At 36.8% G+C, this 72,089-nt stretch overlaps 2 protein-coding genes across 2 annotated transcripts; one reads left to right on the top strand and one right to left on the bottom strand.

Moving 5' to 3' along the window:
* Window positions 1-34,747: 34,747 nt before the first annotated feature.
* On the bottom strand, window positions 34,748-60,911 carry DCAF13 (DDB1 and CUL4 associated factor 13). Its single transcript, XM_054590357.1, has 11 exons — window positions 60,749-60,911; window positions 55,336-55,535; window positions 54,663-54,770; window positions 50,794-50,883; window positions 48,719-48,874; window positions 45,725-45,802; window positions 43,785-43,867; window positions 41,700-41,864; window positions 37,798-37,933; window positions 36,459-36,622; window positions 34,748-35,601 (listed from the first exon to the last, which is right to left on the bottom strand). Exons 1-11 carry the CDS (start codon window positions 60,816-60,818, stop codon window positions 35,514-35,516), a joined length of 1,338 nt encoding a protein of 445 aa, XP_054446332.1. The 5' UTR covers window positions 60,819-60,911; the 3' UTR covers window positions 34,748-35,513.
* A 93-nt stretch (window positions 60,912-61,004) lies between these two features.
* On the top strand, window positions 61,005-71,734 carry SLC25A32 (solute carrier family 25 member 32). Its single transcript, XM_054590358.1, has 7 exons — window positions 61,005-61,466; window positions 65,968-66,118; window positions 67,807-67,892; window positions 69,292-69,452; window positions 69,827-69,940; window positions 70,284-70,429; window positions 71,462-71,734. The coding sequence occupies exons 1-7, from the start codon at window positions 61,313-61,315 to the stop codon at window positions 71,595-71,597; spliced, it is 948 nt and encodes a 315-aa protein (XP_054446333.1). The 5' UTR covers window positions 61,005-61,312; the 3' UTR covers window positions 71,598-71,734.
* The last annotated feature ends 355 nt before the right edge of the window (window positions 71,735-72,089 follow it).

Below are 72,089 nucleotides of genomic sequence, written 5' to 3'. Positions count from 1 at the left end.
CAGCTGTCCAGCATTTATACTTGAGTGTTCCACTACCACTTCAAACCTAATACCTGAAACAGAATTTATCTACTATCCCCTTCTCCAACAACAAAAAAACAGTTTCTTTTCTGACTTCCATTTTTCTGTCATTGGAGCCATCATTTCCTCCAAAATCTTCTAGATTATAATGTCAAAAGCATCTGCGATTATTCTTTATGTTTTTCTTGCATCTAATCAGCCCCTACATACTATCAACTATTTCTTGTAATATCTCAAAGATAGCCCCTAAATTATGCTCACTGCCACTACTTTAACCTAGATTATTAACAAATCTCACTTAAATAATTGCACTATCCTTGGCATAGGATGACCTTATGAGTCTGTATACCACTAATTATTTCATTTTAGGTATTATAATCTTTGAGCCCCAAATTCTGCTATAAACTGAATAGAATTGGACAAGATTATCACTCTGTTCTCTTCAGTTCTAAAATTTTGTGGCAGAACTATTTTTTATTGCTTCAGTAGCTTCTACTTTTTTCCCCCTTAAATCATTCTATATACTGCTGCCAGATTAACCTTGTTTTAAGAAAAAACAAACACTACTTTAATTATGACATGAAGAAGGCAGACTAAAAAAACAACAGTTAAAGAGTGCCAGCCCTAAAGTCAGAATGCACATTCTAATCTCACCTTTGTCACTTACCAACCATGTTACATGAAACATGTTCCTCACCTGTCAAACAGGGGAAAAGATAGCACTTCATTAAAGATTTTAATGATTAAATGAGGTAATACATATATAATGCCTGGAACATTCTAAGTGTTCAATAAATGTTTGTTATTCTTACATTTTGCAATCAAACCCATTAGTTGATCTTGCCTGCTAAACAAATCCAAAAATCATGGCCCAAATTTTAAATTTTTCTACATCTGCCTCTGAACAACTTTTTATTTCAGTTGCCCTTATTATTGCTTTCCATAGACCCTCCACCCCAAACACACTGGTCTACTTTTTATCTTCAAGAGCTCCCAACTTATTTGCATCTCTTCAATATTACTTATGCCTGGAACATCCCAGCCTCTTTTCTTGTTTGAGATGTACCCATCTAAGTCAGAAGGCTTTTAGCTACATGAAAAAAAGAAAGTCAACTCACTTTAGGTTAAACAATAAGAAGATATATTGGTCTAGTTGAAAGGCAGGTTTCAGATTGGCGTGATCCAGGTGCTGTATCTCTTCTTTGCAGTTCTCTTGGCAGTGATCTCCTCTGACTATTTTCTTGGCCCTCAGACTGTCTTACATCTGGAAAAACAGCTCTAGGCATCACATCCATGCAGCTTGTTGTTGGGGGAGAGATTCTTCCCAGCGTTCCAAACAAGCGTCCTGAAATTCACCTTAATTGAGTCATATTTTCCTCTTACCATCCCCTACCCCAGCCCCAATTAAATAAGGTAATGGTATACCAGTGATTGGATTAATCCAATCACAGGTCCTCCTGAAGCTTGAGGTGGGATCACCTTTCTCCAAAGTACCTGAGCTTATGGTGAAGGATATTATCCAAGTTAAAGTCTGGGTGCTGTTAATAATTAGAAAGCAAGTAATAAATATTGGTTATGAAGTCAAGAATGTCCATTTCACCATTCTTAAGGCCCAATTAAAGACCATGTCTCTCACAGTCAGTTTCTATAAATACTGCCTTGACTTGCCTTTGCTGTGCCTTTTATGCAAACATGTCTTGCCTCCCTAAGGATATTATAAGTTCCTTGAAATCAAGGACATTATATTCCTATTCAGCACTGAGCTGCATACAGAGGACACTCAATGAAAGATAAATAGTTATATGGTGGATTCAGCATTGAAAGTGGGACTAGGTGGTTTAAACAAGTGGGGTCAATGAAAAAGAATGTCTCGGCTCTTAGAACTGCTCTCGAGAGAGAGAGTAACAAGTTAAGTAGTGGATTCCTGGGTTTAAAAAACCAAACAAACAAACAAAACTCTCCATGAAACAAGAGCCTGCCAAATCCCATTTCTGCTTTCCGAATGAGTTTTAGGCCAATATGATCTCTTAATTGCTGTGTTCAATAATTATATTTATGCTTCCACAAGTGGCTTTCTTAAGCTTGACAATCTCAAGCTAAGTTTTTTATTTCCTTTGAACATGCCAAAGTGTTTTCCCTCAAGTGACATCAGAGAAAACATATGCTATTCATTTATTTCATAACTTTTCCCTTGACCTCTTTACTGCTACTCTACCTATTAGAACCCAAGATGCTCTTGGAAACAGGACTTATTGAGTCTTCAGCCTTTGCAAGTAGAAGTGATGACAGGCCCACTACTTGGACAAAAATATTTTGCAATTTCTGTACAAAATATTTTATTAATGGAAACCACACCTTATGTATTTTACTGAGATGTTATGACTTGAAATTTGTGTATCTAATATGCCTCTAATAATAAAGGCTTCACAGTACAACTGTTGCTTGTAGTTTTGCAGCTGTCTGGCATTTTAATTTTTAATTCAAATATAACTGATCTAAAAAATTCTCCTTGAATCATTGCACTTCAAAAGAAAAAAGCAAATCCAGCTGTCACGATCTTTTATTTATAAATGGAGATCATTAGCACATACCTAATGCCTTTTTCTCTACATTAAATATACTCCTAACAATGCTAAATGAAATGAATATGCTTTATAAACTTAACTTTACCAAAGCAACACAGCAAAGTGTAGAGGTGAGAATTATTAACATGTTAAGAAAAAACTAATTTCTAAAAACAGATTTAATAAACAATAATTATGTAAATAACTATTGCAGTATCTGTTTCTCAAACCTTAAAATATGCATTCCTAGGTAATGTTTCTAATAATTGTTCTGTCTTCCCTAACTGGATTATGAACTGCTTAAAGGTACGTGAAAAGCCTTCTTCTTACTATTATTCACTTATCATCTAGCATAGTGCCTTCTCCCCCACTGAATATTTATTGAATTTAATTTAAAATCAGTAAGGCCTGCTAAAAGCCAACAGTTCATAGACAACATTTTGACCCTAAAATCCTGACACTTGAAAGAAAAACACTTAAGCAATGTGATTTTATTCATTTCAAATGTTGGGGAATATTTTTTTTCCTTTTGCTTTTAGCTGTATTGTTAACATAACTATTGAAAAAATTTTAATTATCTGGTTAGGTAAATTAATGAAACTTTTTAAAAATTCTAGCTCACCTTAATTTTAATGTATTTTAATTTAATTTTTATAGAAAAAAGTGATTAAACTCTTTTCTAGCTTATAGTATAGAGAGTCATAATTTTCTGCTACAAGATTGCTGATATTTTTTCCTTCATTCCCTATGTGTTTCTAAGAAAGGACTACTCTGTTGTTACTGTGCATGTGTTATAGTGATATGATTACAGTCATTCTGTAATGATAATGATAATAACCCTTTAGATCACTTCCCCACAGACTCAAGAAGTTGGCAGTTCCATTAACTTCATCCAGAAAGGTTTAGATAACTCACTGTGTGAATTGTAAAAATTCCAATAATCCCCTATAGATAAGGTAGGTGTATATCTTAGGCTAAAAATCTGAAGTGCATGAGACTAGTTAGTGTGAGACATTAAAACTGGGCTCCTAAACTTTGGTCCAAGAATGACATGAAAATGGCTCTTTTGTAATTAATAGTAAATGAGATGCCCTGTCATATAGAAGCAGGGAGATGAAAGGAAAGGAGACCATGCTTGAAAAACTAATCTAACCTTTTAAGGTTGCTGTACAGTTATAATTACCTCATCAAAAACTTACCTTTTTTGCTTGACTTTTTTTGTGATTTTCTTTAATTATTTTTTTCTATCTTAATATTTAGTGAAGTTTTCAAAATGACCACCTATTTCTTCTGTCCTAAGGAGAACTAAGGAGGGCTATATTACTCACATTTGGAACAGAATTTGGTACCCAGCATAATTCAAAGCGGGACAGGAAAAATCTTCCCAAGGGAAGATGAAAACAGAGGTGAAAGAATTTACTTGGCTCCTCCTCCTAGAGATTTTCCTTCCTTAGTTCATTTTCACTGAATGACCTTTCAGATGGTTTTGTGTTTCAGCTTTCGTAAGAAAATGGTATGGTGTTATGACACAGCTTGTAATATTTTTACAAAGTTCATAACATTATTCTTAAACATGTTAACTTTTGTGGTTTCCCTAAGAGATGGAAATAGTGAAATAATGGTGAAAATCTCAGCAAAACCAGACTAAAAACATGGGAAGATCTTTGGCTGTTACCATTATCATAAATTTAATTATATACCCCATGGTGCCTGGTGATTACTTCTACTCCACATGATGCTGTGCTGAGCTAATACAAAGATAACTCCCTAATGGCTTAAGTATTTAGTAATAATCAGGAGTATGAGATTTAACAGAGTTGAAATAATATTGAGTGATAGAAAAAGAAGATATAAAAATTCAATTAGAGGAAAGCTTGGAGGAGTTAAAAATAAAAGAGAAACAGCATTGTGATCGGGGGAATTGTGGGTTGGGTCTTTACAAATATAATTGAGAAAAGATGGCAAGAAATGACTTGGGGGAAAAAAATCTTAATGTATCTAAAATGTTCCTGTATTTGAAAAGAAAAGAAGATTATACCCAGGAGGTACATAAAGAGTAGAGAATTATGGTTCTCATTAGCTTCAATCAACCAATTAACAGGGTCACCCAGAGCATTGGTATCAACTCTCCTACGCTTGCAGGCTAGAAAAAAATGAGAACTACCTTTGATTTTTTTCTCCACTGGGGCCCTAATTATACTGTATCTACACTATCCCTAAATCCTCCTGCTTTAACCATTTTCCCTATTTTCACTTTTTTCTTCCCTTTTTCACTGCTACTATCCCAGTACAGGTCACCCTACTTCAATCTATATTGCATATGCCTATCAGATGAATATTTCTAATAATTATTTTTATCATGTCACTACTCATCCTCTCAAGAATCCGCATTGCCTAGAGTATCAAGGCCAAGCTTCTCTTTCTGAGAAATGACAGTCTTCCACAATTCAACTCCATTCTACTTGTATAAATTTTATTTCCCAGTACTGCCTAAAACACACACTCATTTCAGACACAGACATCTATCTAGGCACTTCCACCTAGAATGCCAAGTACATTTGCTTTAATGCCTGTGCTAGTGCCAGTGTATTGCTGAAATGACCTTGCCTCTTCCCTTTCTAAATTGTCTCATATTCAGTTCAGTTAAAACCCCACTGCCAGACTGAGGCCTTTTCCAGTTCCTCTAGCTCTCACAACACAGATGCCTTTTATTACTGAAATCATTCTAGCCTTAGAATGAGGGCCGATAAAAACTATTTCGTTTTTTAATGCTTTAATAGGATGGTTGTGAGCTACTTCGGTCATGGGTCATGTTTTTAACTTCTTTTTTCTCCAATAGTGTATAAAATGAACTAGGCTTTTGTTTATGCTTAATGCTTTGACTCACAGGAAAACTTAAACTTAAATTTGAAGATTATCGAGAGCATTTGAGATCTTGCTCCCCAGCCCATGTTGTCTGTTGGGCTCAAATAAACTCATAAAAATTCTCCAAAAATAAAATTAAAGATTATGATTTAGGAAAAATCTTTAGGCATTTGTATAAATTTAGAAATTTATATTATATCATGTAAGATTTTACAATTTATATTAAATAATTTTTAAAAATGAACCATGTCATAGCAAAAAAAGTCAAAAATTTTTCCCTTTGTCCCCAGCCATTCTTTCTCCAGTTCCACTCCATGGAGGTAACCATTATTAACACTTTACTCAAAATCATTTAGAAATTTGCTATAAATATGCAATGTGTAATTAAGGGAAATGAGATCATAACATACATACTGTTCTGGTAATTTGCATTTTTATTTTAATATACATCTTGGAGCCCTTTCCATATTAGTACTAAAGAGTTAATTATTCTTTTTTACTTTTTTATTGAATTTATAGTAGTGACATTGGTTAATAAAATTATATAGGTTTCTGGTGTACAATTCTATAGAGTTACATCATTCTTAATGGTTTGCATAGTTTTCTATTTATATCAGAGCACCATAGTTTATTTAACCAATCCCTTATTAATAGGTATGAAAGTTATTTCCAGCTGTCTTGATACTACAATGCTATGACAAACATCTTTTTTATACATTTTTGGATACTCATGCAAGAATTTCTAGGTCAAATGGTAGATGCATGTTACTTTTTTTTTTATATCCTCACCCAAGGACATGTCCACTGATTTTAAAGAGAAGGGGAAGGAAGGAGTGAGAGAAGGAGAGAAACATTGATGCGAGGGAGAGAAATATCAACCGGCCCACAACCTCGACATGCACCCTCTGGTCTACCGGACAACAGTCGAACCAACTGAGCCACACTGGCAGGGCTGCATTCTTTATTGATTGCCAAATGCTGTCCTTTAACAAAGGTCACACAAACTTAGGTTCCCAGCTGCTTTTTTCCCTACACTCTCACCAGCACTAGATGTTACAATGAGTTTTAATCCTTGCCAATCCAATAAATGAAAAATAATATTTTCTTGCTATTTTACTGTACATTTCTTCAATAATGAATGACAATTGTTTATTGGCCTTTTGTGAGAAATTACTGCAAATGTCCATTCCTCTTTTTTTTTTTTTGTCTTTTTCTTACTAATATCAAAAAATTATTTGCAGCCCTGACTGGTGTGGCTCAAGAGATTGAGCACCAGCCTGTGAACTGAAAAGTGACTGGTTCAGTTCTCAGGCAGGGCACATCCCTGGGTTGTGGGCCAGGTCCCCAGTTCTGGGTGTTAGAGAGGCAACTGATTAGTTGCTGTTTTTCTCCTTGTCTTTCTCCCTCCCTTTCCCTCTCTCAAAAAATAAATAAATAAAATCTTTACAAAATTTTTTTAAAGATAAAAATGATTTGTATGTGATAGAAATTGGTCTTTTGTCTGTTACATGTGTTGAGAATATATTTTTCAGTTTTTCTTTTTTCTTTTGAACATTTTTATGGCATACTTTTCTCACATAAATGTTTCAGTACTTTATGTTGTCAACTTTATCATCATGTTTTTGCTCTCTAAAGTCTGTCCTTTGTACCATACTGAAGTTCTTATCTCCAAAATTATTTTCAAAAATTTATCTATTTTCCTATTGACACTTTTGCGGTTTCATTTCCTTTCTTGACTAAATAGTTTATTTATCTGAATTGGGGTGCAAGGACATTGTAAGAAATGAAGTAGAGATACAGATTTTTTTTCCTAAATAGCCAGTTGTCCTAAAATGATTTTATTGAATAATTCATCTTTTCCTGATGTATTTAAGATGTATATATAGGTTAGTAAAGTGTGTCATTAGGTATTTTATTATGTCAGGCACAAGGCAAGGTCTGACAAACAGATTTAGACAGAAAAGAAACAGCAAGTCCTTTTAAAGAAGCCCTTTTAAAGACTCAGTTTATTACTTACATAGACAGCAACGGGAGGAAGACGCAAAGGTGCCAGCTCCCTGTGGCCCTCAGGTACGGCAACACCAAAACATCAGAAGCCTGATGACTGCCCCACAAATGGTGGGAAGACACACTGCTGTGAAGCAGTTGTACAGGCCACAGCTGTGCCCCAAGTATGGGGTGAGAGCAAGGCAGAAAGCCTCATACTCATCAGTGCCCCGTAGGTGATGAGACCCTCCCTGGTAGATAAGGGGGTGAGTGGGAAATGGCCATGCAGCAACAACTCATAAGCCTCCCATGCTCCCATGTTTTGGGAAAATCACAGAATTCAGCGGTTCAATCTTGCTTACATCGCCTATGTGGATACATTTAAGGTCATCAAGTGCCAGCATGGAGCTGTTGCCCTTCAATGTTAATCTGTTCTTGCTGTGGTCATAAGTAATCCAAAGCCCCAATACATAGGATTAATGAATTCCTAAGAGTCAGCTCAATTTTGTTTCAGAGAAATTTATATCATATGATTAAACAAGAGTATTATCTGGCCCAAGCGGAGGAAGGGAGTGGGAGTGAAATAAATTACATTCCAAAAGTCAAGTATTTCCTCTAAAATTACTCTTTAAGAAAAATTATGACTAGAAATATTAAATCCTAATGTACGAAAGAGGAAAGAGAAGCTTCCAAACAACCAATGTTTTTCTAATTAAAGACCAAATTGACTTGTAATTTATGTGAAGCAATAATGTTTTTTATCAATAACGTACTAACTCATTATTATAAAACTGAGAATTTGATGAAAAATTTCAAATGATTATACTAATTGTTATTAGTGCTTTTCTTAACATCTCAGATTTTAATTCATTGTAAAATAAAAATTTTAAATTAAAATGTTATTGTCTTCAAAATATTAATATACTTTTTATAATCATATAACAAATATAAATTTGTTGATTCCTTAAGAATCTTAAATACACTCACTGACTTTATAATTCTATGTTTGCATATGAAAATTTCCAGGTGATATATTTTTCCAAATCATTTATCAAATATCACATTAAGAATAGCATTTCTTATAAAAACAAATTAATGTCATAAAATTTATTTGGCTCTATTATTCAAAAATGAAGATTCCTTGGGGGAGGAGAGTATAAGGGGACTAAATGGTAATAAAAAAATATATAATAAAGATAAAAAATGAACATTCCTTAAAACATATTAAAACATCTTTTTAAAAAAGAATATTTATAAATGAAAAAGGATTTTTTTAGTATTAGCCTGCTTGATGCAAATTCATGAAATGAATATTTAGATTTGCATAAAAGATAAATTAGGGCATGATAATTTGCTCTGCAGAAGACACGTTTTCACAGGAAATTCAAATTCAAGTTATATCTTTCAATTTCTTACTGTATGACAATTACTGTGCCTAGTGCTTTCAGACACTATACCTCAAGTGATCCTCATGAATCCGCACAAGACTCAACCTTTCATTTGTCTTTTAATATAATTTGAACATCTGCCAACCCCTATGTAATGTTAGAGAAAACTGAAACTCAGGGAGAACAAGTAATTTTTCAAGGTTGCACAGCTAGTAGGTGATACAGCCGGGATTTAAATCCAGAGTCCACAGCCTTAATCACTTTAATTTCATACTGCACTGCTAGTGCTGGAAAACTAGTGGGATATTGCAGATGTCTGGAGCTTTACCTCATTCCTGAGGGTGAATACTGGTTTTGTTGTCTAGTGGGTGTGTATATACATGTATATTTTAAGACCTTCATCAGAGCAGGGTTCTTTTCAACCTAATCTACCCTACCTACATCATACTTAATTTTGCTCAAAATATCTAATTCCTAATCAGAAAGTGAAATTCTCATCTGTTACTCTGTGTATGCAATCAGTGGGAGCTCCCCATCCAAAGGAGATGAGCAGTGAAACTAACAGTTCTCAAGCAAGCAGCCTGCAATCCCAGAATTAACCTCATGCTGCTGCCATCCTGAGCCCTTGGGCTGAGATGTGGCTCTGGCGGAGGAAATGAATGAATCACCAGTTGGTTTTTTTAATTAGTCTTTAGCTATTTAGAGCAGCACCATTTTAAATAATTAAGGGAATTTAAAAGAAGAAAATAAAAGAAATGGATTTCTCTCTTTGCTGATAAAGCCAGAATGTATTAATATTACCTAACCAAGAAAAAAGAAAGGAAGACTTTATTTAGATAATTCCCTAGGAAGAGTTTTGCTTTAACTAGCAGGCATAGATAGCAAAAAATCACACATAAAACTGGAATGACAGAAGACTGTAAAGAAAGTAAAATTACTAATTTGTTCAACCATTCACTTCCCATCAAACACATACATATACACAAACATTACCCTTTGTACAGTAAGTTCAATGATTTCATTCCGTATCTGCAACCATCAGCTCTTTTTTTTTTCCAGTTTATTTCTCCCCTAAAGTATCTATTCTTTCAACTTTGATAAACAATCACATCTACAAGTAAAACCTGGATTTTCACGTCTCCTGTCTCACCTTTGGAACTTCTGGTTAGAAATATCTGCATGCTTATTCTTCCTTTGGCCCAAATCAAATATATTTAGAAGTAAGCATAGCTCCACTCCCATCTAGGATGTAGAGAACTGGAAAGAACATTGTTTTTACCCTAATAAAAAGAAAAGGCAGGGTGATCAACATAATCCTACTTTTCCTTAAACTCATCAAAAAGCTGGTATCACTGGGCAACAAAGTATGTTGAAATCCAAGGAAATACAGAAACTTCCAAGGAGAGATTGGTTGAGAACATTGGCTCACTTGTTGCAGAACAGAGGAGGAAGAATCTCCAGGTGCTGTATAAGCACCTAAGAAGAGTACAACTAATTTATTTTTAGTGAATTGCTAAAGGCTGAGTGTGGTCTTTTGACAGAGTTTAGAATCCCTAGAAGCTGCACACACAAAGGGAGATCTTCTGCATGTATGTCCACTGAGTGTATATACAGAAGTGCTCGGAATTTGTGTAGTGCAGAGGACATGGTGTCTGAACAGGGCCATTCCACAGGGACAGTGAACACCAGGGACACCTTTGTGGGGGAAAAAATCACTGAGCACTAGAAATAGCCTAAATATCAAGGGCACAAGAGTTTGTGTTTGGAAAGAAAGATGGAGGCGGCAGGAGGGGGACATGAATTCTCACTTAATTTGTTGTTTTGAAGATGAATAGTTTTAGGTATCCATCATAGTGTGACTCCTTTTCAACAATTTCCTAATGTGAGACTTGGCAGTTGTTAATACCATGATGGGAGACGCAGAGGAAGCAGCGAGAAATCAAGACAGAGAAATGGTAGAGAAGGAAGACAAAGTGTGGCAACTTTTTAAGGTGGTTTTGGTTGTTCTCTTCTCAAAAGATCCCCCCTCCCCATCCCGCGCCCCGCACCGGCTCTCTCAGGCTTGTATATAGAAATGGTAAATTCTGCCTACACTCTGGTGCCAAGTGTATGTTTAGGAAATTCTCATCTTATTTCTGCAATATAAATCATCTTTTTCTCTCTGTTAATTCCCTCCTGAATTTTTATCCCACCACAAGGAATGGGGGTAGGGCACTAAAGAGCGAGCCCAGGATAGGATCCCCAGGTTTGTCTTATCTGGTTGATGGGTTTCCCTGAGCCAGGTGCCATCTATTACTGACACTTGACACGGGTCTCCCATTTCTGAGATAGCACAGTGTCATATGCCCTGTTTTCGTTTTTTCACTTACAGGTCTGATTCTACCACCAAGTCACTTCATTTTAATAAATTGCCCAATCTCTTCCACATCCCCAAATCAACATTTTGTGCTATGATAACAACTGGATTCAATTTTCTAATTTGTAATTTGTTTTTAAAATAACAAAAACTATTTAAAATAAAATTGGTCTTTGCAGTGGGGAAGAGCTCTAAGAAAAATGTATTCAGAGTTTTATCATATCCAAAACAAAGAAATTTAAAAGTGCCTGAATTGCCTGGTGTGGCCCAGTAGATTGAGTGCCAACCTGTGAACCAAAGGGTCACCAGTTCGATTCCCAGTAAGGTCACATGCTTGGGTTGTGGGCCAGGTCCCCAGTGGGGGCATGCGAGAGGCAACCACAAATTGCTGTTTCTCACCGTTTCTCCTTCCCTTCCCCTATGTCTAAAAATAAATAAATAAAATCTTTAAAAAAAAGTAACGTGAATCACAAGAAATCAAAAACACATCATTGCTCACCAAACCTAAATGATAATATAGGGAAGAATAAAGCAATTGTGGTAGAAAGGTAGAGAATAAAGTATTTGGTCATGCATTTCTTTGGTTTAACTCTGACATCGGAGGAAATCTGATTTGAAGGAAAATGTGCTTCTACTTCACTTGTGCTTACTTATGCTTCAGTTATACATTGGATAGCTGTGTGTATTTTTTTTTGTGTATTTTTTTAAACCACCTTAGTTTATTCTCAGGACTAGACATGGAAGCATTTGAGGGTTCTAGAAAGATATCATACCTCAAAATAATCTTTTTATACCTTGGAACTAAAATATATCAAAGTACTCCCAGAAAGGATCTTCCTAGAATTCAACACCTGGGAAGTTTCCCCATCACCACCTACCATATGGACAGTGGCTTTTCCTTTTATTTTACTATTATTTCATCTCTATTTCCTTTCCTTTCTGAGTCTTGTTATTTCAGCCCAAGCCAGTCAGTCACTTAGGTTTCAACATGGTTCTGCAGTGAGGAAATTTCAGCCTATAAATTATCCAGAGTGGCCAAAATGCAGTCTGGCCCCTTAGACCAGCTTGATGATTCTTAACTCATTAAACTGAATTTTAACACATTGTTTCTCAAACTTCATTCCCTGGTCGGCTCAGTTCTAGCCACTAGATAGTGTCCTTGATCCCAAGTGAAGATGGCTTTATTTCTGCAACCTTCAGACATTGCTTGTGTGGTTAGTTCTATTTGGATTCCATCCTAAACTCTTTATCAAATTTCTCATCACAAGATCTCATTCAGGGGAGAGGTTAGGGAGAGGAGGGATTGAGCAAAAAGGAAAAAGGACTCATGGATATGAACAACAGTGTGGTGATTTCTGGAGTTGGGGGGTGTAAGGGGACTAAATGGTAATGGAAAAAATATAATAAAGGTTAAATTTGTTAAAAATGAAAACAACAACAAAAGATCTCTTCCATATGTTCAGAGGAAATGATACAAACTGCTATTTCCTAATTTCAAGACTTTTCTAGATAAATTATCTGTATAAGCTACTGTGCTTCTCCTTCTCCTATCCCTATTATAGTTTCCTATGCTTCTAGAACTTTCTTCAAGTGTCTCCTTAAGTAACACCTACAAAGCCCATTTACATTTCAGTTATTCTTAACTGCATATGGATAGGCATACTATGCCCTTAAATCCACACTTTCATTGGGGAAGGATATTCTTTTCATAGCCACAAGTTTTAATCAACAAAAGCCTTGTGGCAAAGATCACTTTACATATGGAACCTAAGACAGGAAAGGCCCTACAGGAAGGCCCTATCATAGTAATTCATTAAGGCTTCAAATAGGATACAACTCCAAAATTTGGGGATAAGGTCAAGAAAAGGTTAACTCTGATATCAAAACTAACTAAAATTGGATAAAACTGCATCTGCAGAAATGACTCACTTTAAGTGGTTTGTAAGTGTGTACCAAATGGAACCATTGTCTCTTAGTTGAATTAAAAAAGAATGGGTTTCTAAAAGAACGGAAGTGTACTTAGTGATAATGTCTCCGATTCTTGTTGTGCCGCCATACCAGCAGTACTGGAAGTCTGCCTCAGACCTAAGAAAAGGCAGGCAACAAAGCAAGTGGACAAGAGTTTTATCCAGCCGCCCCAGAGGGAAGGACACTTTGACTTTAGAGGACCGATGTCAATTATTTAGTTAGAATATACCTAGAATAGAACAGGGGCAAGCTACACTTAATTTTATAAAAATAGCCAGTAATTACATCTAACTATTTTTGTTGTCATTATTTTCAATGAGTGTTGCAGTAGGCAGAAAGAACAAGGAAGAAGAGTGGATAAAAATGTCATGGATAAGGAAAATAATGTACATTTAGTGCCAGATAGAAAAATAAATTGCTAAATGGAAGTTTCAAAAGACATGGCAACTCAGGAGTGGGTGAACAGAAAGACTAGGAGGAAGGCAAGGCTGACCTACTGATAAGAGAAAGTTAGGATGAGGCATAATCACAAGGGAATGCATTTATAGATAAATGCTGAATCTGAATGCTTGAATGAGAAGGAAAATTGGGAGAAGATGTCCCATGTAGAGCTTGCCACAGTAAGCATTTTTTCCCCTCAAATGAAGCTGATACTTTATAATGTTAAGCAATTGAGTCAGGGTAGGCATTTATAACCAGTCAAAGTAGGAAGATAGGGAATAGAACATGATTAGTTGAATGTATTAAATCAGCTATAAAGACATGCTACAGAAATGCTTCTAAAACTTTGTTACTTAATATAAGAAATAAATTCAGTGTTTCCCAAATTTTAGTCTTTGGGTACCACGTTTATCAACTTTGACATATCTTCATACCACCTATACTTTTATCTTAACATAATTCTTTCTTAACATAACTTAGTTCTTAATATAACTCAATGTAATTCTTCAAAATAATTTATTAATTTTTTCACACTTTAGCTTCATCCTAAGCAATAGTACCTATGGCATCATGAGTTTGATAAAAAAGCCTGAGACTTTTATAACACACATTACTATAAATGTATAACCTTAAAAATAAAAGCTCTCCATCTGTGTGACAGCTGAAATCAACCTGTGTTCTACTGGTGATACACAGCTCCCACTCTGGGAAATCCTATGATATATGTTGTTTGTCCCCAGTAACATTATGGTGGTTTGGTGTGCAAGAAGGAAAGTGCTAAACACATTCACTTTTTTTTTCAGGTTCCTTCTCACTTTTTGAGAGGAAAAAAAAAAAGCAGGAGAAAATAAGGGACCATTAACTTTCTCCTAGTTAGGTGGCTCTGAAGCTTATTTTTAAGTTACTGAAACTACTGGATTATTCATAGTGTAAACTGGGGGTAGCCATTTGTGAGGAGGGCTTTAGATTATTACAGAAGAGAAGATCTCCCCTGGTATGGAACGAGCTGTTGGCAGAGAAATGTAAATAGAGCAATTTCCTAGATACTCTAAATATGCTTTTATCTAGGCTATAAGCCACCAAAGAGAGAATAACTCTAAAGAGAGCTTTATGTGGGAATGAACAGTGTACCTGTTGAAAGACAGAAACTTTTGGGGTAAAATCAACTAATATTTATATGTAAATTCCCTGAAACGGTGAGTGGACAGGTTCAGCTAAATATCCATACAATCTGGACTCGCCATATACAGTTTTATTGAATTTCTACCAAAATGTGGCACTGACAACTTGTTCTCTGAAGTGGATTTACCAACTAAGAGAGAAAAGTTGAAGCAAATAGCCAATGGGGGCATCTGGGCAGATATAAATTCTATCCACTATAAACTCTGAAATTGGCATCCTTCTATAAAGCAGCTTCTTATGAGTTAGGTTAGAATAAACGAGTTCTCCCGAAACTTGAGCAATTTTGTAAGAGGTAAAAAAAATAGTTTTTCAACCTGCAAAACTAAAAATCTATGGAGGCTCTACCAAGAAATCATTCACATGCGGGGCCCAGGTTGGTCAGAGGCTGTCCTATACTTCTTTGAAACCTTAGTAAGTACAATAGGTACTAAAGTCAAACTTAATCTCTAGCCCAGTTTTCCAAAGGCTGGCTATCCTTGTTGTATAGCATTATGAGAGCATCCTACTACTCATTTCAAAGCTGTGTCTAACATCTTACTGGTGGACGCTTTGCCTTGATATTCAATAAAAGGTATTTATTAATGGAGCCGTTTAAGAAATGAAATAAATTTATGTGGTAGGTAAAATATTTTGAACCATAGCAGAGATTGATTTGTGCTGTACACCTTCCTTTGGTTAGAAGCTTGGCATTTGTCACCAAACCGCCTACCTATCTTCCAAGGCTATCCTGATCTTCTTGTCTTTTTCTTCCAGCCAACAATCTCTGTTAATTAGATGCTAAGAGGACAATGTAGAAATCTAGGTAGCAGAATCCAGGACCAACTTCTAATTATATAGTACTGTAAATAAAGTCTTCAGCATTAGATAAGCTCTCTCTGGAGCAGGTTAGTCCATAAACTTTATTTATTTTTACTGTTGCTTTCAGTAGTCATGCTGTGCTAACTTCACAAAAGCATTTGATGCTATAAAAGTCTTAGAAGACAATGCAGTGGTAAATCTTCACGACCTTGGATTAGGCAATAGATTCTTAGATAAGACACCAAAAACACAAACAATAAAATAGGTAAATTAGACCTCATCAAAATTAAAAACTTTCACGCATCAAAGGACATTATCAAATAACATAAAAGACAACCCATATAACTGAAGAGAGTATTTGCAAATCACATATCCAAAAGAGGACTTGTACCCAGAATGAATAAAGAACTATTACAACTCAACAACAGAGAGACAACAACCCTATTAAAAATGGGCAAAGAACTACCAGACCTTTTTCCCCAAAAGTGATATGCAGATGGTCAACAAGCACATAAAAAGATGCTCAACATCATTGATCATTAGGGAAATAAAAGTCAAAACCTAAATGAGATGCCGCTTTACATACATCCACTAGGATGACTATCACTACCAAAAAAAAAAAAAAAAGGAAACAAGGGGTAAGGATGTGAACAAACTAAAACTCTTGTACTTTGCTGGTGAGTATCTAAACTAATGCAGCTCTGTGGAAAACAGTGCAGTTATTCTCAAAAAGCGAAATATAAAATTACTATATGACCCAGCAATTCCACTCCAAGGTACATAGGTCAAAGAATTTAAAACAGGTACTAAATACATACATACATATACAAAACAGGTACTTGAATATTTGTACATAAATGTCTATAGCAGCACAATTCACAGTAGCCTAAAGGTAGAAATAACCCAAATGTTAATCAATTAATTAATGAATAAGCAAAATGTGGTATAAAAATAATAATAGAATATTACTCAGCCAAAAAAAAAAAAGAGAAAGAAACAAAGAAAATACTGATACATGCCATCATGTGGACACACCTTGAAAACACTATGCTAAACTAAAGAAGCCAGACACAAAAGGTCACATACTGTATGATTATATATGAAGTTTCCAGAACAAGTAAGTCTATAAAGGCCAAAAGCATACTGGTGGTTGTCCCAGGCTGAAGGGAGAAAATAGTGAGTGACTGCTTAATGAGTATGGGGTTTTCTTTTGAGATCATGAAAATGTTTTGGAACTTGATGGAAGTGCTGGTTGCACAACATTGTAAATATACCAAATGCCATTGAATTGTATGTATACTTTAAACTGGTAAATTTCATGTTATGTGAGTTTAGCCTCAATTTAAAACAAAAAGCAGTTGATGAATATTATTGAGTGCTTTGACATGCAAATTTGAAGCCAGGATCAACAGAATGCAATGTTATGTTGATGACTTTTGATGATGGAAATAGTCCATTGAGTTGAAATAATTTTCCAAAGAATCATGTAAGGTTATCTTTTAAGGGAAGTCCTTTTTATGACTGAGTATGCTCAAAGTTTAGCTGATATCTGTTAAACAGCAGCATAAATTATTTAGCTTTGTCTCCCCATAACTGATGGAGAATGGGTTCAGAACAAATGACATTAATTTGAACATGATTGCCTATCTGAAGTGACTGGGAGATCATGGGAAACTTGATAGTGTCAAGTGATGAAGGTGATAGATACATGGCATCGCAGCTGACAGTGTAGAAACTATAGAAGCACGTCTACCATTCTGTGGAGTACTAATTAGGACCGAGGAGTCAACTGGAGAAGTGCTGTGGAAGAGTTATACAGCATTCTACTATGAATAGATGAGTCTGCTAAAAAAGCATGTTCTATTCCTGGAGATACAGAATTTGGGTAGAAAAACTAAAAATCCTTGCATAGAAGATGGGCTTTTTACTTTATGGAAGTCAGTTTCATTAACTTCCACAGAAAATGTCTCGGTACAAGTCACCTGAACCCTTGATTAAAAGGGGTTGACTTTAAATTTGCCCCCTTCTGGTCTGCAGTTGGCCTCATTTCTCAAACTGGTTAAGTGTCATCACCCTAGGGATGATTCTCTAACTGTGTTACATTCACATCTTGATAATATGCTCATGTTTGTGTAACAGCAAACTATCATCTCTCTTCCTCCTTTGGAAAGGTTCAAGCTTACTTACTGAACTTTTTTTTTAAAGTGTATAATGATTACTACAGATGAAACAACCTCACATAAAATAGACAAGGAATAAAATGAAAAGTATTCACGTATCCTTTGGGGTGGGAAGAGGTTCACAAAATGAAATTCAAACCAAGTCTTATATCAGTTAGGATGTTTTCTTGGCTATAAGTATTCAGAAAATCAAACTAACAATGGCTTAAACCAATAAGGATTTATTTGTCTCATAATTAGAAAACAGGAGACAAGAAGTAGGACCTCTGCTGAATGATGCCATCAAAGACTCTGGAGTTTTTGGTTTCTCCACTCCACCATACTTAGCCTCATACTTTGGACTCATGGTCATAATATGGCCACATAGTGCCAGATGCCATGTTCACACTGAAGGCAGGAAGAAAAGGGATGGAGGGCATGTGTGGGGAGACAGAAGGTGACAACCACATTTTTCCCTTTATTAGGAAAGAAAAGCTTTCCCTGGAACTTCTCATGAGACTTCTGCTTATGCCACATTGGCCAGAGCAGGTTCCCATGGCTGCCCTAACTGTAAGGAGGTAGAAAATATTTACCATTTCTAGCTGCTCTAGGGAAGAATTGGGAATGGAGAAGAGGGTGGGGAATGGGTTTTAGGCTTGTCATATTCCATTGTTTGCCATGCTTTTCCTTGTACAAACCTTAAAGAGATTCTTAGATAAAGAAAATAACTGATTTCATGCATAATAAACAAGAACATGGGCAATGTATGACTCACATTTCAACCTTCTTTACCTAGGAATTATGCTGTTGCTTAAGTTTTCACTTCATCTCAGAAAACAATAAAAGTGATATTCTACCTTAAGTGATCTGTGGCCTTTCTTTCTGGTTCTAAAAAATCTTCATGCATATTGACTCATTTGCTTTTACTACATTTAAAAGAAAGACAATGGAGGTTGGGAGAAAGGGGAATATGGAAAATGAGCTACATGATCATTTATTCATCCAGATCTAGAACTTTAAGGGGTTTAGAGCTTTGGATATTTAGCAAGGCACTTTTCCTCTACTATTCTTTCTCCCTTTCAATGCCCAGTTAAACACATACATTTAAACACACACACACACACACACACACACACACACACACACACTCTGACATAAATAGTCACCACTGGCATAGGGAAAGGAAGCAATTATCTAAACCTTGGCCTGGGCAAAGGAAGGTCATGATTGAATACCCAATGCCAGGAAGAGAGGGAAATTATTATTTTCCTAAGGAATACAAATCTCTCTTAAGTTATCACACCTGAAAAATTAGATTTATGCAGCAATATTTCAGGGAACGGTGGTCAGATTTATGATGACATAAAATTCACTCAATTTACAAAAAATATCCAGCTTCCTCTTTGTTATCCACAGAACCTATCTTACCCAACCAGGCAAAATAAGCTTAACCTTGACAAATTTTCTCCCTGCAGCAAATACTTGCATCAACTGCCAGATTTTCCCGGCTGTGGATTTATAATGACTTTCTTAATTCTGAAGAGCAGATTAAATGACTACATAAGGATCTGAATATTACCATACACAAAACTTTCTGCTAACTGATTGCTATGAGTTATTATTAAATGGGTTTTCCATGTTTCAAAAGCATTTCCTTTGCAATACTACATATTGCCTCTGACAAATGACTAAAAAATAAAATATGAGCTTCAAAGAAAATGAAGCCAACTATGTGGTAAAATGGATTTTGAAGAAGATTTTTGTAATATTGTAGGGGCAAGAGCTTTAAATTACATTTCCCAATGCTAAAAGATTGTAGCTTTTAAAGTTTTCACATAAATGGTAAAATAAATCTCACCAAAAGTATAAGAAGTCTTCATAAAGTGCAATATTTATAGGTTTAACATTTGAGTTGTAATAACTTGTATTGCATCTGTGATTTAAAAAAAATAATCTGTGAATATCACTTAAAAGCAAAATGCATTCTCTTCTCCAGGGTTGACATGAACTTCTAATCTATTAGCCAAAGGGTATAGTTTATTTCTATGGCAACCTTTTTTTTTTTTTTCATTTATCACAGCATCAGAAGAAAGAACATGCTGTGTACAGCTGGGTAATGCAGTTGTCCTAGATTTTAATAAATTTGCTTTTACATGCTATTTACAGATTTCTCTCTCACATCTATGATCTTAGACATTAAGGTTAAGAGATACACACGGTCTTCATAAAGTTCTTCTACAGATATCTGGCTATATTAATCCCCTTTGGCAAATATCTGTAGTACAATGTTTTTTATTTGGAAAGTACATTCTAATCATTTCCTTTTATCTTCTCAATATCCGTAAGGATGGAGTAAGCTCTGGATAGAGAAAGTGTTGGCTAATATTGAAGCCAGAGAAATCTGGCCTTTCATAGAGGCTTTACAACAATAATCAGAGGTTGAGAAAACAGAAGATCATTTTTTCAAAAATGCCATAATAATAAATAATAAAGGAACCCAGAGAAAGAAAGAGACCTGCAAGCCTCCAAACTTGGAGAAGATAATAGCCCATAATTGGTGAGCTTACTGTGCTGGTTACTGGAATAATTCTTTCACATACTTTATTGCCACTGAAATCTCACAGCAGTCCCATGAAGAAGATACTACTGCCATTTTCAGTTAAGGAGAGGAAGTTCATAAAAACTCTCAATAAAGAGTCAGTCCCTTCTCTGATATCCTCCACTATGATGATTCTAATAAATGATGACCATTCATTCAGTCATCCTTGATTTCCTGCTACAAATATTTAATATACAACTGTTTAGTGCTAGGGGCTGTGCTCGCCATTGGGCAAACCAAAAGAAACAAGACCAGCATAAACCCTACCTTCACAAGGTTAACTTTTCTAGTTTAATGTGGCACAGAGTCTGTATTTCAGAAGTGATAACAGCAAATATTTGCAAAGCATATGTTATAGGCTAAGGTGCTGTTCTAAGTTTTTGACATACATTAACTGATTTAATTGTCCCAACACTTTACAGATGAAGAAGCTCAGTCAAGGATAGAGGTTGAGTAATTTACCCAAGGTTACACTCCTTGTGATTTTTCAAAGTAAGGATTTGAACCCAAGCAGTCTAACTTGAGGGACCATGATCTTATCTACTGTATCACTCTATCTCTCTAAAATTACTTATTGAAATAGGTTAATCAGAGACTTCTTGCACTGACTTTCACGTGTATAGATGTTAATTGAATATATTTCTCTTAGAGTTTCTAATGAGCAAAGGGGGAATTTTGTGGGATATGACAAAGCAGAGAGGTCAGGGAGCTGAGACTCCAGCTGAGAATAAGACAGGCATGGTCCATGTCCCCTTAGAGATCACAGGTGGCAGAGAAGTGCTTAGGGATTAGGTAAGGAGGTTACCTGCCTGCCCTGTGGGGTCAGAAGAGTTTTCTCTGAGGAAACATTTGAGAAGACCTGAAGAATTTTGGACAAGCTCTGAGGGTAGAGGGAACAATTTGAGGAAATCTTCAGGGAGGAGAAAGTACAGCATGATCAAAGAAGTGGGAGGAGTGTAGCTGGTTGAGCATAGAGGGAGGAGGGCGGCATGAGATGGGGGCGTAACGGTGATGGAGAGAGCAGACCAAGGAGAGCTTGTGAGCCATGGTAAGAACTTTGGGCTTTATTCTAATGGCATAGGGAGCTACTGAAAGGCTTTCAAACACAGGAGGGACATGATGAAATTGGCTTTTAAAAAAGATGATTCTGGCCAAAGAGTAGAGGACAAATTAAAAAGGGAAGAAATTCATGTTTTAAAAAAAAACATTTTTACAATGAAGGAGGCCAATGCATTAGTCTGAGGTTTGACAGGGGGCCAGAATGAGGCATTGGCAGTGGGGAATAAAGGGCAGAGGGAAGATTCAAAGATACCGTATTTTGCCATGTATAATGTGCACCCACGTTTTTGGCCCAAACTTTCAGGAAAAAAACCTTTTAATTTTTAATTCAATTATTTATTTATTTATATTTAGATACTTGTTTTTTGCATTGTAAAGGAATTTTAGCATTTATTGTTGAACATACGGATATCATCACTACTTTCTAGAGTCACACTTTTAATGCATAAGCACAAATAAAAGAATTAAAAACATTTATATAGATATAGAATTAGTACTACTCATGTATAATGCACATCATTATTTTTCCCTCAAAAAATTTGGGCAAAATAGGTGCACATTATACACGGCAAAATATGGTAATTAAGAGATATTTAGGACTTGATGACTGATGGAAGGTGAGGCAGGGGTCAAGAACATCTAAAAGCAGAACTCCAGTGTCTGGGTAATTATCAAATAGATTAGTGGAGAAATGCTCGCATGTTGCAGGGCAGGTAGAACGAGCCGAAGGGCGGGATGTAGGATGACGGTATGGCGGCTGGAGAAGCCAGGGGTGGATGCTGGGGATCAGTGGCAGGAGGAACAGTGTTGGTGGCTGTGGGCCCCCTTCAAGCTGGGAAGGCTTCTGAAGCTTTTTGGTGCTTTCAAAACACTTCTTAAATATTTTTGCTAAAATTCACTTTAGCTATCTGGTAAAGATTCACTGCTGGAGACAGAATTTGAGTAAATATTTTCCAATGAAGAACAGTTACTAGTCAATTCATTTATTAAAATCGTGTTAGTATATTCTATATGAACACAAATCAACCGTGAGCTGAGGTCTCCCTTACTTACCATCATCACTGCTAACAGCACTCTGCTCCTGGAGGGGCAGTCCCTAAGCTACCTAAAATTGCCTTATATATGTTTATTTGTAAGACCAATATTTGACTTTTGGAATATAATTTCTAATATAACAAATTAGGAATTGTGGATAAGTTCCCAAACCTGCTCATAAGAATTTATTTTAAGCTTTAATATAGATAGAATAAGAATCTATATAAATCATGTTGAAGAGATCCATCTATTTATTCAGCAAACTCAGATGAGTATCTATGATACAATAGATTCTCTTTATGTGCTGAGAAATCAACAATAATCAACACAAAGTTCCTGCTGTCTAGTTGGAAGTAAGGGGCTGAGGATAAAAAAAATTGTGACAAGGAAGTTTTCTTTCCTCTTCTATCTTTACTCCTTTCTTTTCTCTGTCCCAAGAGTAGAAAGCAGTAACTGCACAGAAGATGTAGAATAGTGAAGTTTACTAAAGTAAACATGTGATGAAGCTTTCCTTTCTGTGCCTTCCCCCCTCCCAGACACTGACTGCAGTATCCCCATCCCTTGGGCTCCTTCCTGACATCACCTTTCCTTCACCAACTTGGTCCCACATTCAGAGGCCAAAACGTGGGAGGTGCAGGAAGTAGGGGGTGAGAAAAAATGGTCTCAAGAAGAGCAAGGCAGGGTTACAAAGGAATAGAGAGAGGGAAATGTACAGGCCCAATAGTAGAAAAAGCCCCCATCCAAACCAGAAGAGGCAGTTTATAAGCAAGATATCCAGATTAATAGTTTGGCCAGGGCTTGCCATTTCTTATAGGGTTCCCGTTCCAATGTTTTTTAAAATAATTCTCAGACAGGCAAATTTAACTTAAGAAAAACTAACAAATTAGAATCCTTTCCAATGTAACTTCCAAAAGGTAATTTCCTAATGAATTGGCTAAGAACCAAACAAACAGAAATTGACTACTGCTAACTTCAGCAGAAAAGGAATTTGTTGAAAATACGTAGGATACATCACAGATTGGAGAGGAAGACTGGACTCTGAGGCTAGAAAATTGGCAGGAGCCAGAGAATGTTAGGGAGCAGGAACCAGGCCAAAGCCCCACTGCAGGAACTGTCTGTTGGGTATGTCTCAATGGATATGACAGCCACTGTGACTGCTGGATGCATCTCCATGTGTCAACTCAAAGCTGTCCCCGCATAATAGCTTCACTCCAGATTCAAAGCACTGGGCAGGAGCATCCAGTTGGCTTTTCCCTTAAGGGGATGGGGAATGGGGAGAGGGAGTGTCTGGCTAGCACTACCAAAAATCCCACAGTGTAGATTCCATCAAAATAGGTACTGGGCAGCCATGAAAAGGAAAAAATGCTCAAAGCACACTGCTTATGATAATAGACTAAAGTGTTATTTTAATAAAAGATTAGAATTTCAGCCAAGGATTTCAGAAATGTTTGTAAGAGCCACAGAGGAACTCTGCTCAATATGTATCTCCATTGGCCAACTCAAATAACAAACACCACCCAGGTCTACCCTTAGCTTTGATTCTTAGACCTTGAAGCAAGCATCTTTGTCAAGACTGCTGTTTGCCTTGGGTGTGGCATTGTCTCATTAGAAACCCTCAGCTCTGTGAAGGTGTAGGTGTACCCACCCTTTATACCCACTTTAAATAATGAGTCTCAGTAAGAATGTCACATACTATAGTTACTATTGGTTGTTATGGGATACAAACAGGTTTGGACTAATTAATTTCTTCTACCTTTTTGATTCCAAATTAAGCAAAACATGGTTAGTAAAATTATTTTAAAATATATATATTTCTTCTAGAAAAAGAAAAATTTCACATTTTTCCTCATACAGTGAATGATAGTAATTTGAATGGCCCTGATGGAGAAATAGAAAATTTCTTCAGTACAATAGAAATTGAGTTTATTATTATAAATCAGATTGGATAATGCTATTCAAAGCTTTACATTGAATCTAATTAATGAGACTGCTTTTTATAAATTAATTTCCTGAACTATTTCCTTATAGAATTGAAACTAGACTCAAATATATTTGTTCTAGTTAATTAGTTGTGACATTTGAGCTTAAAGCTTGTATATTTGGGATTCTGTGTACTGTGACAATAAGTAGATATAAATCCAAATGAAGTTTTAAATTAAAATGACAAATCTTGAGGAATGTGTATTACTGTCATACCAAACTCAATATGGGGGCTTATATTCCCTAGGACTTCTAATTGTTTAATGAAACTTTTTTACAAATCTAATGTTGTGATGCTTTGATTAAGGAATCTGGGGGGGAATAAGTTTCCCCATGAGGAAGTTCAAGGTGTTAAAGCCAACAAAGGCAGGCTTCCTGAAAGTGTTAGCAGGATAACACCTCTGTACAGAGCTTCTGTTTTATCCCTGCTAAGGTGAAGATAAATTTCCCTTTGAGGTAATTATGAAGTCTGCACAGCTTGTGTTCTTCTCAGGTGCAAGGCATGCTGAACTCTCGGCAGCCTGAGGCAAGCTCTGGCTTGGCAAAGTAAGGGCTGCATTTGCTGGAAATGGATGCGGTGCTCTCGGCAGTGCTGTGGTTTTGCAAGCTTGGACCGAATTCCGAGGCTCATCAGTGGTTGGTCAGAGCACCGACACAGGGTTTTGGAGTGGGGTGGTTCAGTTTAGGAGCCAGACAAGACAATTACCAAAATGTCCATTATGCCAGTAAGCAGGGCACAGGCTAGCGGGATGCAGCCTCGGGGAAGCCCGTTTAGTAAGGACTAGTCAGAGTTCCCTGGCACTACTCACCACCTGGAGAAAAGGTGATTGGGATCTACACCCAGATGCAGGGAGCACTGAGGTATTAGGGAGTCTAATTGAATCCCGCGCTTTCCTAATACTTCCTACCTCAGTGAGGAGCACTGGAGGCAAGGCTAAGCCTGGGAGGTGTTTGGGGCGAGCCTCAGGAAACCTAGAGTTGAGGAGCTGGGAACACAGAGGTAGTCAAAGTAAGTTAAGGCAAACATCAGCCTTCTCCTTCTGGGCCCTTACATTAACTCAGGGGTGACCAGTGAGTACCCTGTCTTCCACTTTGAGCTCCCACGTCCTTCCGGTTTTCTTTACCCCTTGCTAATATCAAAATACTGACATGATGCTGCTATTTATGTTGATGATTAACTGAAATGTATTAAGCATTTTGGTGGCTTGCTTAGGCAGAGCCCATTCTGAAGATGTCACATCACTAGCCCATGATATTCAAGGGGTCAAAGGCAGACCCGCTAACAAGGGCCTCCACATGACTCTGTAACAAAGGACTCTGCCCCCAGATAGATGATCCCAGCTAAGGAGTTTTTCTCTCTGGGCAATTGAAATAAAAAAACATAGAAGTAAATTTTTTAGTAGATTGAGTGCAGAGTATAGAGACTAAATATAGATTATAATAGGGCCTTCCTTTTGGGGTTATTATGACAATTACAAGTAAATTAGTTTGCAGTGCTGTAATGACTATTCAATAAACATTAGCAGTCATTGCTATTATTACAATCATTATTAATAATGTGCTTCCTTACACCCATGTTTCTGTCTTGGTATCTCTGTGGGTGATGTGTCATTCAAAAATAGGGAATGCAGAAGAAGATGAAATTTGGGAGTTGGAACAAAATAGTAAGTTCATTTTGGGGACATTAGCTTCAATGCTTGTGAAGAGACACAAGCATGAAGCTGACTTAAAGACACACCCCCCACAGCTGGGACTCAATAAATATTGACTAAGTGAAAGAACACTCATTCAATCCCTCCATTAATTCATCATTCATTCACTCACTGAAAGCATTCTTGGTCCTGATTTTACTCTAGCTATTCAATAACTTTAAGGGAAGGGGTCAAAGCAAACAATGTTTACTTTAAAATGTATGCACCATTATCACTGATACAAGTGCGTAGTACCACAAAACTGGAAAACATTGATTTATAATATGTTTTTAATCCCTTTCACCAAATAATCAAATTAGGAACCTTCTAACATATGGGGCTTTAAATCACCAATTTCACTGGGTTGCAACCAATTTCAATTTATTGCTCAAACATCCAAACAGACCAAGAATGTTCTGTAATGACTTAAGATGCCTGATTTCCTGATTAGCCCTTCTTCCTATGACATAGTCCTTAAGACCACCTAGTACATAGATGCCACATCAACTTTGAAAATCTCCCTCATCTATTCTGTAAATTGTAGAAGATAAAGAAAAAGGAGGAAGTAGTGAAGGAAAGGGAGGAAAGAACAAGGAAGAAAAGAAGGAAAAGACAAAAGGTGTATTCTATGCCCATATCACCAAATGGGTAGCAGGCAGGGGGAAACAGAATCTTCTTTTCCCTTCCTTTTTTCTGAAAATAAAATGATGAGTGAGGATTATAAAATCCCCGCAGGCTGAATAGCAGCCTGCTTTCTCTGGTTCTGTCAAAGTTAAGGGTTGTAGCAGAGACCAAAAGATAAGGCTCAATAGAGATTTGATGTAAATTTCCTTCTGAAGGGCTACTATAAATCCTTTGAATTTACTAATGTCTCTCTATCTTCTTAAGCAGCCTTTTCACATCACTACCATCCTTACCTCCTATAAGTGTTACTACGCTAACACCCTTACTTCTTAAAATATATCTGTGCATTTTATTCCAAAAGATTTTGACTGGATAAGTTACATATCAAAATGGTCAAAATCATATCCCCATTTCAAGATTAGTAAAAAGCTCAAATCATAAGAAATTGCTCACATCTTTAACCAGTCAGGTTCTGTTGAGTGCAGTTCACAGAGATATCACTATGGAAACCACAGGTTGTAGCAGGAGGTAGTGCCAGTGACTCTGCAGGAGGTACTTCCCTTGAAGTCAGCAGAGCCCAGGGCCCTGACAAGATGTCAGGCAAACACACTTCCATCGTTGTTTCAGACCTTTGATAGTGTGTACACTGACGTTCACCAGGCAAAGATACAAGCAGATTTTAGATCAGCTAAAAACATGAGCAAGAAAAACAGCAAAAGAGAAAGATCAGAGTCAATTGGGGGAAAAGAAAGAAAAATAAAGTAAACTTCCATTCCACTCGACTTTGTAAATCATTGGAGAGTTGTCCTCAGTGCCTGGAACTGATTACTCAGGAGGAGTCTGTAAGGAAGGAGGCTTCTCCCTGTTAAGCTCATTCTTACTTGCCTGCCTGTAAAGATGGGATATTGCTGGGTATTGAAACAGTTTCCTACCTGGGATGTTTTTCTTGATGAATTATAAGCTGCATAAAGTTTTCAGTTATTTCTGTAGTGGCTTGACTAAATTTGACTAAAACGATGGTACAATTGACATTTTGGACCAGATAATTCTGTGTTGTGGGGGTGCTGTCCTATGCATCGTAGGATGTTTAGCAGCCTCCCTCCCTGGCTTCTATCCACTAGAAGCCCCTACCCCCACCCATTCATTACAGGGGAAGAAGTCAGACATTTGTCAAATGTCTGCAGGGAGACCAAACTGCCTGCCTTTGAGAACCACAGAACTGAAGATAATAGGCCCTATTCCCAGATAACTGGGGGCTTGAATACAGACTGTTCTTAATCATTTTAAAGAAAAAAAGTAAGTTGTTTAAATTGAACTTTAAGCTTCAATGCCAAGGGAATAAGACGCATTTCAATATATGCGCCAAGTGTCCTTTTTTACTGCTTTTTAAAGCATAAAAAAGCATCATTGTGTGTTTTTAAAAGGATGCTAGATTACACAATATTACACACAGAAAACTCTGGAGATTCTACCAAGAAACTGTTAGACCTAAGAAGCAAATTTAGTAAAGTTGCAGGATACAAAACAATATATAGAAATCATTTGTGTTTCTGTGTACTAATAACAAAGTATTAGAAAAAGAAATAAGAAAATAATCTCATTTACAATTGCATCAAAAATAATAAAATACCTAGGAATAAACTTAAACAAGGAGGTGGTTAACTATACTCTGAAAACTCTAAGACATTGATTAAAGAAATTAAAGACATAAATATATGGAAAGTACTTCGTGTTCATGGATTGGAAGAAATAATACTGTTAAAATGTTCATAATAACCAAACCAATCTACAGATTCAGTGCAATCTCTATTAAAATTCCAATAGTATTTTTCAAAGAACTAGAACAAGCAATCCTAAAATTTGTATGCAACCACAAAAGGCCCAAAACAGCAAAAACAATCTTGAGAAAGAAGAACAAAACAGAAGTATTATATGCCCTGATTTCAAACGGTATTACAGAGCTATAGTATTCAAAACAGTATGTTATTGGCATAAAAACAGACACATAGATCAATGAAACAGAATGGAGAGCCCAGAAATAACCAATGCATATATGATCAATTAATCTACAACAAGGGAGACAAGGATATACAATGAAGAGAGAACAGTCTCTTCCATAAATGTTATTGGGAATAATGGACACTCATACGCAAAAGACTGAAACTAGATCATTATCTTATACCATACACAAAATTAATTCTAAATGGATTAAAAACTTGAATGTAAGACCTGAAACCATAAATCTTCTAGAACAAAACATCATCAGTAAACTCTTTGACATAAGTCTTAGCAACATTATTTTGGATATGTCTCTTCAGGCAAAGGCAACAAAAACAAAAATAATACATTGGGATTACATCAAACTAAAAAGCTTGTGCACAGCAAAATAAACTATCAACAAAATGAAAAGGCAATCTACTGAATGGAAGGAGATATTTGCCATTGATGCTTCCAATAAGGGGCTAATATCCAAAATATATAAGGAACTCATACAACTTAACATCAAAAAAATTAATCCAATTAAGAAATGGCCAGAGGACCTAAATAGATGTTTCTCAAAAAAAAAAAAAAAACCCCATACAGATGGCCAACAGACATGTGAAGGAATGCTCAGCATCAAGTTGCTCATTTTAAAAAGAGTCATGGGGATGTAAAGTACAGCGTAGGGAATAATACTGTAATAACTACGCATGGTGACAGATGGGTACCAGACTTATTGGATAATTACTTTGTCAGGTATATAAATGCCTAATCACTGTTGTGCACCTGAAACTAGTATAACATTGTATGTCAACTGTAATTGAAAAATAAATGTAAAAAAACCCTGCAATGACGTATCACCTCATGCCTATGAGAGTGGCTGTTATCAAAAAGACAACAAATAACAAGTGTTGGGGAGGCTCTGGAGAAAAGGAACCCTTGGGCACTGTTGGAAAGATTGTGTTTGGTGCAGCCACTATGGAAAACAGTATGGAGATTCCTCAAAAAATTAAACATGGAACTACCATACCACCTAGCAATTCCATTTCTGGATCTATATCCACAGGCATTGAAATAAGGATCTTAATGAGATATCTGCATGCATATGTTCAGTGAATCATAATTCATAAAATTTATCAATGGAATATTATTGAGCCATAAAAAAGAAGGAAACCTAACCATCTGCAACAACATGGATGGACTTTGAGGGCATGTTGTGTGCCTACCAATAACCAATATTGTGGCAACCAGCTCTTGTGGCTCTTATGACTGCAAGATGCCCTCAGCAATTACTTCCTGGAAACTGAAAGAAAATAAGGTTTATTACTTACGGGACCTGGAAATTACATGGCACACCTGGGGCCACAGATTGTGGGATGTATTGAGGTTGAGCGTTGGGGACTAGGGTTTTCTGAGCTCACTCTTTATTGGTGAATTTAAAATGTAAGAGCAGGAATTCAATGCATGGAAAGAGGAAAAAACAAGTGGCTCCAATGGTCAGTTACTAAAATCAACCAAAGGACCCAAAGGTAGGGTGGCAGCTTCTGAGGAGATCCCAACATGATGTGCATGGCGTGGCTCTTTATCTAGTCATGGTTGGCAATGTGTATATTGGAGATTGTCAACTGGATGTCTTGGCAATCAAATCTTAATTCAGACAACTGCATCATAATAAGAAAAGCAAAACTGTCAGGGCTTACACTACAGGGCCTTATACTAAGTAAAATAAGTCAAGCAGAGCCCTGGCTTCTCTATTTCAGTGGACTGAGCACCAGCCTGTGGACTGAAAGGTCGCCAGTTTGATTCCCAGTCCGGGCACATGCCTGGGTTGGGGGCCAGGTCCCTACCTGGGGGTGTGCAAGAGGTAACCAATGGATATTTCTCTCGTATGTCAATGTTTCTCTCCCTTTTTCTCCCTCCCACCTCTGTAAAAATAAATAAATAAAATATTTTAAAAATAAGTCAGGCAGAGAAAGACAAATACCTATGATCTCACATATGGAATCTAAAACATCCCCCAAATACAACAAAACAAAAGCCCCTGAATTCATAGATACAGAGAACAGGTTGATGGCTGCCAGAAAGGAGAGGGGAGGGTCCCAAAACTGGTGAGGATGGTCAAAACAACAAAGTTGCTATGAGAAAAGATCTTAGAACTTCTCATTACAAGAAAAAAACTACAGTTATGTATGGTGATGGATGTTAACTAGCTACTATGGTGATCATTTCACAATATATACAAGTATCAAGTCATTATGTTGTATACCTGAAACTGATATGTTACATGTCAATTACATAACAAAAAAATATGCTTATGCTGTACATTCATTTTATTAATATCTTCCTTTGATTTCAAGTTGGGAACCCAATCATCTGCCTTCCATTATTCCCCTTTACACAACCTCAAGTAAAAATATAAAAGGATGATGGCAAATATCAGTGGTCAGATTGTGGAGAGGCCAGAACCCTGTATAAATGTTTTTCCACCATTGAAACCCATCCCTTTAATAAAAGCGGAAATCTCTGGTCTTCCTCATGATCTCCTTCAAGAGAACTGCCTGTGGGGAGCACAGTTGACCAAGAACCCCACCCCTGGATCCCACCATGGCTACACTTTCCTCAGCTGTTCCCAGCCAATGACTGAGCACAGCAGGGATCTTAGAGCTGGCCTGTCGCTTTAAGATTTAGGACTTCTATAATAGGCAACTTTGAATAGAGGACTCCCCATTGGCTTGGCTAAAGCTTTCTTAAAACTGCACTGTGGCCTCAGGCTCTTCCTACCCAATCCTTCTCCTTGTCCCCTTCCTGTCACAGGTGTGAAGCCTTCATACAGCTGGAAGTCTCCCTCCTCTTTATCCTTCATAGGCAATTCCTTCCAATGAAAGTCTTGCTTGTTTAAACCTGTTTTGGTGTCTGTTTCTCAGAGAACCTGAACAGATCCAAGGAATACTAGGTGTGGTTCAAAAAATAGGCAGTCAAGTTGGGAGTTTGGAGATAGGCTTTCTCACTGCCTGACTGATAAAAAAAAAAATGGCCCCATCCAGAGTGCCCAATTGCTGATTTCAGTGGTGCTGACCTAGGAAAGTATCCTGATGTCGGAAACTGCCCTTACAGCTGTGACAATTCAAGCATTTTAAAGATACAAGGGGCACAATGTCTATAAAGACAGAAGATTCGCTGGTTATGAAGTTGTACTGGTGCCCTGGAGAGGAATGAGAAACCGAGGGCCATTACTAATTCAAAGTTAACTGTGAGAGCCAGGGACCAGTCGTTGCTAGCTTAGAGAAGTCCTCGCCTCCTGCGGTGGAAGTGTAAAGTTGAAGAACAGACATAGGATTTGATAAATACTCAGCCAATGTAGGTATTGAAAACAGGGCTCTAGAGGGGAAAACATAGGACTTTGAAATATGAGGTGGGAGATCTCCAAGGATGTTCCAAAAATTTGGGAGCTGCAAACCTCTCAGAACCCCTAGAATGTGGAGAGGTGGTCCACCCTTTCTTAGTAAGAGCTAGCACTTCCTCCTTATAGAGACATACCACAAAGTCTTCGCCCCACCTACACTCTGGGCTGCCAGGCCAATAACTGATTCCAGCATTTCTTTGCTGGGAATATGTCGGGCCTAGCAAGAGAGGAGAGACATTACACACCGAAGGAGCTGCAAGCCGCTAGTACATACTGGCAGGAGCCAGGTGACTACTGGTAGAATTGGATTCTGAGGGTGTTTGCTCAAGAGGGCAAGAATATAACACCAAAAAAGGAAGAATGCATCAAATTGGGGCACTTTCTTATGTCATAGAATTGAGCACTCTGGCAGGTGCCCCAGGGGATGCGGCAAACTCTTTGCTAGGGCAGCTCTTAGAAACCTGGAGAAAGTGCTGGTCAATGCTGAGTGAAGTGGAACATACCTGTGTTGTCTTCACAGCCTGTAGAAGAAAGGGAGAGCTGGGGAAGACGGCATGCTGGGCGGATATGTTATGCAAGGCCAGAAGAGTACCAGATTATGTTGCATGGGAGAGCCTGGAAGATAACACTATTCACCAAGGTCAACAGGAATGTGCTAGGGAAAGGGGTACTAACACCCAGAAGTTCGGTGCTGGTTGTCCTCTGGAAGCCAAAGCTAATGGTAAGAGAGCAGTCACAGAGCTGGGCTCTAAATTCCAGGTAATCATGCCCTTGCCCTCAAATACATGCGTAAGAGAGGCCAGGTGGTAGTGCTTTCACCATTAGAGGCTAGGAGGCCAAAATGATCGGCAAGGTTGGAGAAGCAGCGAAATAGCCTTAGTCTGGAGGGAGTTAAAGCATGGTGTCCCTGAGGCAAAAAAAGATGGACATCCAATGAGGATGCTCCTTGACATCTACAACCAGAAAAGGGCAAGAATGGAGGGTAGGGGTTCGAGTATAGTCACAACAGAAAGGCACAGTCTCTTGCTGTTACCAGACCCGGGTCAATTTTCATATATGGAACCACTGAGTGAAGAGGTGGCTTGGTCCCTGGTAGAAAGGGCTTTGCAAACCCATGGGTATGTGCTGTAATGGTTCCTCAAAAGAACCTATGGCCCTTTACTTAGGTAACTGCAGTAGGGAAAGGGGTAAAACCAGATATTTCAGACTATTGAACCTGTGGTCTGAGTTGACATTTGATTCCCAAAGACCTTAAGTCATCATGACCCTGTTGGAATGGCAGCTTATGGGGGTCACTTAACAAATGGAGCTCTAAAGCTGAACTTACATTGTGTAAATGAACCACCGCTTTTCTTTTATCCAAAGATGGGCACCTGGGCTGCTTCCAAATCTTGGCTATTGTATGTAACACTGCAATGTTCATAGGGGTGCATGTATTCTTTCAAACTACTATTCTGTTTCTTTGGATATATTCCCAGAAATGGAGTCTCTGGGTCATAGAGCAGTTCCATTTTTATCTTTTTGAGGTAACTTTATACTGCCTTCCAAAGTGGTTGCACCAATCTGCATTCCCACCAACAGTTGCCAAGGGTTCCCTTTTCTCCACATACCAGCCAACACTTGTTAGTGGATTTATTGGTAACAGCCATTCTAATAGGTATAAGGTGGTATCTCACTGTGGTTTTAATTTGCATTTCTCTGATGACTAGTGACTTTGAGCATCTTTTCAAATGACTGAGTACAGTGAAGGTACTACTGCTGGCCCATTCTTATACAACATAGGAATCCTTTGACAAGCTACTTTGGCCTGAGGATACTCCACCAGCCTGGCCCAGTGGTTTTAGAACTGCACTGCAGTCTGAGGCTCTTCTGACCCAGTCCCCTTTCCTACCCACGCTCGAGTCCAGCCTACAGTACAGAAGGCAGGCTCTCCCTGTCTACTGCTCCTTCCTCATCTTTCAGGCAGTTCCCTTTAATAAATTTCTTGCATGTCTTACCCCATTTAGGCATCTGTTTTTTAAAGGATTCAAACTGACACACAGGCTCATGTTTATGGATCAGTACTTGCATACTGTCTTTGAAACCACACCCAAACTAATAGCTGTATAAGTTCACCAGAGAATTTGGTTCACCTTGAAAGTCAAGTAATTTGAGGCCTACAATAAATCATACGGATTAAAAGATAAAGATGGTTGATCTCTTCTCAGCCTTAAGAAAATGATGCCAAGAAAGCATAAAAAATAGAACACAGAGCTTAAGATATTAACCTCACTAAAGAGTTCAAGTCTCTTGTGTATCCCACCTTAACTATATCCTCCTACCACTCTCCAGATTGAGATTTTTATAATCCCTGTGCATCTCTTATTTTTACTACAAGTATATGTATTCTTAAATAACATTTTTTTCTTTGGATTTTTTAAATGCCTTCTTTACTTAAAATTTCCTAAAATTCAGGTATATATATATATATATATATATATATATATATATATATATTTATAATGAGTTTACTAAGCTGATGATTTCAAAAAACACGGAACTATTTACAACTTAGATTGAAGAGAAATTATTTAGCAGAAATGGTTACAATGCTGAGAAAAACAATGTTTTATTATTGACTTTATCATGAATTATTATTTATGAAAGTTCCATAAATGCAAGGTGATCATCTTCAAAGTTTCAAAAGCCAAATATAAAGCACAGAAAATATATTCCATTGGAAAATGTGCTGGCATAATTACTGTACATGTTATGTGAAATCCTAGGAAAAATCATTGCAGTAATTACTCAAAGTAGTATTAAAGGTAACACAAGAGATTTTTGGTCTCATACAACAATTTAACTGTATAGTATCTACAATAATAGATCAGAGCTAAAGTACATTTGCAATTTCTAACAGCAAAAGTAAGTCTGCAAATACTCTGTATACTTCAATGAAATAAGAAAGTAGATTAAGGATAAAATGTTAGTCTTATCAACCAGGACACCTTTTAAAGATAATTTTTCAGGGCTGCTAAAATGAACAACAAATAAAGGTTTACACATACAATACTAAACTGTTATAGTAGAGCCAGTACAGCTAGCTGATCCTTGAAGAATGTAGCAGTTAGGGGTGCCCAACCCTGAGGAGTTGAAAATCCATATAACTTCAGTCAGCCCTCCACATTCATGGATTTCCAAACTTTGATAGAAAATACTGTTTTGGACCAATGTTGGTTCAATCAGTAGATGCACAACCCAGGAATACAAAGGGCCAACTATTTATCTACTGAAAAAAAGAAAATTATGCATTTAAGTGAATCTGGCCAGTTAAAACCTGTGATGTTGAAGGATTAACTGAATTTTTATTTGTAGAGTTTTCAAATCAAAAGGTAACAAATAATTACATCAGCATGGGAAGGAATACACCAAATATTATTTCACAACTGCCACTATGTGTTTCTTCTTCTCTGGCACGATTGGCACAGATCCAGGCTTGCTGTGTTTCAGACGATTCACTTCCCTAGAATAAGATTAAAAAAACACAAAAATTTAGGCGAGTTTATGAGAAATCATATTAACTAAAGAAAACTTTCTCAAAAAAAATTACGAGGCATTTTCTTTGACTGGAAAAATCACTCACTGAAAAAGAAGTTTTCACAAAGGTAAAAAGTAGCTAGGGAAAAAACCCATTTGTTAACCTAATTACTTGCTACTTCTCTTATTACAAATCAATGTCCTTTATAAGTTAAAAAAATGTGCCACAGTTGATAAAAATATTTAAAAGGGACTCAATCCCAACATCTATTCATCTGTAGCAAAAATAATAATCATTTGCATAGTATAATTAAAAAAGAACTCCACTTTAGAATTTCTTTAATACTTTGCATGAATTCAAGAACTGCAAAGACTATTCCATAGGTGAAATACTGGTGGTGCTTTAGAGTAAAAAATGTTAGATCCAAATGTTATGATGAAGCATATTAGAAAGATTTTTGTTTAAGAAATATGCACTATGAGTTCTTTGCACACAATACCTCTTACTTTTAGCTACATTAGAAATCATTTTTAAAAGCATTATCTATTTACAATAGTCCTCTAGTATAAACAGAAGCATTTTCTTATTTTGATAAAAGTAATTTTCATTGTCCTTTAAACATAGTCTCAAAAATAGGTATTAGAAATTCTCATAATTTTATATGACTGTTGCTTCCCCTTTTATTAGGAAAAAAACCCATTAAATATGTAATAGCACATAAATTATTCCCTTGAAAGGCAGGTTTTATTGTTTGTTTCTTTTTGGTGATATGGGGGGTGGGGGACGGGAGAGGTGAGTTAGAGAAAGGTGCTGAGATAGTGTCAAATGCCCCAAAAACATACTTTCGTCTACGAGCTTCTTTCATGATGCGCTGTTCTTGAATCTGACTGTAGATTGATTTTGGTAGATGTCGGTGACGAGCAATACGTTTTATTTGAGGATGATGCTGAAATTTCTCCTTTAACTTCTGGTTATAATCTTTGGCTGCCTTTTCTCGTGATGTAAGCTGAAAAAAATGCATTTTGATATTTTAATGAATATTGTGTTCTCTGTTTTGCTTCAGTGTAACAAAGCTAGGAGGACCCCAAATTTTCCCCTCAAACTACACTTTTATGACATGAAACCAGAAATGCCAACGTAATTCTACCCTCTGCACGGTTACAGCAGTAGTACCAGGGCCACAGGCACTGACTGCGCTTTCAGGCAGCATGCTGACAATGCAGACTGATGCCAGCAATGAAAAGGAGCTGTGCGGAGGGGAGCAGGCCTATGGGGAGAGCGAGCTGGACCTTCCCTAGGCATAAACAACATAGCGAGCCACCCAAATTAATCACTCAATTTTTTATTTTTGTAGAAATAACTACTGAAACAGAAAAGATTAAGTGTTCAATGTGGTAATAACTAGCCTTTGTTTAACAAAGAAGGATGATAAGAGTTAGAGGAACATTTAATGATGAAGTGAAACCAGGGCAGAGACTACTTAGCATTCGTTAAACCTAAAATAGAATTGTCTTTAATTACCGCTTATCATCTTGTGATTTTCTACCAGTGCTAAGCAGACAATAAATCACCTTTAACCTTTCCTTCTTAAACTTAATATGTTTCTGATATAAACACTCTTTATGTTTCTTAGATAAAACATGAGACATTTTGAAAAAACATCAAAAACAAAACACAAAGAGCCAGAAACCCATAACCCAGAGGTAGCTGGTCAATGATGACATGTTACATTTTCATTGAGTCTTTTTGATGTCTGAAGCTTTCTGTATTTTTTTTAAGTTAAGTGTTTCACTGTGTCTTTAATTTTAAAAGAACCTGCAGTGAATTGCAGCCTTTAGCCTGCCAGACTACTACACGAGGAAAGAGGTGCTCTAAGTTCTGAGCTTTTAGTCCTTACATCTTCTCACCCTACCTCAAGGGAAGCACAAAGAATCGAGAAGGCTCAAATTACTATCCAACATCTGAATTAACAAAGGCTTCTGAAGGTGTCTCTGACGTGAAAGAAAGTAAATCTCAATACAGCCTTGTCTGTTTTAGTGCTAACATTTCTTTTTACTACAACTACGCCAATGTGATCAAACTACCTAAAGCACTTCAAATGAATTCTCTTTACAATATAATGATATCCAATAAATCAGAAACTAGCTCTACTTGACAATGAAAGAAAATGGGATCTCTTACCACACCCAATTTTTCAGAAGCATTAGCTTTCCAGAGACGAATGTTCATTTCATCAGATCCACACATGATATACTTGCTGTCAGAAGTCCATTTTACACAGATAACATGTTGCATTCTCTTTGTGTGATACACTTCCCTATGGAAGAATTAAGTTAAAACCTTTAGGATTCTGATACACATTTTCTTGAACCACTGCCTAGCAATTCTCAGAATACTATTTTTGAGTATAAGAGAAATTAAAATTCATTTTTATTTTTATTGAACCAAACTAAAAAAGATTCTATACTAAAGGCTGGGGAATTAAAAATTATTGCCATTCTCAGATAAGTTACAGTGCAGTAAGAAAATATAAACAAACTAAGCAAAACTAGATGCCCAGAAAAGTTCACAGAATAACTAAAGGCATATAACACAAATAAAATGTTAAAGCTGAAGAATTTTGTAACGATAAGATATAGATTGTTTTTAATAAGCCTCCATCCACCTGCTAAATCAATTCTGGTCAACCATCATTCTTTCTTAATTTTATAGGAAAACAAGATAAATGCAACAGTATTCAAAGAACACATCCTCATATGTTGATCCCAGTATCTGATTTTTGTACTGGTCAAATTGTTTAAAAAGCTTAACTAATTGAAGTGAGAGTTGATTGAACATGTGTGAAATGAAAGGGAGGGCTACAGAAGTGTCTGATGAGTTGATGTAAGAATCATTTAATAAATGGAGATGTCAAATATCAGACCTATTTGGAAAGGCTGTGAAACATGGTAAGTGAATTCACAGGAGATACTATATTGGGAAATGTGAAGGAGAGCATTAAAAAGCAAGTAAAAAATAAGGTCAGAAAAAAAAAAAGATGAGAATTCTGGAGAAATAAGTTTTCCATATCTGGATTAAAAATGATTCAAAATGCAGGCTCCTTGAGAGAAAAGAAATAAGCTCAACAAACCGCACAGTAAAGAAAACCTATATGTAATCACCAAATCAGAGTTCCTATCTACAAAAGCAGCTGAGGTACACTCACAAAGCTAGCCTTTTACGCTGTTTCGAAGAGATATGTTTTGAGCTCTTGAATGAATTACTTCTAAAAGTGGGGGAATGGTTAGAAAGAACATCCTATTAAAATGAAAATAGAGGAGATAGATTGCTTTTTCTTATCCTCTCAACGCTCTGCCTTTACAAGACTCAGTTCTTATAATCTCTACATATTTAAGAGTCTCCCTTTTCCCCCATAACCACATAATGAATTTAAATATTAGGAAATTCAATCAGGCTGTGATAACCATTAAAAATAACCTGTTCAGATATTAGACCAAATACAATGGTTAGTCACTTAACCAACTTAGAATCCTCCTTACTGGTAAACTATGCAGAGTTTAAAATTTCTAGATATGTTTTTGCTTGTACATATGATAGACACTAATTGTTCCATGGGAAAGCAATTGATTTACTTGGTTGCTTAGTTATTAATATCAATTTAACTGTAGTTTTTAAAAGAATCTACTTAAAACTTACTTTAAAAATACACATTAACAATTTTAAGGTCAAAGGAAAATATTTTTAAAATACAGATCATTCAAAGTTTTGCCCATGTCATCTGACATCTGTAACGACAGGAAACTAGAGCAGACTACACAGTAACAGACGAGAACCAGCTTTCAAGCAAATGAAGGCAAAGGTCAGAGGGATACCACTTATATCTAAACCCAACAGGAAGTAAGACATATTATAAAACCTCCAACTGATATCAGCAGACAATTCCCTGAAAATGGGTTGCAGGAACTCCGTACGTCACATAATTTTAGAATAATCTGAACTCTGTAGCTAGTTGTTCATATTGGTTTGGAGTAGTTCAGATTGAATTTAGCTACTTGGCCTGTGGGATTACATGTGCCTAAACAGTCCCATTTCTTACTTTTTCTTTGTGTCTTTATCATTTTTTTCTTGTGTGTGTGTCTACTTATTCATTCTGTTGGAAAAATACTGTCCCTACTACCTTGGAGGTTCTAGTGTGAGGAAATGAAGGGCCACATTCCCTTGATTGGTAATATTTTCCAGAGGTGAGAAGAATGTAAACTACCAGCCTTGCCTTGCCTGACTGAGTAATCCCAACAACTTTCATGACAGTTCTGATTAAAAGTAATGATTAAAATTCTCATCACTGCATTAAAATGGTAAGATTTCTCTACTCTTTTGCAGTAACACCACCAAACTAAGTGTTCTCTAGCTTCTGTAAAGGAAGGGTCCGAGAAAAATCCTCTGCTACCATCAGTGTTTATGAAGCCAGGTAAACTGTTCTACCAGCTCCCCGCTGCCCTCTAGTCCAGATCATCGCCCCCCACCTGCATTATACAGGTTCTCTCCGTCCTTTCCCATCCCTGAGTCTACCCATTTTTCTCCTTTTCTTTTCTACTATCTGCAGTCATTCCCTGTTATCTTCCACCAGGTCCCCCTTTCCCCACTGAACAATTATAATTTCATCAAGCAAGACCACACATATTCAGTAAAATACACACACACACACACATTTATGCACATATCTATTGTGTGTACATATATTTTATTGTATTTTTGAGAAAATATTTATTTAGATATACTTTTTAAATTTCCAGGTTATTAATATATTAAAATAGATATGGTCATATCTTCAAGTGTGAGTGGCATCACCAAAACCCTGAAATTATCATTATTTTTCATGGGTAAATTTCCTCCAGTTTACTTGGATTTGCTTTGAAGATGTTTCCAGGAACACATATACGACCTTACTGAGGATTAAAGAGAATGTGTGTAGAAGTGCTGTGTAAACCAAGAGGCTTTAAGGAGCTGTTAGGTCTTACAGTCAGCCTGTAAAGCAAAAATCAAGTGCAGTCAAAAGCACCCTTAAAAACCTTAAAATGCCATAGTTTTCTGTAACCTACCTCCATATAAAAATATATAATTTTACAAGATAGATGTATAAATGTATACCACATTCAGTAACGTATAATATGCAGCAGAGAGCCAAGCTGTACAAAACACATCTTAAACACCAGAATTACATTCCATGTGCTGAAAGCAGATAGACACACAGCGTACGGCACAGCTGAGTTCCTACTGCCCACCTCCTGATGATTCCACGACACATACCTACTAAGTGAGATAGAGGGAGAACGGTCATGACAACCGATGTTTTGCTCTTCCGTATTTTTACCTCAGTGTATAAAAGCTGATTTTGAATAAATAAAAATAACAAAATGGAAGGTATTATTATTAATTGCTCTTAAACTGCATTAGGTGACACCTAAGTTATTTACTATCAAATTAAAATTTTTTGAAAATTTAATGTTTTGGTACAATGACAGATATATGTCATTTTGTACGTTTGTTCAAGCCCACAGAATGTACAACACCAAGAGTGAACCCTGAGGTAAACTACAGATTTGGGGTGACTATGACGCATCAATGTAGCTTCATCCTTGGTAACAAATGTCCCATTCTGGTGAGTGATGTTGATCATGGGGGAGGCTAGCATGTGTGGGGTAGGGGGTGTATGGGAAATCACTGTACTTTCCTCTCAATTTTGTTAGGAACCTAAAACTGCTATAAAATAAAAAAAATAAAAAGTCTTTATTTTAAAAAGTGTACTAAATAATTCTAAAATAAAATGCTTTACCCTGAGGCAAACACTAAAATTTCACATCCACAAATTATATAAATACAATATCCTTTTTAATGAAAGAAACTGCCCAGCAGGCTGATGTTTGCCCAGAGACGATACAGTGAGAGGCAGTACTCCAAGCTGCAATACCAGGGTGCGAGCCCTGTCACAGTACACACAGCTGAACCGCCTTTCAGCCAATGTAAATGATGATCAAGACCGGAAAAAATGAATAAAAATAAATGATTTATTGGCAGTAACATACCTGCTCCTACTTTTGTCCACAGGGAAGATGCGAATAGATTTATCAAAACTAGCGGACACGAACTCCTTCCCAGTGGGAGAGTAATCCACATCGAGCACCGCAGACACGTGATCCATGTGCACCATTACAGGAGTGTCCAGTGCACGCATATCAAAAGTATATAAGCTGTAAAAGGATTTTTAATTATTTGATACAAATTTCAATAAAGCAGCATATGCAGTATTAAGAGACAGTAGTGAAAGTAACACCAATGGCTAAATAACGCACATCTAAATAAACAGCTCAATTCTTCACACAGCAGGTAAGAGATAGGGAAAAATGTCAATTGTTTTTATTATTCCTTAAGATTGCATTTACACACTTTCATCCTTATAAACACCAATCTTGTAGAAAATGGGAATTTCAAACAAGTACAGAATACAAAACTTACCTTTAATGCTGCCAGAGAAAGCAATTATTTCTAATCTTTTTATCATGCAAATTAAATGTATACTTTTAATAAAACTGAGCTATGAAAAAAAGCTCCATATTCTGATATTTCCATGTAGCATATTATGAACATTTAATCATTAAATAATCTTTGAAACTATTTTAATGGTTGCATATTTAAATTAGTTAAAATAATTTATAATTTGTTTAAATTCATTTATTAATAAATAATTCTTAAATGAAATGCCAACATTTGAATTTTTAACACTTAATTTTTGATTGAATGAGATGATTTTAATTAAATCTAGACTGATTCCTGCGAGTTCGATTTTAAGTCCAAAGGCATGAATATTTTTGAGGCTTTTGAGTTGACAAGTGATTTCTAACAAAGTTGCACTAATTTATACTCCTATCGGTGATATGAGTACAGCTTTTCAAAGACTGTACTAAAATTAGAAAACTATACTTTGGGCACGACTGGTAAAAATAACAATTGCATGACTATTGAGGTTTAAAAATGCTTAATGGACAGCTAAAAGAATAATGAATGTTTCAAATGAGCCAATATGTACAATGGACAATGGCAATACAGTATTACTGTGACCAAGTTCCTAACATCAAAACACTTCAAGATGCTAAGATTAGTGAGCAAAACTTTGAGGAGAAATAGGATACCTACATAATTTCAAAGTTATCTCCCCAAAATATGTATTAATTACAAAAGGGAAAAACAGTAACTTTATAGCAGAGAAACCTGGCAGATACCACCTTAAGTAAACGATCAAGGTTAACATCACCAGTAATAAGACATAATGACATCGAGTAACACTGATTCAATGCACCAAAAAGGGCTTATCAGTTTTGTGGTATTCTTACCGAAAATACATTATAATGAGGAACATCAGTTAAGTCCTAATTAAGGGCAGTCTCCAAAATAACTAACAAGTCAGTCCTTTTCAAAAGTACTCAGGTCATGAAAGACAAGGGGAGATTGAGGAATAGTCAAAGACTGAGCAGACGAAGGAGACATAACAATCAAATGTAACACGCGATCCTGCATTGGACCCTAGAACTGGTGATGGAATAAAGTCTGTAGTGTAGTTAACAGTATTGCATAAATATTATGAGTATCAGCTACCTGAAGAGCTACAAATTTTGTAGGCAGATGTTTTTAATTTCTATTGAAACATGTATGATTTGGTCATTATATGGTCTCCATCACAATCAGCCAACTTTTTCTGTAAAAGGGCAGATAAACATCTTTGGCCTTGAGGGCCATGGCGTCTCTCTGACTACTCAGCTCATGCTTGACAGCACAAAAACAGCCATATTCAGTGCATAAATGAGTGTGGCTATCTTACAATAAACCTTTACCAAAATAGACAGCAGACAGGATTTGGTCCACAGGTCATAGCTTACAATTCTTTGTATCATTTTAAAAACCGAGAATACTTTTCTAATGAAGCTCTTCTCCAACTTGGGAAAAAGAGAGAGAGAGAGAGAGAAAGAGAGAGAGAAAGAATGTGTGTATGTTAGAACAAATGACCGTTTTCCCACATATATGAAGAAATTCTGCATAGGAAACATTTCATCAGTAAAATATAAAACTGAGCCATTTCTGAGAGAAATAATGAAGTTTTATGGAGGGAAACTTACTTGTAATCTTCATTTGCTGCAGTGAAAATGAAAGCTTCCATAGGGTTCCAACAAATCGTGTTTGTTCTCATATCTAAGATGACCTGAGAAAAGGAGTATACACTAACCTATTACTATAAAGTCAATTCCCTCTAAAATGAATAAATGCCCTACTTCATTACCTTTCCTTTTTTTCCTCATTGACTTAAGCAAATATTTAGTAAGTACCTATTATGTGCTCAGTACCCTGAGTAACAAGAAATCAATTATTGTTTTACAAACACACAGAGTGGTAAATAGTGAAAAAATATAAAAAATGTTTAATAAATTATAGTCCCTTGACCTCAAATAACTTAATTTCATCAGAAAAATTAGACATATAAAAAAGTTAAAATATAAATAATGAACCAATAAATAAGGATCAAATCAGAAGCAAAATTAATGGCGAGTTTAGAGTTAAAATAGAGAAGTTTCAAAAGACAAGCATGACTGGAACTAACCTGTGAAGAACCAATATATTATACAGCTTGTGAAGAAGAACATTTTGGGTAGGACAATCTTTTCCTGTGTGTGACTGTCCACTAGGATGTTTAGCCTCTCAGGCGCCTGCCTCCTAAATGCTAGTTAGCAGTCCCTAAAACGCTCCTCCCACATTTCCAAAAACACACCCGGTAAGGGAGTATAATTTGGTTGAGAACTACTACACTTAGGCTGTAAAGGATGAAAGGAACACAGTCTAGTAGACAGAACAAAGAAATAATAGAAAACAGCACCTCTGCATCCATTGAGGCGACCTGCATGTGACAACCCCTATTTATATTTGCCTTATGATTGAAACCAATAAATAAATGGAATACACACTGGGACCAGGTCTTGGAGGCCTTGAGAGCCAGGCTACAGCTCTTTTCTTCAACCTAAAGGCACTGGAACACCATTTAAAAATTGGGAAGGCAGGGGCGGGGGATGGGGCAGAAAACTATTACTTATTAAACTAGTACTACATGTTGGCATTCTGCTAACTGCTTAAAGTATTAGGTTTTATTCTCACCAATGTGCTGCAAGGTTGTTATTAATATCACCATTAATAGGAGAAACACAGGTTAGGCTATCTGCTTAAAGTTTAAAACCAAAGTTCATGGAGGATCTCCCCACTATACGACATGAATAAGATGATAAAAGTGGTACTTTGGAAAGGTTACCATATTTATCAAGTTCAGACCTCAATGAATATACTCTACTCCTAATATTTCTAAATTTATTACATGTTATAAAATGATTTAGGATTAACAAAAATATTAAAAGCATTTCTTTTACATGTGGACTTTTTTTGACAATGAACTCCTGGTACGCCGCCGCCGCCGCCTAGCGCTTCCTGGATGCTCACAATTCTTCTATTAGCACTCCTCTCTTTACCAACGATATTTCTCTTCCTTAGAGTCAGCCTAGGATTGTATTAGCTTTGATATCGAACTCCTGGAATGACTGCTTAGCACTATTGGGAAATCTGTCACTTTGAACAGGACAGTGTTTGTCTAAACAAAATGTCAAACTAGTACCTGTCAGCATGTAACTAAACAAATAAAGCTGGTTATATAAATGTTATAAAACTTTCTGGAATACTATATTTGTCATATGATAACCATGGGGCCTGAAGTGAAGGGATGCAACAATTTCAATTAAAGAACTTTCAGTTTAAGAAGTACTAACTAGATGCCTAAAATTGACTGGCTTATGGAAGCCACAGAGAAGACTAGAATACAGTACCTAGTAGAAATAAGGGTCTCTAAAAAGTAAAAGGGAGCTGAGGGAATGTCACTGTGATCTCTTTGGATTCTAATAACATCTCTATGAAAAAAAATTTTTTTTTAATTCTGAAGAAACATTTGCTGTGTATTCTGTCACTCAATCTACCAAGGAATGCATTAACAATTGTATAAAGCAGAAAATAAATTGAAACTCACCTTTTTCAGAGGAGTAGCTTGCCTCATATCATATAGTACTATATTCCTGTCAGAAGCACAACTTCCCAAGAGAAATGTCTAAAAATAAGAAGCACCAGTTAAAGCCAGGCTTGGCAGCAAACCATGTCCATTCAGTGAACAAATGATTTAATCACCCTTAATATTTATGCCTAGGATGCAAAGTTATAATATTAAAGTCCATTTTAAGAGGATACAATAAATCACTCATAATCTCAACAACCTAAATATTTTCACTGTTAAATTCCCATGTGTGTTGTAGATGCCAATGATAGTATACAGATAATTCAGTATTCTATAACAACATATATTACTTATCCATTCTTCAACTTAGATCTGTTTTCTGTTTTTTAGTATTATAAATACTTCAATAAACACTTTCATACTTTTAGCTCTTTTTCTACAGACAAAATTTCAGTAGTGGCATTACTTAATCAAAAAACCATTTAAAAATTTATGGCTTTTGATATTTAGGGCTAATTGTTTTCCAGAGAGTTGTACCAACATACACTGCAATGGGGGAATTGGCCAATTTTACTGCAAACAAGCAGCATTACGTAGTGACATTTAAAAGGTAGTATCTACATGGCAATATTTTCTAATTATATAAATTATTACTTTATTAGTAGTTAAACATGTCCTCGGGTAATGTTAACTCTCTGTATAAATTAGGCCTGTCCTTTCTTTAGTTGTTTCATGACGTTTCAAACATTTATTTCTAAGTCAGTTATAAATGTGCAAAGTAGTTATACAAGCATTGGCTTTTAGTGCAAATAAGCTCTCTGGCTACCAGTGAAGCCTTGAACCCTACCCTTTGCAGCACCATTGCTCCTAACTCAGGGCTCCTGACACTAATAACTCTTGGCTTCTGCCTACTAGTTACTTTCTATTGCAAATGTAAGAGGAACATGTCTCATTTACTAAATACCTGTATGGCCAGCTCCTACTACATGTGTATACAAGTTCAAATAAAACATCATCAGGACCTCCAAAACATTTCTCTCAAATCACTTCCTCTCTGAGGCTTTCTCCTAGTGAGTGACTCCTCTCAGCCTTTCTCGGTGTTTCGTTATGTCACCCCGAGGTCTGACCAGTTTCCATTTCTAGATATAAAGACTCTGATGTAAGCAAAACAAAAATTCCACCTGGACTGAAAACTGATTTCCACACTGTAAAATGTGGCAATGCTTAGTTTACTAAACACTTAGTTTTATTAGAATTCTAAGCTTCAATATTTTAACAGAAAATTTATTATTAATAACTGGAGGAGAAAAATACACTTCATTTGTCCACAGCAACATGCCCTTTCCATTAAGTTTAACACAGGATAAGAGACATGCATACCATTTGCTTTTACCACTCAGTTCATAAGGTTACAAAAAAATAAAACTACAACACCACAGCCAAACAATTACAGTTATTACACAGGCAAATTTGAAAAACATGGTTGTCTGGTCATCACTAATGGTTATAATTTTAGAGCTGCCCATCAGTTTTTCTGACACAGGTGTCCACCAAAACAGAGAAGCAAAAGATCTTCCCTCAGAGAAGGAAAAAATCAGTACTGCCTGTTAAAATTAAATTTAATTTTTTTTTAATTTATTGATTTGAGAGAGAGAGAGAGAGAGAAAGAGAAACATCAGTTTGTTGCTCCACTTATTTATGCATTCATTGGGTGCTTCTTGTATGTGCCCTGACCATGGATCAAACCCACAATCTTGGCATATAGGGACAATGCTCTAACCAACCCAGCACCCAGCCAGGGCCTGTTTTTAAAATAGTAATAACATCACCATCTTAAACTTGGATAGCACCTCCTAAAGATATTCACATACATTATCACATTTTATACTCACAATAAACCTATGAAGTACACTGAAAGATATAATTAATCTCATTTTAAAAATAAAGAAACAAATTTAGAGAAAAAGTCTGGACTGTATAAGGTCAAAGGCACGCTGGCAGTAGGTTACATGCCAGGGGCAGGAAGAATATCCTCTGACTGACTCCCCAGCAGCACTACAAGTCCAGGATCACATCACAAGGTAGCACCTCATGTGCCAACGCATCATACAATGTGTATACCTTGCTACTTTGACTTGGCCTTTCTACCCTCCCTTTTGTCAGCATGGGTCTCCAAGAGGATACAATACTTGCATATCAGGATTTTCTCTTATACTATTAACATGATAATTTCCTGGTAATTTCTAAAATCAGCTTACACATGCAGCAATTTCTTTTTCTTTCTATAGGAAAAAGCATCTCCACTGAGTCTCTCCTGGGCCATGAGTTAGCCTCTATAGTTATACACTCAGAAAAAGCTCCTGAGAAGACCTGGAGTCTGAGGGTGAGCTTAGCCTGCAGGGCGGCCTCTTTTCCTAAATCCGGGCCTGACTAAATGGTAAGTAGTAGCCAATCTCCAACTGTTCCCTTAGACCTGGAAGCAATTAGGGATCACAATTCATACTTCTTAAAAAAGTAAAATGTAACTAATTAACCATGCAGAACAATAATCAAGCATATTATTAAGCATATTACTGGTGCCCTTGCCACTAACAAATAAATAATGAAAACAATGCTCATTTTCTTCTTCTTCTGACCTCCAAGAGAGTTAAAATTAACATTTTCCTTAAGATGCAATGATGTACTCTGTGGTACAAGAGTGCTGAAGGTATGAGTTAAACAAGTGTCACAGTACAGTGTTTGCTTGAATTCTACCCCCTGCGCTCAGGCACACACCCTTCCCTCCTCTAACGCTGCTTATACTGGTATCTGGGACTAAACTGCAGACAAATGTGTTGAGATCTATCGAAGGTGTCAGAACTCAGATATAATCTGGAAAATTGACCAAAGGCCAGAAACACAATGAAAACTCAGAAAAACTATATCACATGTTTAATCATTTGCTACACAGAGCTGAAATTATTAAATAATAAGGAAACAATAAGCAAAAAATATTTCAAAAAGAAACATTACCTCAATTGGGTTAAATTTAACACTACATATACTGTCAAATCCCCAAGTCATTGAACATATAGGGCTGGTTCTTTGTTCATCCCAAATGTCTACTTGCTGTCCACATGTGGCAAAAACAGCTTCTTTCCAGTGATGATCAATTCCTGTATACACTGTCTTTAAAAGCAAAGAGGTTGTTATAAATGGATCTTTTCATTACTACTTCAAGTCTACAGAATAATATTTTAACTATATTTATCTATTCTCTCATTTTTTTTGAAAACCCCTGTTCACAAAGAAACTTCTTTGAGGCCCTTAAAGGAGAAACAGTATCATAAAGAGTGATGTGTCCTATCATACATTTTTGGAAAAAAGAAAAAATATTAACATGGGATGCATTTAGTTAAGTGTGAAAACTTATCACTGAAGCAATCTTTAAATCATCATTAGGTTATTGAAGGATCTAATAAAATACAAAGGTAATTTCTAAAAAACTTCACTCCACATTTACCAAATAAAACACTGACTTCCTGGATAGAAACATAGATAACAACAACTGGATTAAAATTTAGAGAGAAAAATAAAACTGGTGAGGGTGGATGCTAATATTGTTGAAAGCAATAAAATCTTATGAATTTGATATTATCCACTTAAAGTAAGTGATTAATCTAGTCAGGTCCAGGTTAAAGTCTGCCTTTGTACTATTGTTTGTAATAATTGTTTGCAAAAAAAGAAAGAAATACAGCGTCCAGCAGAAGTAAGGCCTGCTTGAGTGTGGTTGGCAGGATAATAATATGGGTGTTGATAATTTATAGTTTTTGACTTCTAAAGATTTTATTTATTTTTAGAGGGGGGAAGGGAGGGACAAAATGAGGGAGAGAAACATCGCGTGTGAAAGAGAAAGAGTTGCCTCTCACACGCCCCCAACTGGTGACCTGAATGGCAACCCAGGCATGTGCCCTGACTGAGAATCAAGCTGGCACTCAATCCACTGAGCAACATCAGCCAGGGAGATAATTTATAGTTTCAATTTGAACATTTCACCTAAAATGTCATATGGTATGCTTGAGTGTGATACTGTTTTGTTACCGAGTCACATGCTTTATGATTTTGTAATGAGAAAGGGGCGTTATTTGTGCTGGACCCTGTATTTAGCCAATACTTTAAGCTTTTAAGAACTCTTATTGCATCTGCAGGCTTCTAATTATTTTCTATTCATAAAGGCAGTCCTACAAACTTTTTCACAATTAGAACTACCTATATCACAGAGGAAGAGGTAAGACTGAATATTTCAAAAAAAATCTTTTGGAACTTCTAGGGAAAAAGCATTTTATAAGTATGAAGCCAATTTTGTTTCAGAAATTACTATTTTTTTAACCACCTGGAAGTTATTTCCATCTCATACTCATACCCCACCTCCAAATCCCTTTAAGAACATTGAGAACTTGAAACCTGAAAAGCAGCACCTAAATATATACTAACTATAACAGTGAAATGACAAAGTGAGTTTTAAAATGCATATATTTAAAGATTCAGTCCAATTTTAGAATTCTGCTTACTATCAAATGTAAGCATTATAAAACACTGGTAACCAATTGTTCTTAATTATACTTAAGCTATAACTAAATCACCTGATTTGCAGAACAATGTCATAAGAAGTATGAAGGAGATTTATACAAAAAGCATCACCATATTATTACATTTCTTCATTTCCTAAAGGATTCTTTCAAGCTAGACATTCTCAGCTTTGTGTAAGGCCTATGACAATATAAATCAGAGAGAAACTGAAGCACTATTTTTTCTGACCTTTTTACCTTACAGATGTGCCCCCCAGGGCTTTGCTAGAGAAAACGTCTCCTTGCATCCTCTAGCTAAAAACAGGAATTGAACCCTACTACAGTGAGCATCAAAGAACTGTTTGAATTCTTTAGCTGCAAAGGACCAAAACTGCATTAAACAGTGCTTAAAATGGGTCAATTATTATAGTCTAAAGTCTTTGATTTGTTATTTACCTCTTTTTGGAAGTACAAATTATCAAATAATTTGAAAAGAGAATAATTTTAACAGACAAAGTATGGGTCAACTTATTTTTGTACCTTTCCTAATATTGTATGCAGTGGTTCTTCCTCTTCTCCAAAGCCTGGTCCGTCCATTTTCCACTGCTTCACAGTTTTATCATCGCCAACCTAACAATATTTATTATGATGATGATAATAAACAATAGTTACAAATTATAAACTTGCCAACATATACATCAACCATGAACATCTCCACCTTTAAAATCAACACATCTGATATTGTCCAGTATCATAATTATTCATGCATTTATCTCACCCTGTTTTATAGTAAAGATTTTGAACAAAGACATACAGTACATAAAATTAAAAATAAAATAGTATGAGTAGGGCAAAAGTAAATGAGAGTAGGAATAAAGTTAGGCTATACATAATGGCAAAAAAACCCAACTGTGTATTTTAATAATTTTGGCATTTTAAATGAAAGAGAAAAACAGATTCTAATAAAATGATCTTGTGATATCAGGTGGTCACTTAAAAAACTGAACTAATTTGATGCCTGACATAAAAATAAAATGCCAGATAATTTTAAATGTGAAAAATGAAGAGAACCACTAGAGAGAAGACATTTTTATAATCTTGGCATAAGTAAAGTCCTTCTTTGCCTTACACAAAACTCCAGAAACTACTGAGCTGAGGGTTTTCAAACTGAACTTAAAGAGCTCTGAGGGACCCTAAGAATTTTTCAGAGGTCCATAAGGTCAAAACTATTTTCATAATGTTAGTAAAGACATCATCTGCCTTTTCATTGTGCTCACAGATGTACACATAGTAAAGAAGCAATGATGGGTACAACTGCTGGCATCTTAGCTCAAATGAGGGAAAGACAACAAACTGGATTTTTGGACTTGGGTATGTTGCAGATACATTCAAGATATTAGGGGAAACTACAAAACAGAATGCAAAATATCACCTGATTTGGGATTAAAAACATCATGTATTCATCTACAGAAATAGCATAAATTTAGCTCTTGTAGCAAATTCAAAAAGGGAAACACTTCCTGTGAAATAATTCATTGTACTTATGATATTAGAATGGAATAAGTGATTAGAAGAGAAGTTTGGGTACTAAACTTCTAAGGTCAGACAGAAATTTCTTTTGTTGAGGATGCTAACAGACAAAATGTATTTGATAGGGCTTTATTTTATTAACAACCTGAATCTAAGCTACTGGCATCATACCAAAACTCAATTCTGGAAACCAGTATTGGGAGCCAGTAAAATGTTATCAAGGTACCAAGGTCTTGGCTGATCTGGCTTGACTCAATGGAATATTTTAGCATCTGTGGAAGACAGGATAAACTGTAATCAGGAACACCCTACCTGAAAACTGTTTCTTTCAATCAAGCTTTTGATAAACAGTGTCTGCCAGCTCAAGACTGATCCTCTTTGTAAATGCATAAGCTCTCTATACAATTCTATTGAGTACAAGCTTCAGCAGACCATCAATCCTGAGAAAGGTAACATCTTGTAGAAAGGAGGAGCCAAACAAGAATGTGCCTGGCTAAGAATATCTCATCTCCAAGCTGACTAAGCTGAGGAAGGACCTGTTGGTACCACAAATTGGGATATCATAGGTACTATGAAATTTAATAAAGGTTTATCTTTTGCAACACTGTATATTAAACATTTTTTGAAACATTAAGCACTGAAATTATGCCATTAAGTAGTTTTCACATGTGTGTCATCTCTAGCCAGGCACACATTACTTTAAAATATCTAAAGGGAAAAATGAATAGTGAATATAAAACATTTTCAGCCTTTACTCATTTTTAAGCATTTAAAAAAATAGCAAATCCTCCAGCTGGAATATTAAGCTAATCAATATATCCAGAAGAATAACCAATTGGAAGAAGTGTAGCTACAGTCTGCTCCAACTTCCCACCCAATAACTTCAATAACATATATACACATACAGTTATGAAACTTGTCTGCACCCCTCTAGTGAAAAGCTACTAAATGCTCTGCAATGTAGCCTATTTTAGTTTTTGACAGCAAATAGGTTTTTCCTTACTTTTAACATTAACATCTATTCCTAAGGCTCCTATATGAAACAAATAAGTCCATTTCTTTTTTCACATGACAATCTTTCAAATATTTAAAGATAACTTTCATGTTTCCCAGAAGTCATTTCTTTCCTTCATTACTCCCTTACTATCTGGGTTTTGCACCCAAGCATGCTACTCAACTTGTTCTTTAAAAAGCCATCACCAAATAAAGAAAAGGAAGATTTACAAGTTGGTTAGTGTGTAAAGAGACACAAAAGGTTGCACGTCTAGGTCAAAACATTTGAAAACATATACATCAAACTTCTAACAGTGTTATAACTGAGTAGAATTACAAGACCTTTAACTTTCAATTTTTCGCAGGTCTAATTCCTACAATATTCTTCTCAGCCTTTGTTCTCATCATCCTTTGCAGTAGTTCACATAACCAACTATCCCTTCCTTCTGGGACGTTAAGCTCATTCACAGGTTCTGATTGCCTGGCTATTCCCAGAGTTTCCCCACTCTTAAAGGTGGGCATCCTCCAAGGCTCTTTCCCTGACATCTCTGATTTCTGTATTTCCCACCTCACTTCTCCCTAGTGATGCCCTACCATCACTTCGATAGTTATTTCTGTATTGATGCTTCCACGTTTAACTCTGACTTCCCTCCCGAGCCCCAGATCTGTATCTGCAAAGGTTCAATAGACACCTTCACTTGAACAGCCCACTGGCAGTCCAGCTCATCACGCTGTATCCTTCCCATTCTCACTCTCCTCTAAAGTTTCTGACACTCCTGGCTTCCCCATGTCTGTAACTGAAAGCGCCATCTTCTTAGACATCCCACAGTTACCAAGCCTGTCAAACCTCCAAAATGTTTCTAAACCTACGAACTGATTTCCACTGTTTTCACTGCCCAGTGTTGACTCATTATTGCTTAACAAGACTATTAAAACAGCCTCCACACTGATCACTCATTGCTGTCAAATTAATCATTTCAAAGTACAGCTGAGACTTTGTCATGCCCCTGCTAAAAAGTTTCAATCAGCTCAGAAATTTGTACACCAGTGTTCTTAGTAGCATTATTCACAAAGCCAAAAGGCAAAGCAACCAAATGTCCATCGGTGGATGAATGAATAAACAAAATGTGGTGTATATATACAATGGAGTATTATTCGGTCTTAAAAAGGAAAGAAAATTCTGACACATTCTAAAACATTGATGAACCCTAAGAACATTTTGTTAAGCGAAATAAGTCAGAACAGAGGGCAAATATTATATGATTCCTCTAATATGAGCTACCTAGAACTGTCGAATACACAGACACAAAGTGGGACAGCATTTACTAAGGCCTGGAGTCAAGGGGGATGGGAGTTGTTTATTGAGCTACAGAGTTAACAGTTTAGGAAAATGAAAAAATTTTGGAAATGGCTAGTGGTGATGGATGTGCAACGATATGATGTACTTAATGCCACTGAAATGTACACTTAAAAATGGTTAGAATGGTAAACTTCATGTTATGTTTATCTTACCTCCCCTCAACACACAATGATTTACAACTGTTGACACAGTACAATTTCCTCATTCCTAGCACTGAAAATCCTCCAGAATAAACTAAACTACCTTTCTAGCCTCACCTTGCATTAATCCCACATCTCAGTATCCTATAGGATATTAGTTTCACTATTATATTAAGTAATTATTTATTTAAAAATTATATACAGAAGCATTGGGGAAGGCTGTATTACACAAAGAAAACTAGTACTTTCCAAGGTTTTAGTAAGCTATTTTGCACTGTGAAACTCCAAAAGAGCCCTGGAAGAAATATATAAACTCAGAAAATACTCAATTAGATCAGTCTTACACATGTTGAAAAGAGTTAATAACTTAATTGCATTATACTTACAGTAAAAAAAGAACTCCCACAAAAACGAGTACATATTCCTCGTACAAAACCTTCATGTGCTTGTATTGTACGGATACAGTTTCGTTTGGTCAAGTTCCAAATTCTAACCTGTGATAGAGTATACCAGGAGATTTCAGTAACTGTAAATATAAAATGTTCAACCACAGGAATACTACATTCCAAGAAAAATAAATTCAACACTGAAAAAGCTATGACTCATTCTACCAGACAGCTAAAAGCAAATCTTCTGGATTAAAATAATGCAATCATTAAGGATAAGTATACCAACAAGCAGAACATTCAATCTGTTAAATACTCTATTGATTCTAGTTTAAAGTATTTCAAAGCTTGCTTTCTTTGCCAGAGTGGGAAATAAGTGTTGAATCATTACTAACATCCTGTTATTAATAAAACTCACACTAAAAATCTTTATTATAAACATGTTTTATTATTTACTATCAAATTAAGCCTTAAGCTACTACATTTTTAATTTCTTGGGTTTAGAAAAGAAACAACAAAAGTTACTAATTCGGTCTTGAGAATTAAAAGAAAATGGAACATATAAAAATGAAGTCAAACCAATTAAAACCCACAGTAACTCAAAACTAAAGGAAGAACATTTGTAATACAACTATTTTTAGTTTAAAATATCAATGTTTAGAGTGATGCTTGCCTCTCCATCACATGCCCCAGAAAGGACAGTAGCCAGGCTCTTTGGATGCTTTGCCAAGCAATTGACTCCATCACGGTGACCATCCAGAGAAGCAAGGAATGGTTTTGCAAATACGCGTTCCAGTTTGGTAGCATTTAAAGCTCTTACGTATTCTCGTGGGACCTCAAAAGGATGTAAGGTTGGATCATAGTTTCTTGGAACTGAAATGAGAATGACTCCTTTTAATAAAAACAATTCACATTTAATATTTCCTGTGGTCTTCCTTAGCTAATCATTCAATTTGTTATTCAATAAACCATTGTTCGGGACACCGATCTATGCCCAGCACTGTGAAGAATATGAAAGTAGAAGACCTTTCGTCCAGAAACCTTCCCAAAATTGCCAATAAAACATAGAATGCATATATTTTGCAAAACAATTAGACCCTATATACAAACACAGCTCTTATTTTTTAAAAAGATTTTATTTTTAAAGAGAGGGAAGTGAGGGAGAAGGAGACGGAGAGAAATGTCAATGTGTGAGAGAAACATCAATCAGTTGCCTCTTGCACGTTCCCAACCAGGGACCTGGCCCCACACCCCAGGCATGTGCCCTGGGTGGGAACTGAACCTGCAACCCCTCCAGTTTCCGGGGGGGATGCCCACCAGGCAGGACAATTTGTCTCCTACTACATCCTTCAGCTGGTTGTGAGTGTTTACAGGCAGGGCTTCCATTACATTCTTCACTTGTACTCCTATGTCTAGCACAGTGCCTGGCACAAAACAAGTGCATGTTTGCCCAACTGAACTCTAAGCATCTAGTGGGGCAGGGAATATTATTAATCTCCTGCGCTGTCAATGTAGTGACAGGCAAACACTGTTGTAATTATGGTTATAGTTACTATTTACTCAACACTTTCCAAGCTTGTTTGTTTACTTTAAATAGAATTTGCCATGTGCTAGGCACTGTTGCAAATATCTTACATATTTTAAAATAATTTTTTAAAGATTTTATTTATTTATTTTTAGAGAGAGGGAAAGGGGGGGTGAAAGAGAGGGAGACCTATAAGTAGCCTTTCATAGGCCCCCAACCAGGGACCTGACCAGGAATCAAACGACCTTTTGGTTCACAGGCTGGAGCTCGATCCACTTGAGCCACACCAGTCAGGGGACAAATACCTTTTATTAACTCATTTAATCTCCATAGCACCTTACGGGTTAGGTTCTACTACTATTTCCTACCGTACAGATGAGGGAACTGAGGTACAGAGCAGCAACTTGCCTGTGAAGTGATGGAGTCAGGTTTCAAACCAAGGCAGCTGGGCTCCAGAATAAATGTTTTTAACTGTTATGCTGTGCTGCCTAACGTGCTGTCACAGTTAATACCCTCAATGTCTGAAAGTACATGTATCTTCTCACCCCATGACTCTACCCTGCTGTCTCTTCTGACTCCGTTAATGATCCTGTGGATGAAAAAGAGGTTCTACACAAAGCAATCTCACAGTGTGATCTGATCACAAATTCCTAAATGGGCAAATAATTTGCAGGTAATTAATTATACCTCAGGCAAGTAAAGTCTTCAGTAAACCAGTTTATCTTTGCCTTAAGCAAACTCTTTCCATTTGTTTCTGTTACACACATTTGAAATACTCTTAACCACCCTCAAGAGAGCACAAATTATTTTCAACCATATAAAAGAAACTGCAAAAATGTCATTCGCCTGAGCATTTGAAATCTTGCTTCCCAGAAATTGCCAGTTTGGCTCAAATAAATTCCTATAAAAATTTTCTACAAGTTCAGAAGTTTCTGGTATTGATAGTACTATACCCAACATTCAATCAAAGTTACAGATCAACCATTCTTATGTATTCCATCTACCACATTCCCCAGTGCCAAAACTTGAAGTTCTACTTATACTATCTCAGAAATACTTATTCATTCTTTCTTTTCCTACCTCCAGTAACTTAGTTTTGACCCATATTACTTTATATTTGACTACTGTAATATCCCTATGCTATTTGATGGCAGTTTATACTATCACCAGATTAATCATTCTAAAACACAGCTTTTTGCATGTCATTCCCATGCTCAAAAACTTTTTTTTTAAATATATTTTATTTTTTTTTAGAGGGAGGAAAAGGGAGAAAGAGAGGGAGAGAAACATCACTGTGGTTGCCTCTCGCGCCCCCCACCCGCCCCAGGGACCTAGCCCAGCAACCCAGGCATGTGCCCTGACTGGGAATCAAACCAGTGACCCTTTTGTTCACAGACCGGAGCTCAATCCACTGAGACACACCACCCAGGGCTCAAAAACTTTCAAAGGCTCCCTACCAAACTCTTCGTAGTCTTTAAACTCTTTTGACTGTTTGACCCATTAGTAACAGTTTTTGAGCAGATCTCTGCGACTCAACTATACACACACACACACACACACACACACACACATACAGAGAATTTATTTAATGAGAGCATGTAATTAAAGGTGCTGTTTTTTAAAATCTCAATCTAACACTATTCAAAGGTTTTAATTACAATGTTGGGTTTTAATTGCTACTGCAGTTGCAAAAAAATATAGGCAGACCTTGCTAATCTATGGTACTATGTTACTGGGAACACAGATGTACCAGAACCAATTCCTCATTTTGCAGTTTTCTGGTAACAGATGTGACTTGTGGCATGTCACTGTGAGCATGTCAAAGAGTGGGACTGGTTGAGTTAAAATGGTACTGTGCAAAGTGGGAACTACCTGCCTTCACAAAGACAAGAGGATCCAAAGAGAAGACATCCGTAGTTTCTTATTTATAGTATATTTAGTTTTAGTCCCATCCACCCGTTTAATAAAGGGGTTTTTCTAAAATATGTTTAGAAAATTTCCATTTACTCTGATATCTACAGCTCTTCCTACAACTATCTGGCATTTTAATAATTTTAATAGTTAAAAAACCTCAACAAGATAGATCATTCTGTTAAGCAATATTTATGTGTAGTCAAAAATTAATTTTTATAGAAGACACATCATTTTCAGGAATTTTTTAAATGATGAAAACAGTTCTAAATATATGTTTAAAAAATGATCTGCCACAGCACAAGATATTTTTTGAAAAGTAACCACTTCCTTACTCATCACTAAAATGGATACTGAAGTAGCAGGTTGTGTGTTTTTTTTTTAAAATAAAAACTCCTACATAGTATTCATAGCTACAGAAAAATTCAGCAAATGTTACAATGCTTAATTCACCATTATGTTCCACAACTCTTCTACGAACTTTGCCATATATTACCAAGGAACCTCTGCAGAAAAACAGATTTTTATGGCTCCCCTCATCACTTTACAAATTATTATAATTATAAAGATTCTGTTATTTAAAATAATATAATCCCCCAATTAATATAAACTGTAATAATATGTTGCACTATTCTAAAGGTAGAAGCAAGCACACCTTTGTCAACTCTCTAGTCTTTTCTTGGGAAACCTGAAGTACCAAATGCAGTGTGTGACTAATTTAACATATTCCTGAAATGGGAATGTCAGTGTCAATATAAGTATTATCTAAATAAAGATTAATTTATTTTCTAAAATAAGAAATACAAATTGAAGTATTATTTGTTTTTTCCTACTCTGCAATGAATAGGCCAGAAAATCCATTTTAGTGTCCTCTGACCAATGGAATTAATTTCAACCTCCTTTCTGGTTTTCCACAATGTGGTCCCAATCTACTTCTCCAACTTCATGCACTTTTTGAAGCTCCAGTCAAACTGGTTTATTCACTGTCACCTAAAACTGCCTTGGCCTTTCCTACTCTTGAATACTTGGAGAAGTCATTTCTTCCCTCCAAGAATGTACTCCAACTTTCCTCCTAACCTAGCCAAACCCTACATATGCTTTAAAAATATTCAGCTTAAATCTCATGTCTTCTATAAAGTGTTTCAAATCACTACAATCACTGCCACCTCTAAATTCATACAATCAACATTAAACAGTCAATGAGTGCATATGGAACATCTGCTATATGCCACAAGCACCAAGGCTATCATAGCTGACAAACACATAGCATCTATTTACATGTCTTTCTCGAGCATCTGTTTGTCAACCAATATATCAGAATAACCAATGGAATTTTAAAAATAGAGATTATCTGATGTCTCCCCCAGGTCAATGAATCAAAGAACTCAAGTAAGTATTTGAATACTGCAAAAAATTTACAAGGACATAACAGCTAAGTAAGAATAAAAGAATAAAAAATGATAGCAAATGGCTTCCTTATTTTATGTTTTACAGAGCTCCAAAACTTCTATTTTTCCATTTTGCTATTAACACTTCTATCATCAAGTATAAAGAAATAGGAAGTTCTTATAAAAAGTAAGACCCTTAACACCAAGAACAGATAACTAATCACCTTTTAACATTGAGATTCAATGACCAACCAGCCATTCACTCATTCCTGCGTTAAGAAAATGCCTGAAATGCACTCAGATTAGCAAGGGTAAATGTAAACTACTTGTGAGAAAAGTAATGACTGGCAAAACTAGAGAGGAAGATGGGACCAGGTTCAAGAAATAGAAATGACATCAAATCCAAGTGACATAACCTAATACATACTAGAAACTTCACTGCCTTGTTACTACCTGTAAACATCTTGTGAGTAGATATTTACTTCTTAGCAATACTCGCATATATATTGATAACCTCTAGTGCTCAATGAAAATAACGAAATACTGTTCTAGCCTCATCTTCTATCACTTATCCCTTACTCAAACTCCGATGACATGGCCCCCAGGGTCATTTTTCCCTATAGAGGCCTTCGAACTTGTTATTCTCTTCATTTAGAACAGCCTGTTCACATACGACTGGTCCCTTATCATTTAGATATCATGAGCAATTATATGATTAATTCATAAGCAGTCAGCATATCAATGAGGGAACAGACCTATACGGATAAACAAAGCTCATTAACGTCATTTTAACCATTTACAAATCCTTGAATTGATAAAACTGATGGCTTCAGGTTTCACATTTGTCTCTTCCTACATCCAGACGTACGTAATTTTAGGCAGTAAAGTGATCAGAAGTTAGGGCAGCAGAAAGGTTTAAAGAAGCCAGTTTAATTTGTAAATTCCTCAACCCACGAGTTTGGCTCATTCAAGTTGCATGTTTCAACAGGAACCTGAGAACAATTTGAGAGAGGGGCGGGGGAGCAGAAGCATTCTCCATACAGCTAACTTTCCCACTAACCACTAGAGAAAGTTCTTTTAAAGAGGACTTCAAGAGAAGTTACCTGCTACGCTGTCCCATGTGGCCTGATCTGAAAAAAGTTTGCACTGGAGAAAGCGAGCAGTGAAAGAACGAGACGAGAGTGCCAGTCTCCCAGCAGCTTTCCTCGGTGGAAGCCCAGATCAGACCCAAGCCTGACGGACTCTCTACTAACTTGTCTCACCTCTCTGTAAATCCAGCTTGGTTTCGCGGACATAGTTGTCCGGGTTCCGACTCAGCATCTTCACCTTCATCTTCGCTGCCAGTTCCCACCGACTCCACGAGTCTTTTCCTCCAGGTCCGGTTGGAGCCCCCGCCCCTGGAGCATGCTACTTCCGCTTCTTGTATACTACTTCCTGCCATGTGACTTCCACGGAATGGAAACCGGTTGCCTGGTTGCCTTGGCTGGACCCTGCAGCTCTCCGTAGTTTGGCGGAGAAGGGTTGGCCGAGGGCGGTTCTGTGCACTGGACCCACGTCCTTCAGCCACAGCCTGCAGCAGCTGTGGGCGAGGCTGGGCGGGGACTCGGAGGAGGAGGGGGAACCCACTCCTTCGCGTTCTGTGCAGTTGCCCCCTGTCATGCCTGGTCTGCTGCAGAGTCTCCCCTCTTGGTGCATCCGATTCTGCGCGCCAATTCCGGAAGTGGGCTAGCGCCGAGGAGTTCTGCTTCAGGGACGCCGTGGCGGCCACTGCACCTCGTCCCACCTCCTCGGCCCTAGGCGCTGTGGTATCAGCAGGCCCCAAGCCAATGACGGGGCAGGGCCAGTCGGCGCCCGGGTCCACGGTGTGGAGCACGATATTCCGCCATGTCCGGTATGAGAACCTGGTGGCGGGTGTGAGCGGCGGAGTCCTGTCCAACTTCGCGCTGCACCCGCTGGACCTAGTGAAGATACGCTTTGCAGGTAAGAGCCTGCTCTAACCCTGGGTTCTTTCTCCTTGCTGTCACCCCAGACGGGGTGGTAGAGACGCTAAAGGAGGCTTTGGTCTTTTCTGCTCCTTCCATACGAAGTGTAAGCGTTAAAGATTGCTCTCTGTCTGGGCTCACCGGGAATTAGATTTGAAAGGGGCTAGCCATGGTCGCCTGGGTTCCCCAAGAGTAAGGGATGGGGAGCATGGGTAGAAGAGTCAGAAGAGTCCTCATTGGTGTAGAATGTCTGACTCAAAGCCTGATTTGTAAATAAAAAAGGGGTTGTCACATTTTAGACTTAGACCTCAACACGTGCAAAACATTCATGGTTGAAGGTAGTTCAGAATCTTAGGATAGCCACGTGTTTGGCAGTGCTAAGGAAAATGCAAGTGCTTAATGTAAGGGGTGATCTCCAGCAGATTTGAGATAGAATTCTCTGGAAGGTTTGTTTTTTAGCGTTTATAGTGTAGTACAAGGTCTTGTGAAGAGGTATCTAGAATCCAAATACTATTTTGTTTTTTATTTAGGCTTATTGAATTAAGTGTCTTGAGCTAAGTAAATTAGTATATTGAAATTAACAAAGTACTTGAAAAGTTAAACTCAACACTAAATTCTGGAAAAGATAGATTCAAAGACGGTGATTATTTGCAAACTATTTTGTCATTTAACTACACATTAAGTTCTGCCTTGAGAATAATATCTGAAGGAGTGGTTTATCTTAAAGAGTTTAATTCTACCCTATTCATTTGATATATTTGTAGACTGCATGAGGGACACAGAAGCATGTAAACAAAGTTCTTGCCTTAGGGAAACTTACTAATTGTAGATTTGAGACGTAGTCATATAAAAGACCATCCTAGACAACATACCAAAGGGGCCCCCCAAAAACCTGAATTTATTTATAAAAATTTATGTATTCTTATATGTTTAAACTTTAGTGACCTTCAATGTACTCTCTATTGGATGCATTACACCTATTGAGACTTTTTTCCTACTGATAAAAAGTTTTTTGAATGCATCAATTTTGATGCCTTTTGGTGCTTCTGCTCTTTTTTGTTTCACCTCTTCCACATTGGCAAAAATGTTTCCCTCTGAGGACTATTTTCATCCAGGGAAACAAAGTCATTCCAGGAGAGAGAGGGTGAATAGTGAGGGTTGGGCTTGGGAGTAACACCATTTGGGAGTGGGGGTGGGGGGATTTTTTGGTCAAAAACTGTTTGATACTCAGCACAGTGTTTGCACATTTAATCACCTGTCATTAAATGTGCAAATGCTTTGAAAGAGTTTTCAAAAAAAAAAAATTTACTGAGGTGGAACACAGCCTCTTACAATGCCAGCTAGTACAGCTGGGCCCCTGGGAGGAGGGGAGCCTGTACAACAAGAGGCACAAGACAATTCTGGTTTTTTTTGGTTTTTTGTTTGTTTGTTTCTGCCTCCTCCTCCACGTAAAGCCAAGGGCAAAATTGAATAAATCTAAATTCCAAAATATGAGCAGAGGTAGACTATCAAGAAAATTATAGATTGCTGATAGCTGTATGTGTCTGTATCTGTAAAGGTTCCATTAGATCTTAAGGCTCCCCATAGAAGGACTAATAATATTTTGACAGGTAGAAGGTAAGAAGCCATTCTATGAAGGAAAAATCAGTGAAAATTATGGAGTATTATCCATCGGAGAAAACCCACAGAGGCATATAATTTTTCTGGAGTTTATGATGCATGCACAAATAACTTATGACATAACATTCATTGAGCATTTACTAGGAACAAGGCAATGAACTATGCGCTGTCTTATTGGCCACTCTGAACAACCCAGTGGCTTTATTTTCCACATCATACAGATGAGGATAATAGAAGTTGACTAACTTGTTTAAGTCACAAATTTGTCACAAGAGAGCTGGGATTTGAACCCAGGCAGTGTAATCTAGAACCCTCTGGCACTTAACCACTCATATTACTACAAATAGGAATCCCTGGATCCCTGGTATACTCTAACTTGAGCATGAAGAAAAGGATTTTGAGTTTGGCTATAGGCGCTGGCCAGTATGGCTTGATATCTCTCTTCTGCAGCTCTTGACTGGGAACAGAAAAGGTGTCGATTGAGATTGAGGAATAGTGTGGTTGACACAGTGAGTTTCAGAGTGTGTGATAAGCATACCATGCCTGAGGGAAGGGAATCCTTGATACCTGAGAAGACTGGTAATCGTAATGAAATGGAGAGAGTATTAGGAGACCAGTAGGGCCAGGTGATAGATAAAGCAATTGAAATTGGGTGGGAGGACAGAATTAAAGATTTAGGAGTCGAAGCAGGTCTTTATAATAATAAAGCCCACAGTGTGACTATGAAATGGTGATAGAAAAGAAGAAAATTCGGCAAAATGGATAACTGAAATCAAAATAATTGGTTGACCATAAGCATTATTGCTGTAATTTTTATGCTTTAGGAAAATTAAGGCCTTACAATAAAATTGTAGTATCTAGTGACTGGGGATGTTAGTCTTAAATGTACCAATAAATGAAACTTGGACTATTTCAGTGAGCCAAAAGCAAATTGGAGCTCAAAGGTGTCTGGAGTAGTAGAAAAAATTAGAAACCATTTCATGTGAGAAATGGCTGGAGGAACTAGTTTAGTTTGGTGGGAGGGTGGGAGAGCGGTGGGGGGCGGGGGAGTGGAACCTAAGATATTTAGAGAACTGGCTTGTAGGAAAGAGAGCTGCCTTATTATTGTTGATCTACAGGGAAGACAGAAGTTGGATGGAAATTACAGGGGATCAGATTTTTGGCCTGGCAAAGTAGTGGTGCCCAGAAATGAAACCATGATGATTAGAAGTAGTTCAGTGGCTGGATGACAGAGGTTAGAAGATATTCTTGTACTGGGTGGAAAGATTGGATAAGGTGATCGTTGAGATCTCTTCTGACTAGAAGATGCACAGCCATCCTGTGGTATCTGCAGGGCATGGGTTCCAGGATCCCTTTGTGTGTACGAGAATCCCTAGATGTTCAGGTCCCTTACATAAAATGATGTATTTGCATATAACCTACACACAGTTTCCCATATACTTTAAATCGTCTCTAAATTAGTGATAATACCTCATAGCAATACAATATAAATACTATGTAAATAGTTGTTATGCTGTATTATTTAGGGAATAATGACAAGAAAAAAAAAGTTTGTACATCTTTCAGTACAGATGCAACCATCATAGGCCTAATTATGTAGTACACATCAACAGAATAACTTTTTCTTAAATATTTTTGATCCTGGTTGGTTGAATCTGTGGGTGTAGAGGGTGGGCTGTAATTTTAAATCATCAGGAATGATGAGAGAGCCACAACAAAGAATGTAAATGAGGTATAAAAATAATAATTTTCTAAAATAACCTCAAAATCTAATCATCCACAGATTAATCAGGGAACCAAAATGGAGAGTCCAATAACAGGAATAGCATGACAGTTGAGTTTTGGTATGTACTATAGCAAGAGCCAGTAGCATAAATAAACTAACACTGAGTGATTGCTATGTGCCAGGCAGAATTTTAAGGGCTTTATATGAAATCCCTCATAATTTTTAGAGTTAGGCTCTATTATTTTTCTCATTTTATGGCTGCCAAAACTCCATCACGTAATAATCAAATAACTTAGGGTCACACAGTAAGTTTTGGAATTGGGGTTCAAACCTAGTAAGTCCGATTCCATAGCATATGCAGTTAGTTTGAAACCGTAAGTGGGTAGTTTGGTATAGCTAAATGGTAGAATGCTAAAGGTTGGAAATGAAAATGATTCCAGAAAGTTACGAAGCTGCCACATTGACACTTCTTTTATGCCATGTGAAAATGGAAGCCAGGTCTGGGTGTTAAGAATGAGACCAGGACTAGAAATGTAGCCACTGTAACACAGAGACAGCAGTTGAAGCTACTTAGTAATTAAGAGACTATCCCCCATTAAGTGGAAAGATTGCTGATAAAAATCAGCATTTGAAAGATGTGCAGAAGACAAGGAGGCTGCAAAGGAAATTTAGTGGCCAAAGAGGAAGTAAGAGGAAAATCAGGAGAGTATAGTGTGAAGTTAGCCTGAAGAAGAGTGTTTTAGGAGGTAAACAATGACAGGAGCTACCGAAGGATTAGTAAGTTTATTTTTTGAGTAAAATTTTTGATCATTTGAATCTTTAATCTTGGGTATCTATAACAAAAGCAAAACTTGTGTTGAAACCTATTTACTTAAGAGGCCTGTGGATTATTTAAGAGCTGCTAATCCAACACATCCTACAATATTATTTGAGTGCTCATTATACCCTCAATAAAAACTTGGATAAATTCACAAATGTGTTTACTTCAAAACACATTTTATTTTATTTTAAAACAATCCTGGAAAATAGTTTCCTCCCCCTGAATGTTTTTCTCCTGAATTTACCTCCTTTATATGATTGTATGATATCTATGTTTGTATGTGATTCAGACCTTGAACTTGGCTCCCACCTGACTGTGTATCTTTTACTGCAGTGAGTGATGGATTGGAACTGAGGCCAAAATATAAAGGAATTCTGCATTGCTTGACTACCATTTGGAAACTTGATGGACTCCGGGGCCTTTACCAAGGAGTAACCCCAAATGTATGGGGTGCAGGTTTATCCTGGGGACTCTACTTTTTCTTGTGAGTAGATCTAGGAGATTTTCCAGTATTAAATAAAAATGATTTTTTTCCAGTGATCTTTTTTTTTTTTTTTAACATATCAGTTAATAACAGTGTGAGTCAATTAGTTTCTCTGAATTGGAAGGGTAGGAAAGCGCAAAATGGTTTATTTCATTCTCTGTTAGCTATTATCAGAGGCATTTGGTTTGGAAGAAAGTTCTTAATAGGAAGAAGGCAAAGAGATGGAATGGAGAAGCACTCTTATAGAAGCCATTTCTGTGAGATGAATTCAGGAAGATGGCTTTCCAAAATACATTTGATTCATAATGAAGTTGGAAAAGCAGAAGAGAACAGATCTTGGGTTCCCATAACATCATGTACCCCAGGAAAATCTCTACTGGAAGCAAAGCAGAAGCCAATTTATAGCTGAAGGAGTTTGAGGTCCTTCTTACCTCTTACATGACCTGATTCATCCTCTTGCTAGCTCATTTATTTCCTTTATCCTTAACCTATAAGATACCATCACCAGTTGAAAAACTGCTATTGCATGCTTCATGAAGAAGCCACAGAAAGCACCTATGGCAGGCACATTCAGCCTGTTGAGAGCACAAGAACATGGGACCAAGGCATAACCACACTGCAATAGAAGAATGTGTGCTGCTTTAAGTGAAGGCAAAATAAAATTCAACTTCAGTATTGTTTAGGTATTTTTTTCAATTCTAAGACATACTTAGAAGGATGATACTAAATGTATAAAATTCATGGTATTAATTTCAGAGTTGTGGAGGTTCTGCAAAGACAGTTTATAAGAACAAGCCATATAAGGTTTATGTGGTGAAAATTTTTTATAATAAAACAGTATATTTGTTTCATGTTAGAATGGTGTTGGTAAAGCTTGGGAAGATTTATTTAGCTGAAATCTTCTTTCAAGAGAAGGTGGAAATTGGAGGTAAAGAAAATACGCTGATTTGACTCCTGTACTCAGGAACACGTTAGTGGTTTTCTGTTTTCTGCCAAATAAAGCCTAAATCTCAGCCTGCCACTCACGTGTGGCTCAGTTTTCCCTGCCTTTCCATTCACCCTTATAAATTTTGCTTATGCTCAACTGTTTTCCTGTTTAAATTGTACCTGTCTCTCCATACTCAGCCAGGGCCACTTCCTACACAAAGCCTTCTGTGGTGTCAGTCATAGTTTCTCAATCTTTTATGATTCCTTCTGTGTTATCTTTTATTATGATTATTTGTTTGCTGCCCATGGTCCTTGTTACTCTGTTAAGGATCTATTGAGAGATTTTATCTTTTTAACTACTGCACTTGCCAACCATAATACCGGATCAGAGATGTTCAGCGCATGTTTTTGTTAGGTGCCATTTTGGTCTCTTTTGTCTACCCAGTTACTGTACCACCAATGCACCTTCCCCCTCTTGGTCTTCCCTGTTGTTTTTATTAATGGATGAGTGTGTGATTAAAATATTTTGCATATGTATTGTTAGCCATATATATTTGGGAGGAGGAGAGGTATAATCTTAACAGTAAACCATTCCAGCAAATCCATTCCTGAAAAAGGTCTTATGTTGTGGCTGCGTTATGCATTGACTTTTACCTTTGAGGCATCATAGTTAAGTTGCACACCACTTTTAAAAACAGACTTTACTGTTTTATGATACCTGCTCAAATATTTATTAAACTGCTCATGTTTTATTCTTTTAGTTACAATGCCATCAAATCATATAAGACAGAAGGGAGAGCTGAACGGTTAGAGGCAACAGAATACCTTGTCTCAGCTGCCGAAGCTGGTAAGATAGTGTGTGAAATTTAAAGTGTCAGATTTTGACTTTTGTTTTTTATTTTATTTGCCTTTTTTCCTTTGAGCACCAGAGCTTAAATATGCCTACTTAACTATACTAATCAGTGATCACATGAAATTTCTTTAAAAAGTAGGTATTCTTATTGATTTCTCTGGGTAGATTTCAAGAACTTTGCTTACCACAGGGTAGTAAAATTCAGAAAAGTTATAGATCTCTAATAGTTTTAAATGATACAGTAGAGCGATTCTTCAATTAAAGTATAATTTCAGTTTTCAAATTATATGAGTACAATTCAGTAGCCTTGTTTAATTGCCTCATGTGTATAAATAATATTCAGAAGGGGAGAACAAAGTAAGACCAGTAAGTCTTTAAAATTCCTACTTTGAGCCCTGACTGGTGTGGCTCAATTGGCTGGGTGCTGTTCCACAAAGCGAAAGGTTGCTAGTTCCGTTGTAGGTCAGGGCGCATGCCTGGGCTGCAGGTTCAGTCCCTGGTTAGGGCGTGTGCAAGAGGCAACCGGTGTTGGTGTTTCTCTCTCACATTTATGTTTCTCCCCCTCTCATTCTCCCTCCTCCTCTCTCTGAAAATAAAAATTAAAAAAATGAAATAAAATTTTCACTTTGCTATTTTGTGCTTTACTTTCTCAATGTTGATTTTTAAGGTAAGAACTATCTTACTTATTTTTGAATACCTAGCTGCTAATAGAGATCTGAATCACAAGAACAATAAGAATTTGTTAAATAAAAGACTACTTAGAAAACTCAACAGATGAGAAACTTACCTAGATATGGATTTTTTTGTTTTGTTGTTTCTGTTTTTTACAAAGTTGTCACTTTCTGTAAAGAATGTAAAATAATACTTATTCCATTGCATAGTTCTTTAATTTCTGGGGCATAGTGGCTATTTTGCTACAAAGCAATATTGTGGCAAAGTTGAGGCAGATATATGTGTACACATCCATGTGCTGTTGAGGTGCTGGATTCCCAGTCCTTTTCCCCCTGATCTTCCACCCCTCTGGGGTATACTGTGTCCTGCTCCTAAGTATCTGTATTTGCTTAGCAGAGTCTGCTTCCTGGGACTGCCATCTGTTCTCTTACACCAGGTCACATTGTTTAGGAGCTAGGACATCTTTATCCTCACACCTCAAAGGGAAAGTGTTTCACATTTCCATCTCCTTTTTAATTTACCTCTCACTACCTACATAAGGAACTTTTTATAACCACCCAAGACTTTTTAGTCCTAAGTGAGTCAGAGACCACATGTCCCTATTGCAGGTACAGACCCTGGGCAACCCCATTCTTTATATAAATGGACTGTTCTTAATTTGGATTGTCATAAGTGAAAAAGTATCCCTATGCTGAGTAATTGTATTTATATCTGCTTTCAGGAGCCATGACTCTCTGCATTACAAACCCATTCTGGGTAGCAAAAACTCGCCTTATGTTGCAGTATGATAGTGTTGTTAACTCCTCACAGCGGCAATATAAAGGAATGTTTGATACACTTTGGAAAATATATAAGCATGAAGGTGTGCGTGGGTTGTATAAGGTAATGAATTATTATAAATACATTTTTAATAATAACTGACCATTGTACTTACCCTTAGCTCTACTGTCCAAGTTCTGAATGACCTGTAGTCAGTCATAAAAAGGAGCCAAACTTAGGCAAGAAACAAATTAATGTTAAAACTGAAATCTAGTTTACAGTATTGGAGTTATACTTTAAGCTGTATATCCCCATTTCCATAAGGTATTTATCATGACACAGGTGGATGTGAGAGCTATCTAAAATTTTGTTGAGTAACCATTTCACATTTGTCAAGTTACAAATTGAGGTCACCCATTCCATATTCCCCTCCCTGGAAGCTGTGGTCCTTCAGGAATTTGCTTACTTAGTTAAGCTTTTTGTTTGTTTCAACTTAGGGGTTTGTTCCTGGGCTGTTTGGAACATCACATGGTGCCCTTCAGTTTATGGCATATGAATTGTTGAAGTTGAAATACAACCAGCATATCAACAGATTGCCAGAAGCCCAGTTGGTAAGACGATTCTTGAAAAAACGTACCATACTATGTACTTTATGGGGATATAATAGATGGAAATGTTGCCATATTTACTTTGGGAGTATTGTTGTGATGATGAATGGTAAGTACTGACTCTACCAGTAATTTAATTTATAATTAAATGTTTTATAGGCTAATGACACACAGATGTTAAAAAAGAACCCCTTAACTGCTCAGAGCCTGTGCTAAGAGGGGAAGTAGTATTTTTTACTTACAGATCCAGTTAAATGTTTGTTTTCCTATATAGTTTATATACACTTATATATTTTTAAAGGAATCCTACCTAAAGGAAAGCACATGTTTTGTGTTGTCATTTTAGAGCACAGTAGAATATATATCTGTTGCAGCACTATCCAAGATATTTGCTGTAGCAGCAACGTACCCATATCAAGTTGTGAGAGCACGTCTTCAGGATCAGCATATGTCTTACAAGGGTGTATTGGATGTCATTATGAAGACATGGAGGTGAGAGCATGTGGTATATCAAAATGGCTTATAGGAGGCACCCTGCAAATCTTCAGCTGTGTAGGTGACATTAGCTGTATAGCGAAGGCCAGTGTGCTGTGACGAAAACATGGCTGGTAGCCCCTGCTTTCGCATTTCCCATGTACTGTGTATAGGACCATGGACTTTATCTCCCTAAGGCTTGATTTATCAAATTAGAATGTCTGGGCTGACAAGGCTGTTAAAAAAATCAAATGAGATCTGTGAAAGTGCTTTAACAAATTAAAAAAACAGAATTTAGATGTTAAAAAATATTTGAATGGCCTTGAATATAGGAAGTCATAAAAGACCTGGTTTAATACGGTTAAGGCAGTACATTCACTAAGGGCGCTATAACTTTTGCATATATAGCAGGTCCTGGAACAACATCATTTCATTATAATGTTAATGAGTTTCCATAGGACCTTAACTCTTGTTTATATCAATTAGCCTATGGTAAAATTGGTTTTGTTATATGTCATTTCATTTCAAGTCTCAGAACCTATTGACTACATTAAATGAAAATTTACTGCACGAGACTTCATGTTTGGAAAAAATGCATGTTTGTTAGCATTCCCATATTTGTCTTTAATTCTAAAAGGCCAGGGCAGAATATTTAGAATGTTTAAATTTAGTTCAGTTACTAAATATTTATCAAGAACCCAAGCGACAAGTTCAAAGGTCATCTTTCTGCTCTAGGCATTAAGGAAATAAAATTTTGTTTTGGAGTGTGCTATATTTAGTGTTGTCTCGTATTTGTATGATATATGAGTTATAATGCCTACATTAGATCAGTTAATAGTCTTGCATGTTTATGCATTTAAAGGCATTTGAAAGATGGTTATCATTAAAGCACTTTGCAGTTCAGTTTTGAGGTGTCCCTGTCCAGGACATTGAAAACATGGACTTATATCACAATGAGGTTTGACTGCTGGGTCCATGCTCTGTTAAACTTTTGTATCTTCAGCCTAGCCATATAGAAAATTAAGCATCTATCTATTTTTCCCTCTAAAGGAAAGAAGGCATCGGTGGATTTTATAAAGGAATTGCTCCCAATCTGATTAGAGTGACTCCAGCCTGCTGTATTACCTTCGTGGTATATGAAAATGTGTCTCATTTTTTACTTAGCCTTAGAGAAGAGAAAAAGTGAGCTAAAAGAAGATAAATTCAGTACACCTGCCCAAGGCAGCAACATATTCCTTTGTGTTTGAAATGTAAAACTCAGAATACTACACGGCAAGACGGCTCATAATTAAAATGGGTCTATAATCACTAGAAGTCAAAAAACTGCTAAGTCTTTACAGTGTCTTTCTGCTTTTTGCCTTCCCCATGTAAATGGGACTTGGCTACCTCTGCCTCAGCCGGCTGCCACCACCGCAACAGTGAAACTGACACCAAGTGGGGAGTTTCATAAGTTTCTCCATTTAATTGTTCAAGTAGAAGCTAATTTGCAGCATTTGCTAAATGGATTAGATGAAGTGCTGCTTTTTTTTAACTCATTTGCCTGGATTAGCTTTAAAACTGACCTCTGTGCAATACAGAAAAAATGACTTCTTATAAGAATGTCATCTCTGTTTCATGGTAAATTAAACTTTAAGGATTTGCTGGAAAAGATGTTGCCCAAATCCAGACCATTTTAGAA

This window comes from Pteronotus mesoamericanus, unplaced genomic scaffold (assembly GCF_021234165.1).
Source record: "Pteronotus mesoamericanus isolate MK-2021 breed Mesoamerican mustached bat unplaced genomic scaffold, CSHL_Meso_final scaffold_174, whole genome shotgun sequence".
NCBI classification, from domain to species: Eukaryota; Metazoa; Chordata; class Mammalia; order Chiroptera; family Mormoopidae; genus Pteronotus; species Pteronotus mesoamericanus.
The sequence above is the reverse complement of the archived record's forward strand: the minus strand, read 5'-3'. Positions and strand labels throughout refer to the sequence as shown.

What these genes read in the sequence shown, in the direction of transcription:
- DCAF13 (XM_054590357.1), bottom strand. Translation starts at nt 60,818, where the DNA reads ATGAAGGTGAAGATGCTGAGTCGGAACCCGGACAACTATGTCCGCGAA. An exon ending in AAGCTACTCCTCTGAAAAAG is followed by an intron (nt 43,868 to 45,724) that starts GTGAGTTTCAAT and finishes TCCTTTTCTCAG; the next exon opens with GTCATCTTAGATATGAGAAC. An exon ending in CTTCTGAAAAATTGGGTGTG is followed by an intron (nt 36,623 to 37,797) that starts GTAAGAGATCCC and finishes CATTTTTTTCAG; the next exon opens with CTTACATCACGAGAAAAGGC.
- SLC25A32 (XM_054590358.1), top strand. Translation starts at nt 61,313, where the DNA reads ATGACGGGGCAGGGCCAGTCGGCGCCCGGGTCCACGGTGTGGAGCACG. An exon ending in TGGGGACTCTACTTTTTCTT is followed by an intron (nt 66,119 to 67,806) that starts GTGAGTAGATCT and finishes TTATTCTTTTAG; the next exon opens with TTACAATGCCATCAAATCAT. An exon ending in TGTCTCAGCTGCCGAAGCTG is followed by an intron (nt 67,893 to 69,291) that starts GTAAGATAGTGT and finishes ATCTGCTTTCAG; the next exon opens with GAGCCATGACTCTCTGCATT.